The following is a 62,924-nucleotide window of genomic DNA, read 5'->3' as shown; positions in this document are numbered from 1 at the left end:
TCCACCCCTCCCCCTCTCCTTCCTCTCTGTCTCTCTCTTCCCCTCCCACAGAGAGGCTCCATTGGAGCAAAGATGGCCCGGGAGCTGGGGATGGCTCCTTGGCCTCTGCCCCAGGCGCTAGAGTGGCTCTGGTCGCAACAGAGCGATGCCCCGGAGGGGCAGAGCATCGCCCCCTGGTGGGCGTGCCGGGTGGATCCCAGTCGGGCGCATGTGGGAGTCTGTCTGACTGTCTCTCCCCGTTTCCAGCTTCAGAAAAAAAAAAAAAAAAAAAAAAGAATGAAGATTTGTGCAGCCACTATGAAGAATGGTTTGGAGGGTCCTCAAAAAAATGAAAATGGAACTGCCTATGAGCCCATGATTCTACTTCTGGATATATATCCAAAGAAACCCAAAACACTAATTCAAAAGAATACACACACCTTTATAGTCGTTGCAGCATTATTTACACTGGACAAAATATGGAAGTAACCCAAGTGCCCATCAGTAGATGAGTGGATAAAAAGTGGTGGTACATTTACACAATTGAATACTACTTGACAATAAAAAAAGAATGAAATCTTACCATTTGCAACAGCATGGATAGACCTATGAGGGTATTATCCTAAGTAAGTGGTTCTCAAAGTGTGTGCCAGGGTGCACTGGTGTGCCCTAGATTTCCAGGTGCGCCCTATGGTATTCCAGAGAAATATGTGCCTCTTGGGGACCAAAAAACCAATAGGATTTTTTAGAGTTTAGATTTTGGGAGGACAGAGGTGTGAGGAATTGGCTGTAAGCTAGGGGTCCCCAAACTATGGCCCGTGGGCCGCATGCGGCCACTTGAGGCCATTTATCCAGCCCCCGCTGTACTTCTGGAAGGAGCACCTCTTTCATTGGTGGTCAGTGAGAGGTGCATCCTGTGCTCCTAGAGTACTGTATGTGGTGGCACCACAAAGTGCAGTGTTGCTCACGTACAGTACTACTTCCGGTGACACGGGATGCATGTGTCACAGCTCTGGAAGCACGTCATATCACTTGTTACGGCTAGCAGTGACAAATATGGAACTGAACATTGACCATCTCATTAGCCAAAAGCAGGCCCATAGTTCCTATTGAAATACTGGTCAGTTTGTTGATTTAAATTTACTTGTTCTTTATTTTAAATATCGTATTTGTTCCCATTTTTTTTTTGTACTTTAAAATAAGATATGTGCAGTGTGCATAGGGATTTGTTCATAGTGTTTTTTTTATAGTCCAGCCCTCCAACGGTCTGAGGGACAGTAAACTGGCCCCCTGTGTAAAAAGTTTGGGGACCCTTGCTGAAAGCTGTCTGCCCAACCCTCTACCTCACCCAATTAGGTTGCAAAAGGCTGTTTAGCTGTGGTGCTGGATTGTTTACACTACCCCCCATGTTCCCCGGAAACACTGGAGGCAAGTTTCTTCTATCCTTTGTTTGGTGAAAGGTAAGATGATGTGTATGGTGCGGGTTTTCTGCACTCAACACAATTAAGGGTAAAAAGAGAGAAATTCTTCAATGTATTGACGAGAAAATGAAAGTTTGCCTTTCAAATATATGCCCAAACATTGCAGAAATCGCTAGGACACATCAGGCTCATGTTTCTCATAAACACAAGAATGAAAAAACACATTCGCGCTGGGACCTGTCGAATTTACTAAATCTTACTAAGAATGTATCTATATATATAAAAAGATAACTTTTTGTCATTTTTAAATTTTTAACCCCTCTTTTTTACAAATTCTAAAAAGCATTAACTCAAAAAATGTAACATAAAAATGTATTTTAATGTCAGAATAAATTTAATTTTGTTGTATTGATTTCATTTAATTACCATAAAAGCACTCTTGGACTTTATATTTTTTTTCTTTAATATCTGAGTTAATTATTATAACATTTCTCATAAATTTGTATATAGTGCACCTACAATTATTAGTAGGATTTTAAACGCACCGACTTCAAAAAGTTTGAGAACCACTGTGCTAAGTGAACTAAGCCAGTCAGAGAAAGACAAATGCCATATTTCACTTATATGTGGGACCTAAAACACAATATATATAAACAGAACAGAAACAGACACAAAGATACAGAAAACAGATATCATACGTATTAATTACCCCATGTATAAGACGCACATTTTTCTGAAAAATTTGGGCTCAAAAAACTGAGTGTGTCTTATACAATAGTTGTAGATTTTTTAACTTCCATTTCCTGCTTTTTCACACTTGTCTTTGTGCTCGTTGTTGAAGACAGTGATTCGTCAGCAGACACAGATGAGGACAAGCTAATGGATGGGAGTTCTGACAGTGATGTGGAGTTGTATGAATTTCATGATGAATAAAACTTGGGTTCAAGAACTTTATGTAATACATATTTTTTTCAAATTCCAGGCCCCAAAATTAAGGTACATCTTATATATAGGAGCGTCTTATACATGGGGAAATATGGTAGTTCCAGAGGGTAGGGGTGTTGAAGGACTGGGTGAAAAGGCAAAGGGATTAATAGAGCTTGGTTGCTACAGAATAGTCATGGGGATGTAATGTACAGTATAGGAAACATAGTAATATTGTAATAACCTTGGGTGTGAAGTGAGTACTGGAAATATTAGGGGTAGCACTTTGTAAAGGGTCTGATTATTTACCCACTATGCTGTACACCTGAAAATATTAAATAGTATTAACTGTAAGTGAAAGATAAAAGAACCAAATAAACTTTTAGATCTGAAAAAAAAATTGTTTTAATACATCCCCAGTGTGATTACTGAAAGAGTAAGTGAAGTATATATTTGTCGAACTTCGCGTCTAAGGCTTTTTACCAGCTCTCCAAGCCCCAGTTTTTTCACAAAGGCAGTGAGCAAACAGAGAAAAACCTCACTTCCGATGACGCTGAGAACGGAATCCGGGCTAAGTTCCTCCCAACCTGAAGCAACAGCTCCCTCGGCCTAACGTCTGCCTGCGGAGAGAGCGCCGATTGGCCGCGGCTTCGCCCTGCGGAAGCAGTGCCACTGGGTCAGCTGCGTTTTCTTCTCAGGAAGCGGATGAGGGACGTGCGGTCCGTGTCGTCGGTCTCATTCCGCGGGGCAGCTAGGCGTTGTTACCGACATGGCCCACCCTGAGCCCCGCTATCCGTCCTCCTCCATCGAGGACGACTTCAACTATGGCAGCTGCGTGGCCTCTGCCAGCGTGCACATCCGAATGGGTACGTCGCCGCTCTCAGTCCGCGGGGCCGCACCCAGGACCGATTTCCGGTGTCGAGGGTGCGTGCCCTCCGGCCGGGGCTCACCGGGGGCGCGAGGGGCTCCCTCCGGGGTCAGAGAGAAGGCCCTTCCCTCCTCCGGCTCCTCCCCTCCGCTGACGCCGGGAAAGAGCGCCTCCCCTTGGCGGGGCTGGGCGGGCGCCTGCCGCTGGAGATAGGGCTCCCGCGGTTTGCTCGGGAAGGGGAACGAGCCCGTCCTATAGCGTAGAACACTGCCGCCCCGGGGTTGAAGGGGACAGATGAACAAACACCTCAGCAGCCTAATTCGGCATCTCAAAATAAAAGAAACTGCACGTGTCCCTGGCCGATTTGCTCAGTGTATATGGTGTTGGCCTGGAGTGCGGACGTCCGGGTTTGATCCCGCGTAGGGGCACACAAGAGAAGCGACCATCTGCTCACCCTCCTTCTCTCCCTCTTCCTCTTTTGGGGCCAGTGACTCAGTTGGTCCCAGTGTGGGCCCCAGACTGGGGATGGGGGGTCCGTGGGTGTTCCCGGGTAGATCCTGGTTGGAGCGCATGGGGGAGACTATCGCCTATCCTCTCACTTAAAAAATAAATAAAAAGAAAAGAAACTAGATGTTATTTTTTTAGTTTATAATATATTATCAGTTTATTGTGTGGTCACTGTAATGGACACCGGCATTGCTGGGATGTTCATACTTAAGAAGCATGGGAACAAATTTTAATTTTCTATTTGTCTCCTTGGCTGGCTTGAAAGATCTGTGAGGGCAGGGGCCATATTTATTCTTGTTCACTATTTTCTCTCTGCAGGAGCTAGAACTCAATATAGGTTTGAGTGTTATTGGGGCAGTTGCTGGAAATGGATGCTTTCTAAAGCCAACATACCAGATTAGTTTTAAGTTAGTATGCAATACCAGTGGGCAGAAATTATTTTGAATTTAAAATGCTCAGTTTCTCCTAAGTGAAATTCATTGTCCACTAGTTCAGCATATTGATCACAGAAGCTACCTCAGATTTTCATTCTGTCCTGGCAGCCAGAACTTGTTCTAGAAAATTATGAAGCTCTGATGCACTAAGGATCTTGATCTCTAGCATATCTGTATTATTTCTGGAATTGAATTTTGGAATTATTTTGGCAAGTGAGCTCAGTTTTTGTTTTTAATTAAATTTTTAAAACTTGTGGTAAAATACACAATGTTAAAACTTTAGCATCTTAACTATTTTTAAGGGTGCTAAAGCTCAGTAGTGTTAAATATATTCCCATTGTTGTGCAACCAACCTTCAGAACTTTTTCATTTTACGAGATTCTACACTCATAAGAGAACTTCCCCTTACCCTTCTCCTCCACTCCCTGGCAACTAATTACCTATTGCCTTCTGTTTCTATGAATTTGGCCTTTCTAGATATCTAATGTAAGTGGAATTATAAAGTATTTTTCTTTTTGTGACTGGCTTGTTTCAGTTAGCATGTTTTCAGGATGCATCCCTATTGTAGAATGTAGAATTTCCTTCCTTTTCAAGGCTGAATAATATTCCATTTTATATAGAAAACAAATTTGGTTCATCCATTCATCTGTTGGTTGCTTCCACTTTATTATGAGTAGTGCTGCTATAACATACGTATACAAATATATTTTCAGGATCCTGTTTCTCATTCTTTTGGATGTATACCCAAAAGTGGAATTGCTGGATCCAAATGTGTTTTGGTGAAAAGCCTCAGTTTTTCCATTGGAAAAACCCAGTTCCTCCTCCCTCTCACACAGAACACATCTGACATTTCCAGTCACCAAATGGGTGGGGTTCTCCCCCTCCAACACCAAGCAATTTTGTGTAATATCAGCTGGGTATCCTGCAATATAACTCAATTCTGACATTATCTACCAGGAGATAGCGTCAGATCCACAGGTTAAGGGCTCAATCCCACAGGGCAGCTCCTATCTCACTTCAGATGCAAGTCGCAAGTAGTAAGGCCCCCAGTTACCCACAGCTTTTGTCTGACTTGGCCACAGTTGGAGGTCCCCACGACTCCCTCCCCAGGTTTGATAATTTGCTAGAGTGGCTCTCAGAACTCAGGGAAACACTTCCATTTACCAGTTCAGGATAGAGATGAACAGCCAGATGAAGAGTACATAGGGCAAGATCTTGGGATAGTCCCAAGTGCAGTAACTTCTGTCCCAGTGGAGTTGGAATATGTCACCCCAACTAGTACGTGAATGTGTTCACCAACCAAAAGCCCTATACTATTGGATTTTATGGAGGCTTCCTAATGTAGGTATGATTAATCATGAATGGTGGTTGGGTGAAAATGCCAACTACTAACTATGGCTTATTCTTTCTGGTAACTCACCCTTGTCTAGGAACCATCCAGAAGCCAACCCAGAGCCACTCAGTAGAACAAAGACATTCCCATCATCCAGGACATTACAAGGGACCAGCTGTGTTAGGGACCGAGGTCAAAAACCAAATAGAACAAAAGATACACCTAGTGCTTTTATTACTTAGGAAATTATAAGGGCTTCAGGAGCACTGTGTCGGGAACCAGAGACAGAGACCAATCTATGTTTTCTATTTTCTTACAATATTTATGGTAATTATGCTTTTAATTTTTTTGAGGAACCACTGTACTGTTTTACATAGAGGCAACACCATTTTGTATTCTTACTAACATTGCACAAAAGATAATTTCTCCACATCCTCACCAACACGTGTTATTTTTTAAGTAGCCATCCAAATGGGTGTGAGATGATATCTCATTTTTTTATTTGCATTTCCCTATTAATTAGTGATGTTGAACAGAACATCTTTTCATATATGATACTTATGGGCCATTTTGTATATATTCTTTGAAGAAATGTTATTCAAGTCCTTTGCCTATTTTGTTTTAGATGGACTTTAGTTTTTAAAGCACTTTTAGGTTCACAGCAAAATTAAATGTAGAAAGTAAAGAAAGTCCCCATATACTCCTGCCCTACATACTCAAAACCTCCCTACCACCAACATCCTGCTCCGGAGTGGTACATTTGTTATAATTTGTGAACCTACATTACCCATAATTATCACCCAAAACCTATAGTTTACATTGAGGTTCACTCTTGGTGTTATACATTCTTTGGTTTTGACAAAAGTATAATGACATACACTCACCATTATAGTACCATGCAGAATAGCTTTACTATCAGAAAACCCTCTGTTCTCTCGCTATTCATCTCTACCTCCCAGCCAACCTCTGGCAACGGCTGATCTTTTTGCTGTCTTTATAGCTTTGCCCTTTTCAGAGTGCCGTATAGTTGGAATCATGAAGCATGTGTAGCCTTTTCAGATTGGCTTCTTTCACTTAGTAATATACATTTAGGATTCCTCCGTATCTTTGAAGGCTTGATAGCTCATTTCTTTTTACCGCTGAATAATAGTTCACTGTTTGGATGTACCACCATTTGTTTATTCACTGACTGAAAGACATCTTGGTTGCTTCCAAGTTTTGGCAAATGTGGATAAAGCTGCTACATAGACATCTCTGTGCAGTTTTTTGTGGGGGCATAGTTTTTAATTTATCTGGATAAATACCAGAGAGCAAAATTGCTGGATTGTATGTTAAGAGTATGTTTAGTTTTGTAAGAAACTGCCAGAGTACAATTGATGGAACATATGGTAAGAACAGCTTTAATTTTGTAAGAAACTGCCAAACTCTTCCAAAGTAGTTGTACCATTTGGATGTTTTTTTAAAAATTATTTTTTATTTCTATTGATTTTAGAGGGAGAGGGGTGGGGAGAGAGAGAGAGAAAGAGAGAGAGAGAGAGAAACATTGATTTGTTGTTCCACTTATTTATACATTCAGTGGTAGAATGAATTGTATGTACTGCTCAGGGTACGTACAAGAATCTAACCCACAACCTTAGCATATTGGGCTGATGCTTTAACCAACTGAATAGATGTACCATTTTGTATTCCACTAGCAAAGAATGAGAGTTTCTGTTGCACATTCTCACTAGCACTTGGTGGTGTTAGTGTTTTGAATTTTGGCCATTCTAATCAAGTGTGTAGTAGTATGTCATTGTTTTAATTTGCAAATCCCTATGACATACAGTGTTGAGCATCATTTTCATATGTTATTTGCTATTTGTATATCTTCTTTGGTGAGATGTCTTGTTAAGGTCTCTTCCCCACTTTTTTTTTTAATCTTTTATTTTATTTTTATTTATTCATTTTTAGAGAGGAGAGAGGGAGAGAGAGAGACAGAGAGGGAGAGAGAGGAGAGAGAGACAGAGAGAGAGAAGGGGGAGGAGCTGGAAGCATCAACTCCATATGTGCCTTGACCAGGCAAGCCCAGGGTTTTGAGCTGGTGACCTCAGCATTCCAGGTCGACGCTTTATCCACTGCACCACCACAGGTCAGGCCCTCTTCCCCACTTTTTATTTGGCTTTTTTTTGTTTTCTTATTGTTGAGTTTTAAGAATTCTTGGTATATTTTGGATAAGTCCTTTTATTAGATGTGTTGGCAGCCATTTGCTTCCAGTGGCAGATATTTGCTTCTAGTCTGTGGCTTGTCTTCTTCTCTTGACTTTGCTGAGTTTTAAATTGGGTTATTTGTTGTTGTAAGAATTCTTTTTAAAAAATCTGTCCTAGTCTTATATGTATCATTTGCAGACTTTCTCCTATTCTGTAGGTTGCCTTTGCATGCTGTTGACTGTGTCTTAATGCAGAGTTTTAAAATAGTTTGAAATAGTATAATGTATCTATTTTTACTTTTGTTTCCTGTGCTTTTTGTCATATCCATTTTCCCTGGAATTAAAATCCTTGAAATGATAGACATCCATGTTTTACAGAAAACTACATTTCAAAACAGTTGTCTAAAATAACAATTCTTTGCAGTAAGTAACACTGGGGGACCAGAAACTAGATTTAGTAATCCACAGATGAATGTTTTTTCCACCTGTCTGCATATACAGACTGTTTTTAAAGAAAAATTACTCTTATACTTGATTTACTTCTGTATGTCTCATATCAGTATAACAGTGGTGATCTAAATATAAGAAACATTTGTTCATTCATGAATATTTAAATTTCACAGAAGATTTTACTTAGGAGTCCTGGTAATTAGACTGGGAACTAAACTGACTATATCTGTATTAAAAAGTGGTCCTCAGCCATCTTTAGTCCTTTACCAATTAATGAGTAAAACAAAAATGCCCCAGTTTTTTTTTTTTTTAAGAAAATTAAGCTGCCTGTAATGTGTATATTTTCTGGAAAATACTTCTGGAATATTATATATATAAAATTACAGGGCTCCTTGTTGGAAAACAACAAATCATGAAGCTACAGAAAAATTATGGGAGAATGAATTTCTTAGTACAGCCTCTACCTTTAGCACTTTACAGCACTAATTAAGCTAGTTTATATAGCTAGTTATAATATATATGAAATATAGTCTATTAAACTAGTCTGTTTTAGCAATATGGGATATGTATATTTTTGAAGACTAAGACCTACTATTTTATAGACTCAGGAGCATGTTATACATACTTTTTTGGAACTTTGTATTTTCACTTTAATATATTTTACATATGAAAATAGCAGTACTTGATAGCTTTTTAATGGTATGGTCTTGCATTATATATATATATATATATATATATACACCACAATTAATTTAATCATCCCCTCTTGATGGATTATTTAAATTATTTTCTTCTTATTCCTTTGAATGGTACTTTAGGGTGGTGGTCCCCAACCTTTTTTGGGCTACGAACCAGTTTAATGTCAGAAAATATTTTCACGGACCAGCCTTTAGGGTGGGACTGATAAATGTATCACGTGACCGAGACAAGCATCAAGAGTGAGTCTTAGACGGATGTAACAGAGGGAATCTGGTCATTTTTTAAAAATAAAACATCGCTCAGACTTAAATATAAATAAAACAGAAATAATGTAAGTTATTTATTCTTTCTCTGTGGACCGGTACCAAATGGCCCACAGGACCAGTACTGGTCCGTGGCCTGGGGGTTGGGGACCACTGATTTAGGGAACGTCTTTCCATATCTTTGTGAATTTTTGCAAGAACTGCTCTAGGATAAATTTTTAGAAGTGAAATTATGGGGTCAAAAGAGTATGTATATTTTAAATTTGATTGATGTCATTAACTGTCCTTCAAAAAGGCTGCACCTTTGACTCTCCAGGAAAGTAATTTATGAGGATAGTTATTTTGCACCCTCACCAACACTGAATGTCATCAGCCTTTTTAATATTTGGCAATATGGGGATGAGAGGTTGGCAGACACTTTGTACAAAGGTCGAAATAATATTTTCAGCTTTATGAGGCCGTAAGGTGTCCATTGTAACTACTCAACCCTGCCATTGTAGTGCAAAAGCAGCTGGAGAGAATATAGAAGTGAGTCTGTGTGGCTGTGGCCAGTAAAACTACTGAAAAAATCAAGTGGTAAGCTGCATTTGACCAGTGGGCCTTAGTTTGCTGACTCTTGTGGTAGGTAAAAGTGTTATCTTGTTTTAATTTGCATTTCTTTATTTAGCCATGTGAGTGAAGGTGAACATTTACCTTCATTTACATAATTGTATTGGGCTCTGCTCTGATATTAGGGAGATAGCAATGACTTGATGATATTTCAGTTCTCAAGAGTGTTATTTGGATTGGGAATTGAGGAAGACAGGTACTAAAGAGTAAGCAAACGAATAGACCACTGGTTGTGATAAGTTCTCCGATGAAAATAAATAGTGATGGAATAGATCCTAAGGTTTAGAGTGGCAGCTATTTTAAAGAATGGTCAGGGAAAGGAGGTAACAGTTGTGGCCCTGGCTGATTGGCTCAGTGGTAGAGCATTGGCCTGGCGTTTGGGAGTCCCGGGTTCGATTCCCAGCCAGGGCACACAGGAGAAGCGCCCATCTGCTTCTCCACCCCTCCCCCTCTCCTTCCTCTCTGTCTCTCTCTTCCCCTCCTGCAGCCGAGGCTCCACTGGAGCAAAGTTGGCCTGGGTGCTGGGGACGGCTCCGTGGCCTCTGCCTCAGGCGCTAGAATGGCTCTGGTTGCAACAGAGTGACACCCCAGATGGGCAGAGCATTGCCCCCTGGTGGGCATGCCAGGTGGATCCCGGTCGGGTGCATGCGGGAGTCTGTCTGACTGCCTCCCGGTTTCCAACTTCAGAAAAATACAAAAAAAAAAAAAAAAAAAAAAAAAAAGAGAGAGAAGGAGCTAGCCAGGTATATTAGTTATCTATTGCTTAATAGAATATTACCTCAAATTTTAGTAGCTTAAAACAAAGTTATTCTCACACAGTTTCTGAGAATCAAGAATCTGAGATGGACTTAGCTAGGTAGTTCTCTCTGGTTCAGAGTCTCTTATTAGATTCTGGTCAAGATGTGGGCTAGGGCTGCAATCAGCTAAAGGCTGACTACCAGGAAATCTCACTAATATGGCTGTTGATGAAGGCCTTAGTTCCTTGCCACTGACCCACTCCACTGGCTACATGAGTGTCCTCAACATGGTGACTGGCTTCCTTCCCCCAGAACAAGTGATTTTTGAGTGAGTAATGAGGAAGCTGTAGAGCAGGGGTCCCCAAACTATGGCCCACGGGCTGCATGCGGCACCCTGAGGCCATTTATCCACCCCCGCCGCACTTCCAGAAGGGGCACCACTTTCATTGGTGGTCAGTGAGAGGAGCATAGTTCCCATTGAAATACTGGTCAGTTTGTTAATTTAAATTTACTTATTCTTTATTTTAAATGTTGTATTTGTTCCCATTTTGTTTTTTTACTTTAAAATAAGATATGTGCAGTGTGCATAGGGATTTGTTCATAGTTTTTTGTTGTTTTTATTTTATTTTATTCATTTTAGAGAGGGGAGAGAAAGAAGGAAGGAGGATCAGGAAGCATCAACTCCCACATGTGCCTTGACCAGGCAAGCCCAGTGTTTTGAACCAGCAAACTCAGCATTCTAGGTCAACGCTTTATCCACTGCGCCACCGCAGGCCAGGCTGTTCATAGTTTTTTTTATAGTCTGGCCCTCCAATGATCTGAGGGACAGTGAACTGGCCCCCTGTGTAAAAAGTTTGGGAACCCCTGCTGTAGAGCCTTTTATGACCTTGTCATGATAATCATGCATACTGTCACATCTCCATTATTCTATTAATTAGAGCAGGTCACTGAGGTCATTCCACATTCACAGGGAGGCGATTAGGCTCCATTATTTGATGGTAGTGCCAAATAATTTTTAGGCATATTTTAAATCACCACAGTTTCCCTCTGGCCACAAACTATTTTTCTTTCTTCCACATGCAAGCCAAGAAGACCTTCTCAAAGGCTTTGGCTCTAAGGAGACAAATTATTTGTACCCACACACCCAACACCCTGTGGTAGGATGGGCATAATTAGGTGGTATTTTTTGCCAAAAAACATATTCAATAAATTTGCAGGTCTCCTATGATTCTTACTAAGGTTTATTCCACTAGATAAAGCATACACTGCTACTTTTGCCTTTGTTGTTGTTGTTAAAGTGAGTCACTTGAAGAAAAAGTAAAAAATTGTGGAAATATTTTAAACCACCATTTTATGTAAAGAAGATAGGAGCATTCCAGGCAGAGGAAACAGCAAGGACAGAGGCCCAGAAGGAGGATTTGGCATATTTGGGGAACAGATAGGTGGCTAGTGTGGGTAAAGCGTATGAGGAAGAGGAAGAGTGGTGTGAGCTGAAGTTGGAAAGTTTCTTTACCCTGAGCCGTGTAGGCCCCATAAAGGCTTTTAAGTTTAATTCTAAGTGTAAGAGAAACCATTAAAGATATTAAAGCAGAGAATCACATGATATGGTTTATTTTACAAAAAAAAAAAAAGATCACTCTTGACAACTGTGTGGAACATAAATTAGGTGGGATGAGAGTGAAAGCATGGAGACCAGTTAGGCTACTCCAATAGTCAAGGTATAATAAGATCATACAGACTTTGATTAGAGAGGTAGCAGAGGAAACCAAGAGCTGGATTTGTTCTACTTTCCAAGTGGAAGTCGTAGTAGTAGTTGTTAATGGATGGGAAGAAGGAGGGAAATCAGAGAGTCTCCTACATTTTTGGCTTGGTGGATGTTGGTGCTGGTTACTGGTGAGAAGACTGGGAGAACAGATTTAGGTAGAAATAAAGAGTTCCTGTTTTGGCTGCGGTAAGTTTGAGATGTCAAATAGAAAGAGGGAAATCAGGACTCAAAAAAAAAAAAAAAAGAGAGAAGATATTGCTGTTGGGCTTGTATTTTCATATTGACTCTTATTTTTCCCTGTGATCTGTGTATGCATATCATTTGCACTTTGTATATTAGTTATTTAAAATGGATAACAAATGTTCCTTTTTCCTGGGATTTCATTTAAGGTTCCCTTTTAAAAGCATATAGAAAACACTGTGATCTGGAATGTCTGCATCAGGATTATTTTGGCTCACCACAAATTTCTGTAAAATGTTTGCCAGTTACAAAAGTAATAAATATTTATTAGTAATATATGAAAAAATACAGATAAGCAAAAAACAGATTATAAAAATCATCCTCAGCTGTACTGCCTAAAGTAAACCATTGTTAGCACTTTGGTGTGTATGTCTTCTTTTCTTTTCCCTAACTGGCAAAATTCACCTTTCATTAATTCAGTATAAATTTATTTGGCTGAGTGCTGGTGGTATGAAAATGAGTAAGACATGCTCCCTATGATTAGATAGATTTTAGTCTTAATAGTCTAATGAGAGTGAAGGACAAGTAGGACTCATCAATTATAAAGTGATTACAAGTATGTTTAGGGTCCCTTGGGGACATGAGGAAGCACGTTTAATTCAGACTGAGGAAATGAGAAAGGCTGACCCTTGAAAGATGGTTAGCAGTTAGCTAAAGGGGTGAGGGGAGAAGAATGTTATTAGTATATTTACATAGAGAAGGTGGGAACTGTTAAAGTTTTATTTCTGAAGCTGGTGATGAGTTGAGTGTTCAGTGTATTTATATTATCTGTATATCAGAAGACTTTAATAAGTATTTTAAATAATTAGGCCTTATAATTTATGAATGTTGATAAAATACTCTGAAAGTAAGAATTTCTTTTTTTTGTATGTTTCTGAAGCTGGAAACGGGGAGAGACAGTCAGACAGACTCCCGCATGCGCCCGACCGGGATCCACCCGGCATGCCCACCAGGGGCAACGCTCTGCCCACCAGGGGGCGATGCTCTGCCCCGACCAGAGCCACTCTAGCGCCTGGGGCAGAGGCCAAGGAGCCATCCCCAGCGCCCGGGCCATCTCTGCTCCAATGGAGCCTTGGCTGCAGGAGGGGAAGAGAGAGACAGAGAGGAAGGGGGGGGGGGGTGGAGAAGCAAATGGGCGCTTCTCCTATGTGCCCTGGCCGGGAATCGAACCCGGGTCCCCCGCACGCCAGGCCGACGCTCTACCGCTGAGCCAACTGGCCAGGGCCAAAAATTTCTTATTGTATAGAAACTAGAGGAAAAGGTACTATTAGTGAGAAATAAAAATATATGAGTGAAAGTAAATTTATATATTGTTTGCCTTTTAAGGGGAAGTTTCATTTTAGGGAAACATTTGTACTGGTTGGAAATTAAGATTGCTCTTTAAATTTATATGTAACCATATACTTCTTGTTCCTACATTTCAGTTTCAAGATAGAATTACTCTTTAAAAATGTTGTTTTTCATCTTTTGTTTTGTTGTATGCTGCTATTTACAAATATGCATTTATAACTTTTTATTTTGATGAAAAATATTTACATTCTGGCCCATTACGTTCATTTTTTTTAAGTTCATGCTTGGAGGATAGTTACCACTTACAATTTTTTTTCCTTTGGAAGCATTTTCTTTAAGTTTTAGTTACAGGTTACATTATTTGGATTAAAATAAAAAAGAACATATAAAAATTTAATATAAATATTTATAAATTTAGTATTTATAAATATATTTAATATTTATAAATATAAATTTGATATTGCTGTTCTATGAAAAATGCTTAAGAAAATAATTATGTGTAAATATTTTCTTTTCAGCCTTTCTCAGAAAAGTCTACAGCATCCTTTCTCTGCAAGTTCTCTTAACTACAGTGACATGTGCATTTTTTTTATACTTTGAATCTATACGGACATTTGTACATGAAAGGTAAGCTGATTCTGAATCACTTTTAGCCACTCTATATTATAAGCAAAGTTCCTTTTTTTTCTATTAACTTTCTTTATGTTTGCATTATTAGCTCTTATAAATAAGATTAGTTTTATGTTAATTCTTGTAAATAACATAAGGAAAATATTCTACAACATGATAATGAACTTTTTATCTTACAGTTTCATAGGGTTAAACCCGTATGTCCTGGGATAGTATTAAGAATTTTTACTATATGCTGTTTTTGTCTTTTTTTTTTATTAGACTTATGCCTTGTCCCCAAAGCCTGATAGTGTACTTGAAAAATAAAGGTGTTTAATAAATGTGTATTTAATTTACTTTAGTGTTGGCTCATGACTGGGATGATTTCACTGAAAAGTTTTCAGAAGAGCTCCATATGATTTATCCCAAATTTGTTTAAGATATTACCTCCAAAATAATTATTTTCATGGCCAAAATAATATAGATTCTTTATTTTAAAGGGAAGAAAAAATAAGGAATGAATATACATTCTTAAGATAATTTCTATCCTCCCCTACAGAAGGGGAGTCTCAAACTGTTAAGTTTGCTATTTGGGATAAATACCCTAAAAAGGGAACTAGGTATACAATTTGTTTATTAATAGCTTTTCTTTGTATTTTAGTTAAAGAAACAGTATGTTAATTGCAAAACTTACTGAAATATGATAGAAGTTGATACTGTAGGAAGAAAAGTCTTCCCCTTGCATTGTGGGCTCGTCCTGCTGCTCCTCCCCATCTCACACTCCTCAAATTTCCCAGATGGAAAAGTAACTTCGTTTACAGTTTGGTGTAGATCATTCCAGATTTTTTTTTCTACTTTCAAAAACACTTAAAATAGACAAATTTTATTAAATTTGGTAATACTACTTACGCTGTTTTTTAACTTGGAGCTACTTTAAATTTTGTCTTTCAGTCCTGCCTTAATTTTGGTGTTTGCTATTGGATCTTTGGCTTTGATTTTAGCACTGACTTTAAACAGACATAAGCATCCCCTTAACCTGTACCTGCTTTTTGGATTTGTGAGTACTTTGACAATATTTGTTCCTTTAACATTTATTACTGAGTTTTAAATTTATTTACTTAATTGAATGCATATATGTGTAAAAGTAGCAGAACTGAGTTTTTTAAAAAAAGAATTTGTATATTTTAGGAGATTATTTGTAATCTAGTCTGTAAAAATTTTTTAACTTTGTAAATTCCAAAGTTTATTCTGTCAATATTTTGATATACTGGAAAAAAAATAATGAATTAGAATCACATGACCTGTCTTTGTCTTTGACGGGGCATTTAGTCTTTCTGTACCTAAGTTTTCTTATGTGTAAAATGAAAATATTAAAATAGATTTTCCCTGTGATACTTTTACTCCTACTATTCTGTGCTTTTTTTTTTGAAGGGGGAGTTATATTGTAGCCTTAATTTCATAGGCCTTAAATTGAAATCTTTGATTAACTCCTCAGTGTTATTTTTTTTAATGACTCATCTTTTAAAGGACCATTTTGTCCAATTGATGTGCTTTTACTAACTTGTTGCAAAATCATGGTTGGGAGAACTCAAATTTAAGTCATGTTTGTTGAGATATATGTGAAAATTAAAACCCAAACTACTACCTATAAAAATTCAATCTTAGATTATGACCAGAATGGATTGGTAAAGTTCAAGTTGTGTGTGTGTGTGTGTGTGTGTGTATAGATATATTTTTCCCGTATATATCCAGTGTGCTTGGGGTTCTGACTTAAAAATTTACATCAAAACATTCCAAACTGCCTGAGCAGGCGGTGGCGCAGTGGATAGAGGGTTGGACTGGGATGCGGACGACCTAGGTTCGAGACCCCGAGGTCGCCAGCTTGAGCACGGGCTCATCTGGTTTGAGCAAAGCTCACCAGATTGGACCCAAAGTCGCTGGTTTAAGCAAGGGGTTACTTGGTCTGCTGTAGCCCCATGGTCAAGGCACATATGAGAAAGCAATCAATGAACAACTAAAGTGCCACAACAAAAAACTGATGGTTGATGCTTCTCATCTCTCTGCGTTCCTGTCTGTCTGTCCCTGTCTATCCTTCTCTCTGACTCTCGCTCTGTCTCTGTAAAAAAACCCAAAAACCCCCCAAAACATTCCAAACTAATATTAAGAACATTGATAGTCAAATAAGATTGAAAATGCAATTTATCAGATTAAACTACCTTAAACTAAAGAAAATGTATGAATTCTGATAAGTTTTTGTTATATGATGAAACAAAAGCTCCTGACTGGAAAATTTCAATTGTAGAAAAGGTTATTCATTTAAACTTAGGTTCTTCTGTTTGCCAGGTATCAGTACTCTAACCCAGGTTATCACTGGTAGCAGGTGGTTTATTTTAAGGATATAAGAGCTTAGGAACCCACCAACCTACTCCATCAGGCCTCAAGAAAACTAGAGGAAGGTCCCAGAAGTGATGCTATTCTAGGAAATTCAACAGCAAGAGTTTGTGGTCTCCTCTCCCTCCTTCTGTTACATTTCTTCTCTACCTTGCAGCTGTCCTCACACGTAGTTTTCCCCTTCACTATCGTTAGTTTTTATATGGCCCATTGTGGGCCCTCTTGTGATTCATTAACCTTTTAGCTTTAGCTCCTACTACCATTGCTTTATTTTCTGAGTTTCAGTTTCTAAGTCAGAAAGAAGCTGATTGGCACAGCTAATTAATGGCACAGGTCACATTGTAGATTGTTAGGCAATATGGGTTGACAGCCCAAGTCAGATGCCAACCCCTAAGAGAAGGAAGGAAGTACAAAAAGAAATAGCATCATGTAGAGTTCCTCTTCAACTCTACACATAGCCAATCTGCTTTCAGAAAGACTCTGATTGATTTCTGTGTGGTATAATATGTAGTATGGACCAGTTTTTGCCAAGCAGGGAGAGGACCCACTAGAAAAGCATCAGCCAAATGCTATAGGCAAAATATGGTTACTTACTGCTACAACTAATGATCATGCCCATAGCTAAAAATGACTTAATAAGGAAGTATGTAAAATGTATTTCTGATTACTCAGAAACCTCTGATACTGTTATTTTTTCCTACTGTACCAAAATAAAGGAGATGGATCTCACCTTGCCTTAGGTGTGTGTGTGTGTGTGTGTGTGTGTGTGTGTATGCACGCACATTTAAAAAGAGGCATTACTTTGGGATGGTATGTTTTCCTAGTTTTACCTTTTCTCTTGTATATATTATTTTTATTTCTTCTACTTGAGTATGGGGTAGGATTTCTTACCTAAAATCATGTCACAAATATCAAGAATATTGCCTGGAAAAAAAATTTTTTTTTTAAGTGGGAGAAAGTGAGACAGATTCTCACATGCACCCTGACTGGGATCCACCCAGCAAGCCCTGTTTTGGGCTGATGCTCAAATCAACTGAGCTATTTTTAGTGCCTGAGGCTTACGCTCAGATTAGTCGAGCTATCCTTAGCACCTAGGCCAACACTCAAACCTATAGAGCAGGGGTCCCCAAACTTTTTACACAGGGGGTCAGTTCACTGTCCCTCAGACCATTGGAGGGCTGGACTATAAAAAAAAAACTATGAACAAATTTCTATGTACACTGCAGATATCTTATTTTAAAGTAAAAAAACAAAACAGGAACAAATACAATATTTAAAATAAAGAACAAGTAAGTTTAAATCAACAAACTGAGTAGTATTTCAGTGGGAACTATGCTCCTCTCATTGACCACCAATGAAAGAGGTGCCCCTTCCGGAAGTGCAGCGGGGGCCAGATAAATGGCCTCAGGGGGCCGCATGTGGCCCGCGGGCCGTAGTTTGGGGACCCCTGCTATAGAGCCACTGGCTGCAGGAGGGGAAAAGGGAAAAGACGGGGAGAAAAAGGGGGACAGAAGCAGATGGTCACTTCTCCTGTGGCCCGGACCAGGAATCAAACCTATATGCTGGGCTGACACTTTATTCACTGAGCCAACTGGCCAGGACCAGAAATAATATTTCTATCATCTTTTGCTACCACTTCCTGGACACTACCAACAACATCACAAAATGTGGCAGTGGCTTTATTGTCTCCACATCTATGTACAGTTTCTAATACTGTTTTTGCTCTGGTTCTACTGATTTCTTGATTTCAGGTAGGGAAGGTTTATAGGAAATGCTTCTGTGTATGATTATATAGCCACTGCTGTTACTTGGCTTTGCTTTTATGATATGGTCTATCAGATGGTTGATACAATCTAACTAAGTAAACATATAAAACAAAATAAAGATATGTAATTAAGTGGGGAAAGAAGCTAGAGCTTAAAGCTCAGTATTCCTAAGTCTTTTATTCAGGATCTGAGTTCAGCTGCTTATGACTTGGCTTAAACAATGACAAAGTAAAAATGGCTTAAACAAGATGATTTATTTCTCTTTTAATGTAAAAAATATGAATGACTGTTTAGTAGTGTTGTCAGGGGCCCAGGTAGCTGCTATGGTTCAGATATTCTTAAAGTGTCATGTGGTATCAAATGCTCACCATCATATCCATATTCCATCCACTTATTCCTTAAAAATGAGAAGAGAGAGAAAGAAGCCTCTTTGTTTTTAGAAGTTGTACACCTCTAGTCACATTCTGTTGGCTAGATATATTCTAGCCCTATGGCCAGATCTAGCTGTACAGAATACTGAAAAAATGTCATATTTAATTTGAACAGCTGTGTGTCCAGGTAAAAATTCTGTTACTAGGGAAGAAGATAGAATATCTTTCTGAGTTTTAAGACTGTCATGGCAAAAAACTACCTATGTAGTTAACATTAAATTAAGACTTAGTAATTTAATATAAATATTTAATAATCCTATTGAGTGAAATATTTAATTATTTAGAAATGTGGACATGATTTGCAATTTCATTTTTATTTACATTACACAGTGAAAAAAATAAAATTGTCTGTATTATTTCTATAATCTTCCTCTTACAGATATGAAAAATCTACTTACAGTTTAAGGAATGATAGGATCACAATTAGAATCTAAATATTCTCACTCAATCTGTCCTATATACCTCACAAGGCTGTTCTGAAGCTAAAATGAAATTGTGCATATTGAAATGACATTGAACTAGAAATCAGAACCATGTACATGACATAGTATAAATATTACATGCATGTATGTAATTTCAATTTCTTTTTCTTAGACACTGTTGGAAGCTCTGTCTGTGGCCTTTGTTGGTAAGCCATAATTCTTACATATGTTATAGTTACTTTTTAATGTGGATAAATATTCTGAGTAAAAACGTATTTGGGGCTAAAGCTTAACATCATGGAATATATTTCAAAAATATGGCATACGATTAAGAATTCCTAAAATATAAGCAGAAGTTAAATGTTTATACTTTACATAATTCTACTGAGCTTAGAGGAAGTGGAAAATAATTAGAAAAATAGAAGCAGAAAACAATATTCATGTGTGTTGATTCATTTATAAAAATAAGACAACCATAGCTAATCTTTTCCCTAATTTAAAGAGATTTCAGAGGAGCTGATAACATGTTTTGAGCCAAGTATTTTCATCCTGAACTCATCCTCTTGAACGTCCTACCTTGAGCTGTGCTTTCTTATTGTATCCTCATTTACTATCAGATGGACCCATAGGAAAACAGTAGTATTTCCTTTTCTGTACGAGGTTATAAATATGTGTTTAAAAGGAGTTGTCTGGACTTGTTATCTTTGAATATATGTATTATGATTTATTGATGTCACCCCATTAAAAAAATAAAATTATAAAAAAACAAAAAAAACAAAAAACAAACAAACAAAAAAAAGGAGTTGTCTGTTATGATTACTTGATGTACCCTATGTAATGCCTTAAGTAGAAAATTTCATGATTTATTAACAATAAACATTCTGATTGTCTCAACATGATTAACCTGGGGTATCAGAAGGGTCAGCATTAATTATTATTCTCAATAAAGTAAATTCTTAATCCTTTTGGTTAATTTATTTATCTTCTTATTTTGTCAGTATCTTTTTTTTTTTTTTTTTTGTATTTTTCTGAAGTTGGAAACGGGGAGGCAGTCAGACAGACTCCCGCATGTGCCCGACCGGGATCTACCCGGCATGCCCGCCAGGGGGCGATGCTCTGCCCATCTGGGATGTCGCTTTGTTGCAACTAGAGCCATTCTAGGGCCTGAGGCAAGAGGCCATAGAGCCACCCCCAGTGCCCAGGCCAACTTTGCTCCAATGGAGCCTTGGCTGTGGGAGGGGAAGAGAGAGATAGAGAGGAAGGAGAGGGGGAGGGGTGGAGAAGCAGATGGGCACTTCTCCTGTGTGCCCCTGCTGGGAATCGAACCCAGGACTCCTGCACGCCAGGCCGATGCTCTACCACTGAGCCAACCGGCCAGGGCTGTCAGTATTTTTTTTTTTTTTTAACTTGTCTAAGCCAGTTTATTGAATCTGTATATTGTTTGGTAATCTACTTTTTTTTTTTTATAAATAATCGGAATATAAGAAAATAATAGCCTGACTAGCTGGTGGTGCAGTGAACCTGGGACACTGAGGACCTAGGTTCAAAACCCTGAGGTCGCCAGCTTGTGCGCAAGTTTGCTGGCTTGGGCTAGCTTGAGCAAGGGGTCATTGGCCTAGCTCGAGCCCCCCACACACCATCAGGGCACAGATGAGAAGCAATCAATGCTGCAACTACAAGTTGATGCTTCCCATCTCTTTCCCTTTCTGTCTGTCTGTCTGTCTGTCTCTCTCTCTCTTACACACACACACACTAATAATAATAGTATCTATTAAAATAAATAGGATTGAAATTTCATAACATGGAAAGTATTATTAATATTTACTTATTTTTAGTTAGCATTTTTATCTATTAATATACTTCTCACAAAAATTAGGGGCTATTTCAAAATGAATATGAAGCGATAAAATATCCCCTAATTTTTGTGAGCAGTATATTACATACTATTAATATTATCAAGTCCATCTCTGACTTCCCTAACTCCCACCATTTGTAAAGCATGTAGGAAAGAGATTTATTTCAATGTTATTGGAACTAGGGTGGAAATACATAAATGGAATAATATGAGAACACTATCTTCATATTAATTATAATATCTTTTCCACATACTTATTAAAATTACTGACAAGAAGGCCCTGGCCAGTTGGCTCAGTGGTAGAGCGTCGGCCTGGCATGCGGGGGGCCCGGGTTCGATTCCCGGCCAGGGCACATAGGAGAAGCGCCCATTTACTTATCCACCCCCCCCTCCTTCCTCTCTGTCTCTCTCTTCCCCTCCCGCAGCCAGGGCTCCATTGGAGCAAAGATGGCCCGGGCGCTGGGGATGGCTCCTTGGCCTCTGCCCCAGGCGCTAGAGTGGCTCTGGTCGTGGTTGGGCGACCCCCGGAGGGGCAGAGCATCGCCCCCTGGTGGGCAGAGTGTCGCCCCTGGTGGGCGTGCCGGGTGGATCCCGGTCGGGCGCATGCGGGAGTCTGTCTGACTCTCCCCGTTTCCAGCTTCAGAAAAATACGAAAAAAAAAAAAAGTTACTGACAAGAAGCAAAAGTGATTTCATGTTCTTTCTGTGTTCACCTTCCTAATCCTGTAACAGCACAAATAGAGAAATTCCAACAATGTAGCATTGAGGAATAGCAAGAATTTGGATAATTAATCTCTGGAAAATTAAGAATAACTTAAATGGTTTGGGGTTCAAAGCAGTTAACTTCCTTTAAAGATGTTATAATTTATCATTGCCTTAAAATGTTAAGCAGTTGTATTGCAGTAGCCATAGTCAATCCAGAGGGTCATTCTAATTTTATGGAAGAGAATTGGGTATACAGTAAAACCACAATAAAGCACTCTGAGATAAGGCAGGTTTGGATATAAAGCAAATAGCATGGTTTCTGTCCTCTGTAGGGTCAGTGAATGGCAGACAGTGCAAATAGCCCCAATATTTTTCTTGGCCAATTTCTTCGATTTTGGCTGATGAAGATTTTGGCCATTAACCAGATGATTGCTAGAACTTACACAAACTATCCAGGAATTCTAGCCATAGGACCCAGAGTCATCCTTACTGATATCTGAGCCATAATGGACAATCACTACAGATGATAAACTGCAGCTGGAACAGGGGTTGAGTCAGAATCATTCCACCATGTTCCCCAAATCCCTAACTGGCTAGTTGTGTAATCCCCAGGGATTTCTTTAACTCTATAATAATGTAACCTCCTAACTTTGTATTAATGAATATTTTGGAGCCTATTTATTGCACTATGGGTATAGTTCTATTGTACCAATCAGTATTCAAGGCTGAATAAGTAGTTTTTTCATAATGTATTTATTGGCAAGTAGTACAGGACAAAAATAAATCATTTCAGTTAGATTCCAGAAAAAAAGCTATTTTATATGAATATTTTTAAAAGATTTTATTTTATTGATTTTACAGAGAGAGGAGAGAGGAGAGGAGGGGGTAGCAAAAAGTATCAACTCATAGTTGCCTCATTTTTTTTTTTAGTTGTTGAGTTCTTGGTTGTTGCTTTTCATATGTGCCTTGTCCCGGGCAAGCCCAGGGTTTTGAACCAGCAACCTCAGCATTCCAGGTCGATGCTTTATCCACTGAGCCACCACAGGTCAGGTCAGGCTACATTGAATATGTTTATATGCATTTTTACTCAGTTTTTAATTTTACAATTACTTTCCATTGGTATGTAGTACAGGAGAAAATAAAGCATTGCAATTAAATCCTAGATAAAATCTGTTTTATATTGAATATATTTATATGTATTTTAATCAGTATTTTTTAATTTTACAGTTACTTTCTATGATGTATATATTATCCTGCAAGCTTTTGTGCTGACTACTGCAGTATTTTTTGGCCTGACTATATATACTCTACAATCTAAGAAAGATTTCAGCAGATTTGGAGCAGGGTAAGTTATATATTCATGCCTATGATAGATATCTTTAACATTATAGTTTTGAGAGAAATGCTATATGGTTAGCTTTGGACACTGCTTTTTAAAGTGAAACATAATGAAAGGTCATCTCTGAGTTCTAGGACCAGGTCCTACTCTCCCAGAGCATTAAACGACATGGAAAGTGGCTTTATTTCCTTGTCCTCTATATTGAAAGGGAAATGAATGCCTTTGTCTTAACATAAATGCTAGCAAGACCATCCACATCTTTGTGGTCAAAGCAAAGTTTTGGAGATTTCTGCATGAACTTTAAATCCATTTGATGGATTTAAAACCTTTTTGATCCATGTGATTAACCTGTATCCTTCTTCCAATAGTAGATAGATACGTGGAATATCCTTTTTATATTAGGATATAGGATAATGGTACTGTGTTGCCCTCACCTGGTAAGAATGAGTAGATTCTTTTCTGTGCTCTCCCTGGCTTCCTGTTGGCACAATCACCCAGCCATTTTCTGTTTTTTTTTCCTGTTACAACACTAAACATTTACAAAAGTATGCTCTTGCAGAATTTTCTTTCTTGCCCTCTTTTCCCCCTGGTAATCCAGATTACCAGAAATCTCTATTGGGATAAAATACAGTTTGTTAGGCAGTATTGATAATTGTGCAAGATGCAAACATAGTTTTATTAAAATGGAGTTTGATTTAGGGAGAATTAACTTTTTTTTCAGATTCCTTATTTTGGGGGAGGGAAGTAGGGGGTGTTTCATACATATTTGTGTGGTCAAGATGACGAAAGACTTGTTCTCTCTTCATCCCATCCCAGTCTTTAACTGCTCCCCTCCTTCCCATCTGTGCTAGAACTCCTAGTAAATAATCTCCCCCGTATTTCACCCTTCTGATAATATATTCTTTCTTCTTCCTTAGCTTAGCTGAAACTTGCTTCCTCCCTGAAAACTGTTCTCTAGCTCACTCTCCCACACCCTATGTACCTTGGGGTGGGGAGTTGGTGTTGAAAACTGCTTCAATCATTATTCCTTCAGTGTAATAGAGTCATCGGTTTAAGGCTTATGCTTTCTGTTGATACACTTCCTACCCCTCCTCATTACTGTCATTGATCCCCTTTTTGGTCAGGCCTCCTTCATTCTTTAAAGACTTTAGCATCAAACTATGTGCGAGGCCCAGCCATCACCTGTGCCTCTGAATACGTCTGGACCTCTCCTACTGCAGTAACTTTCATTTCCCTGTCATGGTCACTTTGTCATGGCCACTTTGTGGACCTTGCCATCACGAGGGATTGTTTCATTGCTGAAATCTTAAATGCTAACATCCCATTTTCTTTCTTCAACCTTCTATCCTTCTAGCTCTCTTATTTATTTACTCCCATAACACGTACCTACTATGCTTTTTCTTCAGCTACTGTTGTAATAAACTGTCCTTCATCTAAGACCTATGAGTTTCCTGTGTTCTTCTTGCATTCAGTTGTGCCATACTAGCTTATTAGCTTGTAAGTAAGGCAAAAATCTCAGATGTCTACAGTTAGTTTACAGTTAATATGGTTGGGTTTAAGCCTACCATGCTGCTATTTGTTTTTTTCTTTGTCCTATCTGTTCTTTGATCCTTTTTTCCTTTTGGATTGAGTATTTGATTCCATTTATCTTCTTTATGGTTAACAGCCATAGCTCTTTTTTTTTTTTTTTTTTTTTTGTATTTTTCTGAAGCTGGAAACGGGGAGGCAGTCAGACAGACTCCCGCATGCGCCCGACCGGGATCCACCCGGCATGCCCACCAGGGGGTGATGCTCTGCCCATCCAGGGCGTCGCTCTGTCGCGACCAGAGCCACTCTAGCGCCTGGGGCAGAGGCCAAGGAGCCATCCCCAGCGCCCGGGCCATCTTTTGCTCCAATGGAGCCTCGGCTGCGGGAGGGGAAGAGAGAGACAGAGAGGAAGGAGAGGGTGAGGGGTGGAGAGGCAGATGGGCGCCTCTCCTGTGTGCCCTGGCCGGGAATCGAACCCGAGACTTCCGCACGCCAGGCCGATGCTCTACCACTGAGCCAACCGGCCAGGGCCAACAGCCATAGCTCTTTTAAATAGAGATTACTCTAGGTTTTACAGTATACCTGTAAAATGTTTAAGTTTATCCTAGTCTATCTTCAAATAATACACCATTTCATGTATAGTAGACTTATATCTGCTCTTTCCTATCTTTATCCCATCTTTCCTATATGTTATAAACCTCATAAGACATTATTAACTTTGCTTTAAACATTATCTTTAAAAAAGATTATAAAAATAGATGAAATCTTTTATGTTCATCCACAGATTTACCATGTCTGTTGTTTTCCATTCCTTTGTGTATATCCAATTTTCATTTAGTATTTTTCCTCCTGCCTGAGGGATTTCCTTTTCACATTTCTTATATAGCTGTTGGCCTCAGCTTTTGTATGGTTTTTAAAAATCTTTATTTTTCCCTTTGTTTTGGAAGGTTTTTTTGAGGGGGTTGGTATAAGATTCTAGGTTGTTTTTTGTATTTTAAAGATGTTACTCCCCTGCATTCCAGCTTGTGTAGTTTCTGACAAGAGGTCTGCTTTCTTACCTTTATTCCTTTGCATATAATATGTCTTTTATTCCCTAGCTATCTTTAAGATTATTTCTGTTATTTGATTAACATTTTATTAAGATATTCCTTGGTACCATTTTTGTTTTTTTCTGCTTCTGGGTTATATCAGTTTAAAGTTTTCATCAAATTTGGAACAGTTTTGGCCATTATTTCTTCAAATATTTTTATGTTCCCCCTCCTTTCTTTCTTCTGTTGAGGACATATATAACAATTACATATGTGTTAGACTTCTTCATGTTGTCCCACAGTTCACTGATGCTTTGTTCATTTTTTCCCCGTCTTTTTCTCTCTGTGATTCATTTTGGTTAGTTTCTGCTATTTTCAAGTTCAGTAATCTTTTCTTTTTCAGGGCCTAATCTGCTAAGCCCAGTCAGAGTACTTCTCATTTGACATAGTCTTTTTTAATTTATGGAAATTTAGTTCAATCTGTATTATTTATTTATTTATTTTATTTATTTATGTATTTTTTACAGAGACAGAGAGAGAGTCAGAGAGAGGGATAGGCAAGGACAGACAGACAGGAACGGAGAGAGATGAGAAGCATCAATCATTAGTTTTTCATTGCGTGTTGCAACACCTTAGTTGTTCATTGATTGCTTTCTCATATGTGCCTTGACCACGGGCCTTCAGCAGACCGAGTAACCCCTTGTTGGACCCAGCGACCTTGGGTTCAAGCTGGTAGGCTTTTGCTCAAACCAGATGAGGCTGCGCTCAAGCTGGCGACCTCGGGGTCTTGAACCTGGGTCCTCCGCATCCCAGTCCGACGCTCTATCCACTGTGCCACCGAATCTGTATTTTCCTTTTTCTTTTTTTTTTTTTTTTTTTTTGTATTTTTCTGAAGCTAGAAACGGGGAGGCAGTCAGACAGACTCCCGCATGCGCCCGACTGGGATCCACCTGGCATGCCCACCAGGGGGCGATGCTCTGCCCATCTTGGGGCGTCGCTCTGCCGCAATCAGAGCCGTTCTAGCGCCTGAGGCAGAGGCCACAGAGCCATCCTCAGCGCCCGGGCAAACTCTGCTCCAGTGGAGCCTTGGCTGCGGGAGGGGAAGAGAGAGACAGACAGGAAGGAGAAGGGGAGGGGTGGAGAAGTTGATGGGCGCTTCTCCTGTGTGCCCTGGCCGGGAATTGAACCCGGGACTCCTGCACGCCAGGCCGACGCTCTACCACTGAGCCAACCGGCCAGGGCCGAATCTGTATTTTTAAAAATATATATATATATTTCCCATTTCTCTCATGATGATGCTTTCTCTACTTCCTTGAACAGATGGAGTATATTTTTTAATGTCATTGTATACTAATTATATTTTTATGTCACTTCTGAATGTGTTTCTATTGATTTTTTTCCCTCCTTGTTATAGGTTTCCTTGGTTCTTTTTCATGCCTCTGTAAGTTTTGATTAGATGCTGGTTATTATAAATTTTACATTGTTGGGTGATGAAAGTTTTTTTCTTTAAAAATTTTTGGTTTTGTTTCTCCAGGCTGCTGCTGCTAAGTTCTTTGAAAATTTTCTTAAGCTTTTGAGTCTTGTTTTTAAGCTCTGTTAGGCACAGCCAGGAGAGTTTTCAGTTTAAGGTTTATTTGGCCCCACTACTGAGACAGTATCCTCTGAGGACTACTCAAAACCCCTATGTCCTAGGAGGTCTTTCCACTCTGGCTAGTGTGAATATAAACTATTCCTGGCGCTTTGTGAGCTCAGAGGATTGTTTGGCCTGCTTCTCTATGGTGACTCTTTTCCAGCCTTGGTCACTCCTCACTGTATGCATTGATCAGAACTCAGCCAAACACTAGAGGGGAACCTTTGGCATGTCATCAGAGCTAGCTGGCTCTGTGTATGGATCTCTTCTCCCTGGAACTTTGCCCTGCAAATTACAGACACCTTGGTCTCTCCCAATTCTGAATTCTTACCTTTTGATGCTCAAGTTGACCACAAGGCTCCATATGAGTTCCTGTCCCTACTTTGTTACCTAGAAACTCTCTCTAGCTGGATTAGTCATTAAACTCACTTCGTTTCTCTTGTCTCAGGAATCACTGTCCTGTGCTACTTGCTATCCATTGTCTGAAAACTTGTTTCATATCTTTGTTAATATCTGGTTTTTATTTAAGGAGGGAGTGTAAATTTGACCCCTGTACCTACTTGTAGCTTAAAGCAACAGATGTGTATTCAAGACTTCCAAGTCTCGTATTTAATAACAAAGGACTGCCGTCTTTGTGTGCATGTGTATGAATGGTAACTCATATAATTATCAGTGGCAAATTTATGTACATAATTATGTTCTTTAATACATCAGTACATTGGGAACTTTAATGGATATGCATGTTCACAGAATAATTTTTTGTTTTAAAAATTCAGTTACTTTTTATTTGTTCATGTACATATTTTCCAGAAGTACGTATTCTAGATCTCTGAAAATGCTTCTGATGCATTTCTACTTATATCAGTATTTTGTGTTTCAATTGAAAACTTTTATTTTTTTGAGAGAGAGAGATTGGGACAGATAGACAGCAAGGGAGAGAGATGAGAAGCATCAACTCAACTCAGTTTCGGCACTTTAGTTGTTCATTGATTGCTTTCTCATATGTGCCTTGACTGAGGGGCTTCAGCCCAGCCAATGAGCCCATGCTCAAGCCAGCGACTTTTGGGCTCAAGCTATCAACCATGGGGTCATGTCTATGATCCTATGCTCAAGCCGGATGAGGGCCTGCGCTCAAGCCAGCGATCTCAGGGTTTTGAGGCCTAGTCCTCAGCATTCCAGGCTAACATTCTACCTACTGTGCCACTGCCTGGTCAGGCTCAATTGAAAACTTTAAAAATTGACATTCTTAACAAGTTTTGTATACCATAAAAACAAATGTTAAATAGATAGCCATTCTTTCAATTCCTGGGCATTCTACAGTATTCATTGTATGTTTATGAATTATTATGTTTAAATTACTCTTTGGCAAATACCAGGATGGATTTATTTCTTTTTTTTTTTTTTTTTTTTTTTTTTACAGAGGCAGAGATAGACAGGGACAGACAGACAGGAACAGAGAGAGATGAGAAGCATCAATCATCAGTTTCTCGTTGCGCATTGCGACTTCTTAGTTGTTCATTGATTGCTTTCTCACATGTGCCTTGACCGTGGGCCTTCAGCAGACCGAGTAACCCCTTGCTGGAGCCAGCGACCTTGGGTCCAAGCTGGCGAGCTCTTTGCTCAAGCCAGATGAGCCCGTGCGCAACCTCGGAGTCTCGAACCTGGGTACTTCCGCATCCCAGTCCGACGCTCTATCCACTGCGCCACCGCCTGGTCAGGCGGATTTATTTCTTTAGAAAATGTTGAATGGGTTTACAAAGGTTTTTTTTTGTAAGGAACAATATTCTAGCTGTGCTTCCGAAGGTATTTTAGGCTGCATGCGCGCGCCTCTCCCCCAACGCTTGATTGTTAGCTTGAATGGCTGGGTGAGGTGCCCCGCCCACGGAGAGAATCTCCCAAGCCTCTCCCGCTCGCCCCGCCGCTGGCGGCTGGACCGCACCAGGCGCAGGATAATGGAGCCCCCTGGGTGTGCCGGCCAGCAGGGCGCCCTGGGCGCGTGGAATGCCCAAGGCACGCGCGCGAATGGGGCGCTCCGGGCACCGGTGGCCGGCGACCCCCACTCGCAGTGTGCGGGCCGCTGGGAACGTCAGCGGTGCTCAACCGGACCGGGCGCGCGGGGCCGCTCGCAGCGGCTCGCGGTTCCCAAGTATATGGGCTGACTCACCGCAGGCGCACTCCCTCGCGGCTTGAATGAGCGTCGCTGCTGCGGTAGCTTCCTCCACACCCTCGTCTCTCAGATTCAAGTGATAACAGTCCTTTTGCTTTCAGTTTGTGTGGAACTCCGGAATGCTCCGAGGATAAATTTTTCTGTTTCTAGTTGATAAATTTGTTGTGATTTAGGGGAGAGCTGTCGGACGCGCTTCTCACGGCGCCATTTCCGTGACGTCCAGGAACAATATTCTAAATTATAATATTTTGTTTTTATAGACTGTTTGCTGTTTTGTGGATTTTGTGCTTGTCAGGAATCTTGAGGGTGAGTTGTTTTAGAATGGTAGCTTGAAATATAAGTTTGGCCATGTCAATATAAATAATCTGAAAAAGCTATAAGAGGTATACTCTTGTGCTAGGACAGTTAGTTGTAATTATCTGAAACATAGGATGATTATAAAATTATCTTTTGAGAAATCAAGGTCTTATGTTAATCAGTATTAATTAAAGATGATCAAATGAGTTAAATTACATAAAAACACTTGTAATTGCTGATCTCCAAGTGGCACACATACTTATGGAAAAATATTTTTTTTAATTGTTTATATTTGGGATGCTCCTGTTCCAAGTCCCAGTCAGTAATTTAATAACGGGGTATCCATTGATTCATCCATTTATTTGTTCATCCAACAGAAGCCAGGGTAGACCTGCTTTGCCTTTTTCTGCTTTTAACATTTTTATTCAAAGTTGTACAGCATTATTAAATATATATGTAGCATATGTAACTTAAGAGCAAGTTAACTTAAGTATGTTTAATATTGTTCTTCAATGTAAACTTACTTTATTCTCTTGCCTATAGTTATTTTTTTATAGTGAGACATTGGAATTGGTTGTGGCTGCTGCGGGAGCCCTTCTTTTCTGTGGATTCATCATCTATGACACACACTCAATGATGCACAGGCTGTCACCTGAAGAGTATGTATTAGCTGCCATCAACCTTTACTTGGACATCATCAATCTATTCCTGCACCTGTTGCGGTTTTTGGAAGCAGTAAATAAAAAGTGACTGTGGCCCTGGCTGGTGGCTCAGTTGGTACAGCATTGTACCAAAGCGTGGAGGTGGCTGGTTCGATCCCTGGTCAGGGCTCATCTAAAATAAACTAATAAAAAACATTAAAATAAAAAAGTGCGCCCTTGCTGGGTGGTTCATTTGGTTGGGGTGTTGTCCCAATGCGCTGGGGTTGCAGGTTCAGTCGCAGTTGGGACCCATGCGGGAGTCTGCAAACAGGTGCATGGATGGGTAGAATAACAGTGAATGTTCCTCTTTCTCTCCCCCACCCTTCCTCTCTCTCTAAAATCAATAAATGAAACAACAAATCAAAGTTTCCATCCCTTCTTCTCTAAAGTCAATCAAATAAAAATTAGAAAAGATACTGATTCATTAAGTAATAAAGTGTAAGACATAGGTTAACTATTAAATACTTCTTTTACTTTGCTCTGTACATCTGAGCTATTACTATTATACAGCAGGCCCTCAAAAAACATCATTTTATTCTATATCGTTTCCTTATAATGTTGATGAGAAAAAAAAATAGATTCCCAGTTAGGGCTACTATTGGTGTGGAATTTGCAAGGTCTCCCCCTGTCTGCATGGGCCTTCTCTAGGTACCCTGGTTTCCTGCCAGAAACCAAAGATGTACACATTAGGTGAACTGGCACATCTAACCTGTCCCTGTCTGAGTGAGTGGGGTAGTGTGTGCTTCCTGTGATAACAGTGGCATCTTGTCCAGGGTTGGTTCCTGTCTTGCGCTCTGAGCTTCTGGGGTAGGTAGGCTCCAGCCACCAGCAACCCTAAACTGGAATAAGCAAATTGGAAAATAATGATCTTACTTGTTTTTATTGATCTTTCTTAACTTTATAGCTTACATTTATTTCAGTGTTTAATATTATAATTGTTTTGTCTTTATTTAAAAGTTTAGCATTCTTGTTCCAAAAATATCACATAGAAACTTAAATTTTGTTTATATCAAGTAGCCTATGATAAAATTGTTCTTTTCATATATTTTGTTTTGCTTGACATTGCAATTTCCAAGAACCTCTTGACCATGTTAAATGGGGATTTACTGTATAATTGTAATATATGTTATTATATAACAGTAATTATATATATTAACATATAAAATGTTATAATATATAATTACTAGGTTATATATAATAGTAATATATATCTTATTATCCTTTATTGTATCTCGTGTCTAAATCCTTGATTTAGAATCTCAGATAAGAGATAAAATTTTTTCAATTTTTTTTCAGTCCTAAATTTGCTATATATAGATTGTTCATCTACAATTTAAAAATAATTTCATGAGTAGATAAGATTATGATATCAATTTATCTTTGTCTAGTGATTTTATCTAAATTTTCCCTTAAGTAACATTAAATTTGATTTTGATTTTCAAGTACTTATGTTCTTACCAATATTATAAATCTCCTTTTACTAGATTTTAATCTTATTTAGAAAGGAAATGTTATAAAAGATAAATTGAACAGAGAATTATTCTATATTATATTAAAATGTTAATGAGATTTCATTATAAAATTTATTATAAAAGTCTGCTTGAAAGTCAGATACTTTGATAAAATATTTGACAGTATTAGTTTTTTGAAGTACAGGTTTCATTTTAAAATTATGTCAGTGAACTAGTAGCCAGTGAACCTTTGGCAAGTTCCTGCACTATATTTGTTTGTTAGAGCTGCCATAACAAAGTATTACAGGCTGGTGGCTTAATCAGAAATTTATTTTCTCACAGTTCTGAAGGCTAGAACTCCAAGATCAAGGAGTTGGCAAGGTTGGTTTCTCTGAGACCTTTCTTTTAGCTTTTAGATAGTCATATTCTCCCTGTCTTCACATGGTTTTGCTGTAGTCTGTGTCCAGATTTCTTTTTCTTAAAAGAATACCAGTAATATTAGCCCTGGCCGGTTGGCTCAGCGGTAGAGCGTCGGCCTAGCGTGCGGAGGACCCGGGTTCGATTCCCGGCCAGGGCACACAGGAGAAGCGCCCATTTGCTTCTCCACCCCTCCGCCGCGCTTTTCTCTCTGTCTCTCTCTTCCCCTCCCGCAGCCAAGGCTCCATTGGAGCAAAGATGGCCCGGGCGCTGGGGATGGCTCTGTGGCCTCTGCCTCAGGCGCTAGAGTGGCTCTGGTCGCAACATGGCGACGCCCAGGATGGGCAGAGCATCGTCCCCTGGTGGGCAGAGCATCGCCCCATGGTGGGCGTGCCGGGTGGATCCCGGTCGGGCGCATGCGGGAGTCTGTCTGACTGTCTCTCCCTGTTTCCAGCTTCAGAAAAAATGAAAAAAAAAAAAAAAGAATACCAGTAATATTGGATTAGTCCCCCATAGTGACCTCATTTTACCTTAATTAGCTTTTTAGGACCATATCTCTAAATACAGTCACATTCTGAGATACTAGGGGTTAGGACTTTGCAGTGGTCTGATCTGGTTGTGTTCCACAAAATTCATATGTGAAACCTAATACCCACTGTGCTGGTTTCAGGAGGTACAGCTTTTAGGATATGATTAGGTCATGAGGATGTAGCTCTTATGAATAGAATTGGTACTCTTAAAAAGAGACCATGTAGGCCCTGGCCGGTTGGCTCAGCGGTAGAGCGTCGGCCTGGCGTGCGGGGGACCCGGGTTCGATTCCCGGCCAGGGCACATAGGAGAAGCGCCCATTTGCTTCTCCACCCCCCCCCTTCCTCTCTGTCTCTCTCTTCCCCTCCCGCAGCCAAGGCTCCATTGGAGCAAAGATGGCCCGGGCACTGGGGATGGCTCCTTGGCCTCTGCCCCAGGCGCTAGAGTGGCTCTGGTCGCGGCAGAGCGACGCCCCCGGAGGGGCAGAGCATCGTCCCCTGGTGGGCAGAGCGTCGCCCCTGGTGGGCGTGCCGGGTGGATCCCGGTGGGGCGCATGCGGGAGTCTGTCTGACTGTCTCTCCCTGTTTCCAGCTTCAGAAAAATACAAAAAAAAAAAAAAAAGAGACCATGTAGCCTGACCAGGCGGTGGCACAGCAGAGACAGCGTTGGGCTGGGACCCAGGTTCAAAACCCTGAGATTGCTGGCTTGAGTGCAGGCTCACCAGCTTGAGCATGGGGCTGCTGGTTTGAGTGTGGGATCATAGACATAATCCCATGGTCGCTGGCTTGAGCAAGGGGTCACTTGCTCTGTTGTAGTCTCCCACCAACCCCTGCCCCCTGGTCAGGGTACATATGAGAAAGCAAGCAATGAACAACTAAGGTGCCACAATGAATTGACACTTCTCATCTCTCTCCCTTCCTGCCTGCCTGTCTGTCCCTATATGTCCCTCTCTGTGTCTGCTCTCTTACTAAAAAAAAAAAAAAAAAAGAGAGAGACCCTGTAGATATCTCTCACCCTAGGCTATAGCAAAAATACCTAGATACCTAGTCTGTACACCAGGAAGAGGACCTTTACCAGACATCAAATCTGCCAGCACCTTGAGCTTGGACTTTCCCACTTCCAGAACTGTGAGAAATTAAGTTCTGTTGTTTATAAATTACCTAACCTCTATTATTTTATTATGACAGCCTGAACAGACTAAGATAGACTTTATCATACGAATTTGGGGTAGGGGGGTCACAATTTAGCTCATAGCACTCACTAAGCACAATTTTTTCCCAGCTATGAAGTTGAAATAAATTAGTATAGTAGTATGATTCAGCTTCTGGCAAGTTTTAGATATAAATTTGGTTTCATCCTTATCAATTAATTGTTGAGTATGCAATTGTATGATGCTGTACTTAAGTTTAACACAGCATTGTGGGTAAGAGCATCTCGATTAGAATCATTATACTACGATTATGTGGCCTTTGGCAAGTTATCCTTCCTTACTTAGGTCTTTTGCTTCATCTTTATAAAGGGTATAATAATAATACCTACTTTATTGGGCTGTTATAAGGATTAAACAAAATAGATATAGCATGTAAATTAAGAGCTTAGTTCATGTCAGTTGCTATTACTAATAAAAAAAATTTTCAGTCCAAAGACGGAATGTACTGACTGAATTGGGACTAAAGATACTAGATAAGCAAAAGCAAATTTGACGTTTTAAAAATGTAAAACAATGCCATTATTTTCAGTAAATTATTTTTTAGTTTGGGAAATATAATTTTTAAATTTAAAATGTAGACATGTAATTATCTTTTTTAAATGAGAAGTTTAAAAACATTGTTTTAACCTTTTGAGTAGTACAAACATTCATGTACATCCTTAAAGGGTTAACAAAACTCACTACTCAAAGTGTTAATTTTTGGTATGACAAATATTGTAATTTCTGAGTGTGAAGAGGTCACAAGACCAAGAAGTTTAAAAACCATCAATGTATTATATTTTACAAATGAACCATATTTATTCATACATACTTCTGTCACTGAATTGTACATGGTTCCTCCTTTTTTACCATCACGGTGAGTTCTGCTTTGTGTCACTGTATGTTTATAAGTATGTACAGATAAGAGAGTTTACCCAGGTAGGGAATATACCTGGAAGTTAAATTACTGTATAAAAGGGCACCGTGGTTTTGGGAAAACAGTTGTGTTAGGCTTGCTTGCTTGTACTTTGCCTGATCAGTGTGTGAGCACGTGGCAGCGCCACATGTGTATAGTGTATGTAGGAATATGGGTGCTTGCCCTCAGCGCAGATGGCCATTGCAGATCGCTTGTCCAGGACTACAAGGGGCCAGTTTTGCTGTTCATTTACCTGCTGCCGTGAAAAATGGTTTTCCCCTGCCAGTTTGCTCATCCCTCATTGGGAGACTCTTAATGGGAATGGCCTACCGCTTTCTGGCTCCACAGTTTCTCTACCATCTGCCCTGAACCTGCCTGGCCTCGGCCACTGGCATTACACATGTAAAGGTGAAAATATGCAGACCCCAGAAATATTAACAAAGTGGAATTAGCAGGATTTAGGAGTGACCAGCAACTCCAGGTGGAAGGTACAAAATGTAGTCAGAGAGGTGGAGGAAAAATGGGAAAGAGCAGTACCTGAGAATTTTTCAATGAGTGTAATTTGGGGAAAGAGGTGCAGCAGGCCCTGTCTACCTGCCTTCATGTCTTTCCTCACACCTGGCTTCAAGTCACTTGATGCACTTCTGGACATTAGTGGTGTCCACCACAGCCAGCTGTGGGCCTTTTTAGAATAGCTGAGAGCTTACGTTGTTTCATTTTTGTGCAGAGCTTTGTCTTGAAGCTCTCATCATCTAGGGCCTAGGCAACATGGAGTCACCATCTGAATCCCAGAAGTCTTACTAGTTTTACTAAGGGATTATGCAGATCAGGGATTCAAAAGAAGAGGCCTGACTCAGGGGCTCCACTGGCTGATGTCTATAGAGTAGTATGCCTTTTAGATGGAGAACCAGCCCACTTCCTGTCACGTATTCAGTGCTACCCTCTGTGCCTCCAGTTTCATAGGCTCTGTCAGATCTGTGAAGGAAAAAGAAGCAATGTCTACTTTGACCCTTAAGACTTGTCCCTCCATCAGGGGTTAAAGTTTCCTGAAAATTGTAGTTGGGTTTCCTTCATCTTTGTATATCCAGCATAATGCCTATCAGGGTACATACTCAAATGTCTGGATAAAAGGGTACCACCAGGTAAGGGTAACAGGATGACTTAAGGATTCTTAAACATACCACGGTCATTTAACCATTCTATTAGAACTGCTTTTATACAAACTGGTGAGGAAGTTAGGTGAAAGAGGTTTTTTCAATAAATGCTGAATTATGGCATATATTTAACACCAAGACATTTTCATAAATTTTTTCTCCCTCTTTTCTGGTGCCACATGTCTATTCAAAAGTGGCCTGGTATATTAAGCAAGGTGCAGTAAATTTGGACTAGCTAAAAGTGAGCTTTCTCTAATTTAAATTGCAGTATAAACATACTTTTTTGGAATTGGCTAAGTTCTAATAAGTTCTAATATAATTAACATGTGAAATAGAAACACTTGCTCTATAAGAATTTAAAGAAAGATCTCAGGCATGCTTTTTTGCATACCATATGTTAGCTTTTTTCAGCTTCTGTTAAGAGAACTTGGTACATCATGAGTTTAGTAATTTCCATATGATGCAAGGTTTCTAAAAGAACACAAATTTATAGAGAAAAAGGTACCCACAAATTGTCTCAGAAAGAACTTCCCTAGAACTCACTAGGCCATCATTAAAGACAATTCCCTGTTTTGTTTTGCTTTTTGGTGTAGGTTGTAAGTCTCGAAAAGACAACACTGACAGATAGTACTGTGTTCTGTTTGAATTATAATGGAAAAATGATGAGCTACCATGTGTTGAGCTCATATCACCTACCTAGGATCAATTAGGTTGTATTAGCTTCATTCTATAGACAGGGATATCCAGGCTCTGAGACATTAATTACTCACCAACATCACAAGGAAGTGTTGGAACCAAAAACACAGTACAGGCCTATCTGGTTCCAAAGGCTGTTATTAGGAGCACATGTACGTAAAATGTACTGCTCACAAAAATTAGGGAATATTTCAAAATGAATATGAAGCAAAAAAAAGCATTTTTTTTTAAAAACAAGAACATCAGAAAAGCAAAGGACGACTCAGTTGCTTGATTATGCAAATGAGATGCAAAACCAACTTTAATTTCATTGGTGAACATGCACTAAAAGGCTGAAAGTACTGGAGTATCTGCATATTCTCTGATCCTCTAATTTTTGTGTGCAATAAAGCACTGGTGTTAAGTGACCAATATGCAATGTGACCATGACGCAGGCTTAGCACACTGTCTGGCATACGGTAATTAGCAGGTAAACATTGGCTGTACCGAATTAGTTTGATCCATTTTTTCCCTTTGAACTTGTCTTTGGGATGGGAAAGGCTGTTTTTGGTAAGAGCTTTGAGGTACAACTGACATACAAAAAATTGCACATATATACAGTGTACAAGTTGATAAGTTTTGACAGATGCGTAGATCCATGAGACCACTCAGGATGGGGAAACTTAAGGACTGCAAATGAAGATGGTCTCAATCGGCCTGTACAAGGACGGCTCGGTCTAAGGAAATCCACGAGCACTGAAGGTTGGCTGGGAGCTCCCTACCTGACAGCCAGGGTCAGCTGGCCAATTTTCCTCCTTGAGCAACAATCTCAGGGCTACCGGGCCACGCTCGAGAAGCAGGCCTGGCTGGCGCCCCAACCTCGCCGGGGACCCACTTCCTCATTCTTCAACGACCATATGGGAACCTGATAGGGAGGAGCCAGGCTGCCAGGTCCGCGGTCTGCACTCGCACCGAAGGCAAGAGGTGGGTACGCGCCCAGCTCCCCATGACCCCGCCTCTAGGCTCTCCGAGACGTCAGGCTCCCGGCGTGCAACGCGCCCGGGGGCGGGAGGGAGCAGAGAGGGCGGCCCGGAAGGCGGAAGTACGCGGACTTGGGGTCGACCTAAGCGTGTGCTCCGTGAGTGGTGGGTCTTTTCAGGTGAGTGGGTGCCCAGCGGGCGTGGGCCTCGGGGCAGTATTCGCCTCTCGCAGAAAAGCTCGTCCGTAACCTGGCCCCTCGCTAGCCAGCTCTAGGCGGTCCAGAGAGCCAAGCCTCCCTGAGGGAGGCGGTCTCCCGTGGCCTGGGTGGCGGCCCTCGGACTTCCCCGTGATCACTGCGAGCGGGGGTGCTCCTTGGTGGTTCAGGTTTGCTTCGCCTAACCTCGGCTCTCAAGGTTGTGTAGGGAACCCTTCGGGCCCCGTCGCGTGCAGGGCTTTGGTTGTGTAAAACACAAGGGAACAGACCGAGTTTGTGATTGCTGGCGTCCAGAAAAAAAGCTATTCCACTAGTCATTAACTGAACAAGTCTTTAACCCTTGCTGTGTGCGAAGAGCTATGTATTGGGGCAGCTCTCGGTGAAAACGACCTATGTAGCCTCTGCCTGGTGGAGCTCAGCCGTTCACCGGGGATGGCAGAAAATAAACAATTTCAGACGGTTACAAGTATTTAAAAGGAAGGAAAAGGATGATATCACAGAGAATAAAAGAAGGGAAGCTTAAGGTCAGAGAAGCCCCCTCTGAGGAATTGAGGTGAAGGAGCAAGCCTTGAGATCAGTTCTCAGGCACAGGGAAGCCGTATAAGGGACGTCCCCTCCCCACCCGAGTCACATCTTAATTATACACAATATGTAATAGCGTCATTGGTGTATAATCAACACAATAAACTTCATGTTTAAATTGTGTAAAGTAAGGTTTGGTACGTGTATACAAACCCAGCACAATTAATATGTTATAAATCACCCTCAAGAGCTTCCTTCTAAACTCTAATATCCTTATAATCCCTTTCTTACCCCACATCCTATCCCCACTGTTCCTGCGTTGTCACTAATTGGACTTTTTAAAGATGTAATTGGTGTTGGACGGTGAGATGGAGCATGAAATGGAAGATGAAGGAAGCAGGGGTCATAAATAACCTTGTAGATCTTGAATATCGGAGGTGGGAAGTCATTTAAAGAAAGGCAGTCATGTGCTCTCAGTTTTTTTAAAGCTTGCACTAACCACCTTGTGGAGAGTTTAAGGCTGGGAATAGAAGGATGGAGAGAAAGTAAATGGAAACAGACAAGTTTGAAATCTCTAGATTGACTTGAGGTGGTGGATAATGATGACTTGTGTGGGCACCCTGCAGAACTGAGGGAAATCGAGATTCAGTTAAAAGATACTTATAAAAGCATTTTATGATTTGTAAGTTATTGTGTAAATGTAAGGCGATGATGCTCTTTGCATTTTGGGGGAAATTAAATTTCCTCATGTAGTATGGAAACTGCAGGGATTTTCAGAATTGGCTTGATTACCAGTGACCACCAGGAGTTTTGATCTGGTGTACTTAATTGTTTAATAGCTGTATATGGCCAGGTAGATTCTCATATAAGTTGCACATTAAGCCATCATAAATCACGAAGAGTAGAGTTTTACCTTTCATTTGTTTGTATTTTTTAGAGATACCTTTTGATCTGGTTTTCTAAGCATTTGCCCCTTTTTGATAATAAATATTTGCTTTTGATTATGTATCTTCCCAGATAAAATATGGCTAAAAGCTTACGGAGTAAGTGGAAAAGGAAGATGCGTGCTGAAAAGAGAAAAAAGAATGCCCCTAAGGAACTTAGCAGACTTCAAAGTATTCTTAAAATAGATACTGATGTTTTAATGAAAGATGTTCAAGAGATAGCAACTGTGGTGGTTCCCAAGCATTCTGAAGAGAAAATCCAGTGTGTGGTGAAAGATGAAAAGGGTAAGTTTATGTGCTTTGTTAAAAAAAGAAATTCTGTCAGTTTCCTTTGGTAACTCTTTTTTCCTTTTCCCCTGTCTTCCATTCATTCTTACATGTGCATTCCTACAAAGCTCCTGCCATGCCCACATTATTTGTTGAAGGTTTATAATGTTACTAGAGAGTCAGTGCTAAACTATTTTATAGCCAGTTCCTGTGAATGGGCACATGTTACTGTATATGCAGAGTGAGCCTTTGATGCTTATACAGTAACCTTACTGTCTCAGAAACAGTGCTACAGGAATAGGCTACCCTAGACATCCTTGTTGGAAGGTACGCAATTTAGTCAGGGACTAGGCAGGATACAAGGAAGTCTTCATTTTACTCTCCTAGAAAGGCACCTAAAGTAATCATTCAACAACTAGTTTTTGAATACCAGACACTATTCCAAGTACTGTGCAAACAGTGATGAATATCAGAGAAATGGCCTCCATTCTAGTGGAATTTACATTGTTTTGGAGGAGAGAGAAAGTAAGTCAGGTAAGTGAATTAATATAATGTCAGGTGGTAGAGATCATGGAAGAGCTTGTATACCCTGTCAGTTCCCAGAGAGGGATATTCTGGGTATGTCCTTCACAGTAAATAAGGATGGTGATGGATGTACCACAGCATAGTTGTGCTGAGCGTCATGCCAAGTCTCCTTTTAGGAGAGCTGGATCTCTGGGAGAGCTGCATGTCTGCATGTTATCTAGAAAGAAAAGAGTAATTGCCCAGGATATACCCAGTGCTTCTCTGTTTCTGTCCACCTCTGTCATCTAAAGCCTGCTGTTCACTGCTACTCCACTTCCAAGTTCACATCATTAGAAGTGGCCATTCATTCCTAATCAACTCACTCACTTCTGAGGCCTGTCCTTTAGAAGTGTATACACACTTCTTATTGTCTCAACAATCTCATTTAAGTGCTTAAGAAGGCACTTAATCTAAGACATGTTCTTGTAACTCACATTTACTCAAAACCACATACTTATCCCTAATGCAGTAACCCAAATTCATATATCCTAAATGGTTCTTCTTTAACCTTTACTATTCCAAAGGACAATCGTGATACCATTCTTTAGAAAGTTTCTTGGTGGCCAAATAGTGATGTTCCTTTCCTCACAGATGCTTCTTATGTCTTTCATGGTTGTAGGAACACATGGTAGCATGTGTGTGATTCCACTGAAAGTGTTGTAAGGAGTTTCCGGGGTGTTATTCAAAGAGTAGTACACAAATAAGGGATCTTTTTCTTTTGTAGTTTCAAACCACTTTCACATTTTGTGTTCTCATTGCATTAATATACTTTTTTACAGAGTGTTTTTTTTCATTCATGAATATTAATAGTTTTTCCATTTTTTATTCAGATGACATGAAAATGGAGACTGATATTAAGAGAAACAAAAAGAGCCTTCTAGATCAGCATGGACAATACCCAATATGGATGAACCAAAGGCAAAGAAAAAGGCTGAAGGCAAAGCGAGAGAAAGGGAAGGGGAAGAACAAAGCCAAAGCAGTGAAGGCAGCTAAGGGCTTGGCCTGGTAGACTTCTGAAACAGAAGGTGCCACATGTGACAGATCTTTGATTAGAATATGTACACTGATTTCAGCTTCCACCAAAGGAAAACTTTGTTTCCATATTTTAACTGGACCTTTTCTTCAATTCAAACCCAATGTAACCCAAAACAAATGTTTTGGGAACTTGAATATTTTCTTTGATGAATGAAAGCTATAATGATATTTTAATTGAATGCTTTCTGATATGCAGGGATTATCAGACATCAAAATTCTATCAAGGCCCTGGCCGGTTGGCTCAGCGGTAGAGCGTCGGCCTAGCGTGCGGAGGACCCGGGTTCGATTCCCGGCCAGGGCACACAGGAGAAGCGCCCATTTGCTTCTCCACCCCTCTGCCGCGCCTTCCTCTCTGTCTCTCTCTTCCCCTCCCGCAGCCAAGGCTCCATTGGAGCAAAGATGGCCCGGGCGCTGGGGATGGCTCCTTGGCCTCTGCCCCAGGCGCTAGAGTGGCTCTGGTCGCAACATGGCGACGCCCAGGATGGGCAGAGCATCGCCCCCTGGTGGGCAGAGCGTCGCCCCATGGTGGGCGTGCCGGGTGGATCCCGGTCAGGCGCATGCGGGAGTCTGTCTGACTGTCTCTCCCTGTTTCCAGCTTCAGAAAAATGCAAAAAAAAAAAAAAAAAAAAATTCTATCAAGTATTAATGTGGTTGGCCATGGTTGTTTTTGGTATTAGTAAAGATGTATGATGTTTTACTAACTCAGATTTAAAGAAAACTAATTATATAGTATTATTTTAAAATGTAAAGTCAGTGGATTTTATAAGCAGTACTTGTTTAGAGTTTTGGTTTTGTATAATTCATAATAAAATGTATATCGGTCTTTATATTATATAGCCTAATATAATACAACGTTTCCAAGAGTATATTTCTCAGAATCGGTTTTTCCAGATGCATGGTGAAAATATACATTTTATGATCACATCAATTTGGAAAATGCTACCAACTTGAAGATAACAAAAAGTAATTGCTTAGTATTGTATTAATAAAGAAACTTAACTTTGACTCTTTGAAACTATTATTCAGAGGACTAGTATATATTGTTGCAAATGTTAGTACGTATACTGAAATTATTTTTTTTCAGTCTGTCTTGCTATGGTTTACTAATTTCATTCTTACTTTTAGTTAAGCCATTTAAAGTTAGTATTCCCTCTGAAATTTCACAGTACTCATATTGACCATCACTGTATGTCCACTAGAACAACACATATTTATTGAGTGCCTGCTGTGTACCAAAGACTTTGCCAGGGCTGGGGGCAAAGAGAACAGCACAAAGGTGTCTGCCCTTATGGGCAAAAGAGGCTGTTAACTTCAGAGGCAACACAAGTTGAAAGGGAGGTCTATTAAAATATGGTCACTTAGTCGTCAGGACACAGATCCTGTGCCAGGCAAACTGCTAGTTTGGGGCAGAGTACAGAGATAAGTAGGATATGACCCCAGTCTTTTAGTTTTGACTCTATAAAGCTTAATGCCAGTAAAATCTTTAAAATTATGTTATATAATAGAATGTTCTCAATTTACTCTGGTTAGTTCATCAAAAAGTTAATGGATAATTTTTAAATAAAATAATTTTTTTCAAAGAAGCTAATAGAAGATGTGAGTTGGAAAATAAATGTCATTCACGGCCTTTTTTACCTTTTTGTATAGTTATGAACAACAAAGGTAAAAAAGTAAGTGTTATTCATAAAATAAAGATGCTAACATCCAGTTTCGGCATTGAGAGTAGCAGCCTAAATAAACTAGCTAAATTATTTACCTTTTTTTCTATAGGGGATGTGTATTAGTGATGTTACACACTTAGTGCTTATTTATATGTTGGTAACATTGACAGAACATTTTTTAAACTGAGTTTTCTTCAATTTGAGGTCCGAGGCCAATGCCTAAGACATGTTCTTGTTTTCTTTGGCTGACAACCTATAGCTTGACTCCAGTAGTAGTTGCTTTCAGCTTTCATCCAGGCCTCATAATGATGTAGGTATGTTCACTTAAGTTTGTCCAGTCATGAAGTTTGTCCAGTCAATTTAACTTAAAATCGAAAATCAAAGCACCACAATCAAAAAACTTATTTGGAAAATGTGTTTTCAGGCGTCCCATATCTTCTGGAAATCAAACAAATTGTATGACTCTAGGTTGCGATGGGCCATCTAGGCACTGAATTGGACTGTACTGCCAGCAAGATTTCCCACCTCCAAGTTTTTTCAGGAACTATAGACTGGCAATCAAAAATGAGTGCAGGGGTGTGATCACTCCTTTGCTTCATCCCTAAAAATTCTAAGGTAAGAAGTATAACCTGACTGGTGGTCGCACAGTGGATAAAGCGTTGGCCCAGAATGCTGGGGTCTCTGGTTTGAAGCCCAGGAGTTGCCCACTCTGAGCAGAGGCTCATCAGCACAGGTATCATTGGCTTGAGCAGGGACATAGCCCACGTGATCCCAAAGCTCGTCAGCTTGAGCCCAAACATCACTATGTGAAAAGCCCATGCTGGTTTGAACAAAGGGACACGAGGCCATACTTAAAAAAGCAATCAATGCACGACTAGAGAGAAAAGAGCAACGAGTTGATGCTTCTCAGCCTCTCTCCCTTCCTGTCTCTAGCTCTGAAAAAAAAAAAAGTGGCCCTTACCCATTAGCTTAGTCAGTTAAAGAATGTCTTCCTGAAACAAGGTTGTGGGTTGGATCCCTGATAGGTACACACATGGAAAACAACCAAAAAATGAATGACTGAGTGGAACAAATGCTTCCCTTCCCCCTCCCCTCTCTCTCCCTCTTTCTGTCTCTGAAAATCAGTTAAAAAATTAAGCCCTGGCCGGATAGCTTGGTTAGTTAAAGCATTGTCTCGAAGCGCACAGATTGCCAGTTTATCAGATTGCTATGATCCTGTCAGGACACATAGAGGAACAGCTCAATGTTCCTGTGTTTCTCTCTCTCCCAACCTCTCTCAAAAACAAACAAACAAAAAATAGAGCAATATCCTTTACTCTTTCAAGTGAGTAAAGTTTGTTCTTTTGGAAATTTGTCATCTTTTTATTTAACACATTTTCCAGGGAATTGCTGTAAAACCACCAGATGGAGCTGCAGCTAAGCTCCAAATCATTTTTTGGAATTAGGCTGAGTGGTCTAAATCACGTTCTGAATTGAATGCAACATTTTCTTTTTGTTCTTTTTAAGAAATTAAATTTAAAATTAAAATAGTTAAGGATAGTCAAAATCGCTTTCATTTGTTGCTTCATATGTCAGACTTTCGTCAAAATTATTTAACCCTAAACTCTTCAAAGTATTAACTCATCCAACAATCTATGACTTGGGTATTAATATCTTTATTACGCATGGGAAACTGAGGTACACAGGCCATACAGCTAAAACCGGGGTGGTTGGGATTCAAATTCAGAAAGGCTCAGAGGCTACAATTTTAGAGTGTCACTGTTTCTAAAGGATGTGCAAACTTGCTAAGAAAGAAAGGTAGTGTTAGGGTAGGGTATATATTTTGGTTTAGTCCATGGTGCAAATTCAGGGTCAGGTAGAGAACAGGTTTAGCAGAGAAATGATTTATTGAACCCTTCTCAAATCTTTGGGTCTAAACAAAACTGGGGTTCCCTAAGCAGCACTCCCTTAGAATGGACTGACTTCATCCCAAAAGAGAAGCCCAAGATCAGTGGTGCGCAAGCTACTAATCAGAAAAGAAATGTGAACTACAGCTCTAAGAATCAAATAGTGGTTTTAGTCACTTCTTTTTTCTCGTTCTCTTTCTTTTTCTTTTCTTTTTTGTTTTTTGTTTTGCCTCTTTATTTGCTTTAGTTTCCAACATTGTGCACCTTTGCATATTTGTGTTATATATGAAATGTTATTCTTTAATTAAAAACTTTTTTAATTTATTGTGTTTACATGGTTTCAAGTGTCCCACTCAATATAACACCCTCACCCCTGCATCACGCCCCCATACCCCATGCAAAGACTCTTTCATTCCCATTCCACCTTCTTTGTCCCCCTCACCTCCATCCCCCTTTCTCTCTGGGATAAAAAAGCAGTGGTACATATACACAATGGAATACAGTGTGGCCATGAAAAAGAAGGAAATCTTACCTTTTGTGACAGCATGGATGGACCTGTAGACTATTATGCTAAGTGAAATAAGCCAGGCAGAGAAAGAAAAATATCATGATCTCACTTATATGTGGAATCTAATAAACAGAGGCAGGATCACAAGGAACAGAAGAACAGCTCTCAGAGGGAAGGGGAATGAGGAGATGGGATCAAAGAAGGTGAAGAGATTAGTCACTTTTTTCCTAATGTCACATTGATGTAGATACACCCCCCCCACACACACACACCCTGATTCACATGCTGTCTAGCATAAATATATACCAGAATATATTTACTTATTAGGAAATTTGGATATTTTCAAAATTTGGATCTATATCTGGAATATGATTGTTAGGAGTTGGAGAAGAAAAAATAACTGTCTATATCAGTGACTTGATTTAAATACCTGAAATGGACTGAGTAATGATGGTGAGGGGTAGTGGTGTGTGGTTTAGACTAGTGAAGTGCTAGCCACAAAGTAAGGTAAATAGAAGAAATCTAAAGAGATGAAGGAACTGCCAAATTTATAAATTCTGCATTTGAAATGCAGATGTTGGGCTGTTGACTAAGCTTACTAAGTGACTGACTTCTAATGCCACCTGGCAGAGTGATTCAAATTCATGTTGGGCACAAAATAGAATTCTCTTTTCCTGCATTTGCCAGAATATAAAAATATCATTGCAGCAGACACCAGTTTTACCAGAAAATGTAGGAGGAGAGTGAGGATCTGTTAAGTACTCATGCCAAGTCGGAGGCCTCTCTCCTGTTCCCAAGGCCCTGTCATGTAGCAGGAAAGCTCGGGCCAGGTTTGTGCCTACTAGCAACCCTAAATTTTACATCCTTGAATGTCAAGGGTCTTCTGCACCCATTTTAGAGCAGGAGAGAAAATATAATGTTATGTCAAAGAAGACTCATTGGTAGAATAGTAATAACATTTAGAGAATGCATACTGTGTTAAATGCTTTACCTGTGTTATTTCATTTAATTCTTAAAACAATACTATGGGATCAATACTCTTATTACCCCTATTTTCAGATGAGGAAACAGTTTTGAAGAGGTAAGTAAACTGGCCAAATTCCTGCAGCTGTTCAATAGTGAGCATGGCTATTGCCGAGTGTAGATGAATGAATGCTCTGATGGGAAACTTCAGAGAGACTGCTTCAAGCTACAGAAGAACCTTCTAACTAAGATGTTGGGAGGTGAGAGAAACAGTGTGGGAGTATTTCTCTGTTCAGCTAAGGCTGGACAACCACTTGTTTGGAATGTAGCAGAATGGATCAAACATTGTACAGTAGTCCTCCCTTACCTGCAGGGAATGCAGTCAAGACTCCCAGTGGGTGCCCAAACTGCAGATAGTACGGAACCCCATATAGACCCTGTTTTTTTCTATACATACCTACTTATAATAAATTTATAAATTAGACACAGTAAGAGATTAACAACAACTAAAAATAAAATAGAACCATTATAGCAATACAGTTGACCCTTGAAGACACGGGTTGAACTGCAAGTGTCCACTTAAAGGCAAGTTTTTTCCAATAAATATACAATCAGCTCTCCTTATCCCTGGGTTTTGCATTTGTGAATTCAACCAACCATGGGTCAAAAACAGTATTTTTGATCTGCAGTTGGGAATCCAAGGATGCAGAGGGCTAACCAATGGTGGGATTCAATCTGATCGCACCAGTTCGGCAGAACTAATACCTAATTTTTTGTTGAGTTCGGCAAACCGATTGTTAAAACGATACTTTTAATCAGGGTTCTCTCTAAGGTGGTGCCGGAGCAGCTGCCCAATGTGGAAATCACAAATTTACATTCCTTACTCTTTTTTAACATTCATCTGCACAACAGCGTATTCTAAGTGCCCGTAGTGATGTTCATTTAGTCCATAGGTGAAAAAAATTGCAAGTGAGGATGCCAATCAAGAAGCAATATGGGAATATATTAAATAACAGTTTTACTGTTTTTTTGTCAGGTATTATTTAATATTTTTCATTAATATTTAAAAAATCTTTCTTATAACCTAGTTTTGTGTACCTCTTTTATTGTTCTTATTTAAGTATTAAATGCATGAAATAACAAACTACCTTTTGGTATATCTTTTTTTATACTTAAAATGGTCATTAGGGCAGAGAACCGGTTGGTTGTTAAATTATTTGAATCCACCACTGGGGCTAACTCTGTATGTTGTTCTACACTATGATACATGAAAGACTGGAGCATCGCAGATTTTGGTGGGGAGTCCTGGAACTATCTTTGGACATCAAGGAACAATTATAATTAAGTTTTTAGGGAGTTAAAAGGTATACATGGTGTTTTGACTGCATGAGAGGTAGGGTCAGGGCCCCTAGCCTGTGCACTGTTCAAGGGTCAAGTGTATACTGTAATAAAAGTTCTGTGAATGTGGTCTCTCTCAGAATACCTTCCTGTTCTGTGGGTACAACGTGGATGCACAGGACACAGGGAGAAGCTCATCTCAGGCAGGGTGGAGCCAGACAGCTCAGGTTTCATCATGCAACTCAGAATGGCGTGAATTGTTTAGTTTTGGAATTTTTCACTTAATATTTTCAAACTGCAGTTGACCACAGGTAACTAAAACTGACGAAAGTAAAACCTCAGGTAAGGTGGGGACTACCGTGTGTGGAATTTGGGTTGCAAGTTGCTCAAGTCCTTTCCAGTCACATACCTTGCGAAACTGTCATGTCTGACAAGTATTGTGCTTGCTTTGTGCTACAGTCTTCTGGCACTACGTGATTGCAGATTTAAGTTCCTTTTGGTGGAAATAACAAAATCTGAAATCTCCTTAAATTTGTTAATGTTAAGTCTGCTATTCATTCCACTAAGTTCCACTTTAAAGTATGGGGAAAAAAAACATTGTAAACATCTGCTTTAAACAATGAATGGGATAAAGTCCCCTGCATTTTAATTTAAAGAATGGCATAGTTTTATAACACATTAATTTTATAATATGCAGAATGTATTTAATTTCCTAAAGTGATGACTTATCTTGTCATTGTGCTATCTTATGAAACACTTTTCACTCTCACATTGTGTCTTTATAGTTTTCAATATCAGAAAAACCTTTAAATAGTCTTGGTTGGGTAACTGCTAGTACATATGGTATTTCTGATCCACGTAATAAAGTACATTTGTCATGTATCTTGTGATCTGCATACCTTTCAGCTGTTACTTCATAAATCTGTTCCATTGGAGAACTGCTTTGTACAGCAATGGTTGAAGCTGCTTTTAATAAACTAATATTTTGTGTCTCATATGTAATCAACAGGGAGTATTATAGACTTGTGCCTCTGTGGAGAAACATTCCACTAAACTTCTTTTCTCTTGACAATAATGGGGAAAAAAATAGCTTGGGAAAAGCACAGATGTTCGAGAACATATGTTGTTTGCTCCTAAAAGTCAGCTGAAGATCTTTTGTATTGCTCCAGGATTTTTTCAAAATGCTTTAGAGAAGAAACAGCTTGAGATATGTGATGGGGAGAAGACAGTTACAGATTTCAGTGAGAGACCAACATTGGGTGCTATTTGTCAAAATCTGAAAATTCCTCACCTTGCTAGCATAAAGAGATGATATTCTTGAGCAGAGCTGTAGGCAGCTGGCCAGACATTGGCCATTCCCTCATGCTTCCCTCCCAAACATAAGCAGGCACTGTGTTCTTGTTTCTGTTTTTGTTCTGTCCCGAACTTCAATTAAGTGTCTTCAAAAAAGCACAGGTATTTAGTGATTCAGGTAATCTCTTGAGAAATTGGATAGGGACTATAGGGACTATTGTTTTTCTTCAGATGTGGAAATTTGCGCGGTTAGTTCTCCCTGGTCTAAGGTGATTGGTTATTGATAACTGTGTAGGAAAATATTCTTGGAAAGTGCTTGCGAAAAGGAAGCTATCCACCTTAGGTGAAGCTGGCATGGACGACCTTTCTAAGCCTATGAATCTTTAGGAAGAGTTGCCATAAAGAGAATGGAACCAGCTGTTTCAAATCTTCACTGAGGAAATGGGTTTTAACTGTAGCAGAAGGGATTTGGGTTAAATGTAAAGAAGAACTTCCTGAATGTGAGTGTTATTTAAAGCCAGGTATGCGTTAAAATGAGGCTGTTGAATTATCTCTGGAGGAGAGAAAAAAAGAGAGAGTGTCTGTGTGCTAGAGAAAGAAATGGGAGGGGGAGGGGGAGAGCCCTACTTAATTAAGACTGTTAAAGTTTAATTCTGCCCGATGGTCATAAGTCCTTTATTCTCTTTTCTCAAACTCACTTCTCAGGTTACGAGGTTTAAAAGGTCAGACCTGAAGAATATACTCTATAGTTGTTAAAACTAAAGTGCCAGAGGATCCCGTAGGTCTAGAGGTCCTTTTGGTGTAATTCTTAATTGAAAGGAAATGCTAAGGTGTGACCAATGGACGAGGAAATTGACCCGTGGTTAATTTTCCACCCTTGTCATTAAAGACTAGTGTACACACTGAGCTCACAGTGCTAGAGAGAAATACGGCATTGAGCAATTTCTGGAAAGGCAAAGGATAGGCTGAGACCACTTGGACTTGGGATGAGTTCAAAGGCTGAACAACAGGAATGGCCCTATTACTGCTGGGCATGTGCCTGCTGAATATTTGAACCAGGATCTCTCCAGCAAGACCAGAGGGTTGCCAGTCAAACTTGGCACTTTGAATTCCTGAGAGCAGAGACTGTCAGGACACGAAAAATGGACACATTTTTCTTTCCTCCTGGCTGTCACCGCCCTGCCTTGGGGCCCATTTGGTACACTCTTGTGAATTTACTTTCCTTTGCATCCCTTTACTTTTAGACTTTCTCCTTCAGTCTGTATTTCTTATATATTGCTTTAAAAAATATTTTTAAATAAAAACTTGAAGCTGTCAGTCAAACATTTTTAATTTACATCTTAGGAGAAAAATATCCACCATGTTTAGTGATAAGTGATTTTTGTTTATAAATGACACTGTTGTTTTTCTTTGTGACCCACTGACAATAGTAGAAATAGATTTCTTGCTTGTATGTTGTTTCTCTTCATCACGTTGTCTTTCTTCCTCTGTATTTGCCTCCCACAACCCCATTCTTCAATTTCTTTCTTGATCTCAAATCACCACCCTTCTTGCATTCGTTCTCTGCCTCCCCACTTGGCTCTTCCCCTTTCATCTCAGTCTTTTCACTTACTATGTTTTTCCTCCTCTTCCTTTTCACCCTCATCTCCTCACCTAAACTGGATGCGTAAATAAAAAATATGCTTTACAACAAGGGCAGGCAATAGGGCTGGCCATCTGTTTTTGTAAATAAAGTTTTATTGGGACATAGTCATGCTCATTTGTTCATGTGTTCTCTGGCTGCTTTTGTGTGGCAAAGGCGAATGATTTCTTTGGCCTGCAAAGCCTAAAATATTGACTGTCTGGCCTTTTAAGAAAAAGTTTGCTGCCTCCCACTTTAAATATTTACTCTGTTTATTAAATGAATGCTTTGTTCTTTATTTGGAAATTCAGGTGAATTGGATCTGGCTTATGTCTCCCATCCTTAGTTAATGAAATTCGGTTGCATTTTATATTTGCAAGTTCCCTCCCCACCCCACCCCCAATTTCTTACTTGAAGGCAGTTGTATCCAAAAGAAAAAAGACAACCAAATTCACCCTCAGTAAGTATCAATGCAAGGAGGGTGACACCAGAGGGCTGTCATGTTGTGGGTGTGTTTAGATGTGTTCTCCACCTTCTACCTTTAACTGGGCTTCTTTTAGTCTTTGGACAAAAAAAATACATCATTCCATTGTAAAGCTTTCCAAAAGTCTCATATAGCTAACGTTTCCTTTGAACCATTTTTGGAAATGTTAGATGCTGAAGAAAGGGCTCTGTTTTAATTTAATATGGCACCTAGAATACTAACACATATGAAAGCATTCCAATTTAGTTTGATTTGGTGGGTGGTCTAGCTGAAAATGTTTTACCCAAATACACTTACAGGTTGGTTTCATTAACATGAAATTAATATGAACTAAAATAGTCATAAGGTTTAAGGTTGAAACATGTTTTAGAGATCACCTATTTTAACCCTGTGTTTTTTTTAACAGATGAGGAAACTGAGGTCCTAATTTTTATAAGATATTAGGAGTTCATGACAGAGTTCAAGAGCTCACATCTCTATTCTCAGACCAGTCTTTTTCTAAACAATAACACATTGACTACCATCACACAAACAGTACCATTCTGCTTAATGTCAAGATTAATTTTAGTCTTTTCCTTTCTAAAAAAAGAAAGACTGCTAAATGAAACTATAGTGTGTGACCAGTGGTCCCTTCTGCAGGTCTATTTCTGCAGTGATTAATAGCCAAACCTTTTCCATTGCCTCTTTGACTCATAGGTAGTATAATACCTTTAATTAAAACAAAACAACAAACCCTCTTTCCCTGGATTTTAAATTTTTAAAAAATATTTTGGTCTTTAATTCACCTTGTATAGTTGTCCATTTTTATTTTTGTACATTTTATTATTTCATGACAATAACACATGTATTTAGTAGAAAATTAAAAATTCTAGAAAAGTTCAAATGACATGCAATCACTCATAATACAACAACCCAGAGAATACATATATGAAAATATTTTTGTAATTGTCTTAACATTGTATAATTTTATATCCTTTCTTTCTTAGATTTGTAACATGAAAATTTTTCCCATGCCTCTGAAAATTCTTTAAAAGTGTTGTTTGATAAGTTCCCTCTTATTCTGTCTTGTGGGTAAACTATAAATTTTACTATTTGCCTATTTTTGGACATTTAAACTTTTCCAAAATATTTTTTGCTATTAAAAATATTTTCCTATAATAGTAATGACCTTACATGTAAATCCTTATCTGCTTATATTCTTGTAGAAGAATTCTAGAAGAGTATGAACTTTTCTTTAAAAGACCCCTGATCCACATTGCCAAACCACTTTCCCAAAAGGCTGAAACAATTAATCCTTCCAGGAGTGTGTGACGGCCTGTCTGGGGCACACTTGAAGGGCTGTAAATTAAGCCTTTTAAAACATTCCTTTCAATATGTCACTCTCCAGCTAGAGAAATTCCCATGGCTGCAAGATCAAATCTAAGCTTCTTAGTGTACGCTCTTCCATTTCTTCACTTCCAGTTGATTCTCAACCACAGCAGTCTGGCATCTGCCCTCATCCATCTGCCTGGAGGCATCAGGGAAACAGCCCTGGATGGACTAAGTATCAGGAAACTAGGATTCAAATCCCAGCCCTGCCACTTAGTAGTATGTGACCTTGGCCAAGTAACTTCATTTCTTTGAGCCTGTTTCCAGAGCGTTAAAATGGAAATAATAAAACAGACCTTGATTTGTGGGACTCTTGTGAGATAATATATGTAAGAAATGTTTTTAATCTGTGGAGCACTGTGTAAACATTAGCGGGTGCATTGTTACTGTAACTACTCTTGAGAGTAGTGTGGTGGTTATTAGTGCTGTCCACCAAATATTTCTGATTCCCTTCAGGCTCGTGGTAAAATTTCACTTCCCCACCCCCTTCATTGGGATGTGGCCACATGACTGACTGTGGCCAATACCATATGAGGTGACATGTATACTAATGGACAAAAGCTTTTAAGAGCTAGGCCTTCGCCAGCTACTCTCCCATCCTGTCTGCTGAGGTGAAGGGCAGTGATGTAGATGGTTGCCCTGTGAGCCAGGATCCTGGAGAAAGAACATCAGTGTGGAGAAGACTTATGCCCAACCAGGGATGGATGTGTATCTCGAGCAAGAGTTAGACTGCTTTTCTAAAGCTCCCAGGTTTGGGGGTTGTTTTTGCATTCTAACCTAACAATATGAGCCTAGTCTCAATTCTTCTTTCTCTGTAGGATTTGATATCGTTGAGATTCTTGAAACCCTCTTTTCCTTTGACTTGGTGTCATTAACACTCTTGGTGTTTTCCTTCATCTCTGACAACTGCTCTGTCTCCATTTTATTCTCTTCCTCCACTTTCCACTGAAATATGGAGGTAAGATGAGCTCCTGACCCCATCATCTCCTTTTAGTACATGGTTACCTTTGTCAACTTTGTTTACGATCACGGCTTTAAATGTTATGTCTTTTTAACATTATGTGTTTGAAAAAGGTTTCCAGTTTGGGGATCATTGGTGTTTACCTTTTTTTATTTTATGCCTTGAGGGCAGGGACTTTGGCTAGACTGGAGCCAGATGTCTCTTTCACTTACCTATCAACAAGGTTTAACCTCTCAGCACTTTGGTTTCTGCATCTAAAACATGGGGATGACGGTAGTTGTTACCTCATAGGTGGCTGTGAAGATTAAATAAGAAAGCACAAGTAAAACACCTTCAGTGCCTACCTAGCTTATGGTAGCTCACTGTAAAGGTGGTGGTTGTTTTATTGTTACATGTCTTCTTATCTCTCTCCTTCCTAAATTCCACTTTCGGTTTCTGGTAAGATATGCTTAGAAGGAAAAGCCCCATAACAAGTATTTTGTTGTAGGTTAATATCACATTGATATCTGGTCTGTTATTGGGAGTGAAAAATTGGTGCCTTTATTCTGGATGTACTTTGTACACAGTGTTTGCTTTGTTTTCTGAATTGAAGTATTATTGCCTATAGGTGGATCAGGCCTTCCAAATTCTCACAATAATCCCAACTCCCTGTAGTTTTATAAACAGTAAACTGACTGACCCTGGTAGGACATCTGCCTTGGGCAAACCGGCTCTCCTATACTCCCTGACCTCTCCCTGATAGACTCTGGGTCTATCACTGCCAGGGCATCTTGGTTTCCACTGGCTTTTCCCCTAAGAATGTTAAGAATCTCTCTTTTTTGTATTTTTTCATCCTGGTAAAATATATATAACATAAACTTTACCATTTTAACCATTGTTAAGTATACAATTCAGTGGCACTAAGTAAATGCATTCACAATGTTCTGCAACTATATATAACCGCTGTCCATTTCCAACTTTTTCACCATCTCAAACAGAAACTGTGTACCCATTAAACAATAACTCCCCAATCCCTACTGCCCCCAGCCTCCGGTAACCATTATTCTACTTTCTATCTCTATGAATTTGCCTATTTCTAAATATACCTCACAATAGTGGAAGCATACAATATTTGCCCTTCTGTGTCTGGCCTTTCTCACTGAGCATAATGTTTTCAAATTTCATCCATGTGGTAGTATGTGTCAGAATTTCATTAATTTTAATGGCTAAATAATATTCTCCTATATAAATGTATAACATGTGTTTATTTATTGATGGACAGTTAGGGATGTTCCGCTGAGAATATTTTGAGGCCCGTGGTATTGTCTTATCCAAATTCTGCATTCTTGGACAACCTTCCCTTCTTGAAACTCCTTTGTCTGTATCCCTGGTCTGCCTCAAAACCATATACTGAGTGATGAAATATTGGGGAAGGGGTCAGGAAGGATCAGAGGGAGAGTTCACAGATTATATGAATGTGATAGTTGATAGATATTCTTTTTGCAAAAAACATATGATTTTAAAAATACTCTTGGTTAACAATTATAATCATCATGCAGGTTTCACATTTTTGAAGGTGGCTGATTTCTTGTGTTTTTTTAAAAATACTTTTTGAGTGCTCCAGATAGCTTTTTTTTTCTTATTTTTTTACCTTTTGGAAAGTTGTTGGTGGGATATACACAGAGCCCCTCAGTGCTGTACTGATACTGACTTACGACATCTATTATCTTGTTTGGTGATTTAACTTCTGAATTTAGGGTGTTGTATAGCTCATGTTTTTGGCACTGTGTTTTAAGTTTCTCCAAGGAGACTATTCGGTGCTCTGGTATATCCAGATAAAAAACATACATTTCTTAGAGGATTTGATGCATATTTGGCACTCCTTTAAACATTTCCTTTTACTTTCTGTTTCTTCCAGTGATATCCAGCACAAAGCATGCAGATAGTAGACTTGCTACAGTTTACTATTTAACAAATTGGTTAGTCTATTGATTTCAGCTTTCCAAATTGCCTGATCTTTTTTTTTTCCTTTTTTAATAGACACTACAATATTTGGAATATTCATCTTCCTGTATAACCACAGACATTCTAATTTGGGTACATTCTATACTGATCTTGAGCTATAATACAAATTATCAGTTTATATTAGCCTTGCAGATATATAGAAAACAAATTTCAGAGGCAAAGGAATGAAGTTTTTTCTTGTTAAATCTTGTCTGTTGCTGTAGGCCTGTGCTAGTTTGCATCCCTTCTTTATGTAATGAACTATTTTAGTGCTTATTATAGTATCTTAACTCCCTGGGATTTACCAAGGACAAATGTGATCTTAATATTATATTGTATTTCATTTCACAGGTATGTTTCATAACCTCCATAGTTATTCATATGCAATCCTGTTTTCTTTCAAATGTGTTAATAAAATACATTAATGTTGGCTTGACTCCAAAACCTGATAATGTCATTTTTTAAGTAAGCGATAAAACTTGTGACAATAAAGCACTTGGAGATCTTTGGATGCGTCCTAACTATACAAGTGGGGAAACGCTTAGTTCCTTATAGAGTTAAATTAAGGTCAGACCTGGTTTCCGACACGAAGTTCAGATATATTGGCAGATCCCCATGCTTGCATTTATTATACTGTAATTTGGGGCTTAAAGAGTTATATCCAGTCCATCCCCAACATCTGGATAGTGTTTATAACGATCACATTTGATCCTAATGTAATTTTGTTGGGGAATTCACTAGAATTCCTCTGTTGGCTACATTACAACTGAATATGAGATCTGCTAAAATATTACCAAAAACTAGTGAATATCCACAGAGAATAAAAAATAGATAGATTTCACCCCCCTTCCCACCCCCTTGCCACTAACACATCGTATTCATTTATCTGGGCTTCCTTGTCTCCATTGATAAAAATGGGGGCGATGCTTTCACAGCAGCCAACATTTGTCAAGGGTTTGGAACCTTGAAAAGCAGAGCAGGCACAAAAATCTTTCAAGGATGATTAGTGTACACGTGCAACCACACGGCAGTGTCACAGACAACAGATATGGATGACATGAGCTCAATGCAGATTTTTCCTTTCATTTTCAGTTTGATTTAGATGCTGTTCCTAGGGTTAGGAAAACATCACTTGGAAAGCAGAGCCAAAGGTTAAAACCACCCTGCCCCCATCAGTGGAAGTCCCAAATGAATCAAGTTGAACCTTTTAAGGCTGTTAAAGGGAACCTTTAATTATGTGAGGCAGACAAGGGAGAGGGCATGTGGGAAGTTTGCAGTTTGAGGACCTCCCAGCCCCGCCAGCAGGAAGATTATTAGCATATTTTTTGTACCTGGTGCATACCTGTGTACCCTTCCCATAAAATAAATTTAACATTCAAAAAGAGACAGATGGGAAAGGAAAAAGACAGAGAAGGACAGAGACTGTAACAGCCTTTAGAGAGGGAGAATCGTTTCATTAAATCTACACAGCGTATGCTTTTCTGATGCATCGCATATGCAAGTCTATGCAAATTATTTAATGACAGTGCACTAAAAATAATTTCCATTTTCTCCCACGCTTGTGAGAGAATATTCCTTTTCATCAGATTAGATGACATCCTCTACAAACTTTTGGGGGTTTCAACCTAATTTACCATACTACAGAGTTAGGGTAATTTGAAATAAAGCAATCAGTGGGCTGAAAAGAACAAAGCCAAACCCCGTTCTATCTTTAAGATGAGGAGCCTGCCAGCTGTGTGAGCCCCTCAGGGAAGTCTTCCCCCTCCCCTCCTCTCCCTGCTCCCGAGCACCCGAGGCCTCAGCAGAGTTTCCCGAGGCCGATTGCCTTGTTTTGATGGCATCTAGTCAGATCTGTTTCCCATCCGCAGAGCTTGCCTGCGACGCTGCATTCCATTCAACCTCCCCCGACTGTCACAATTTACAGGACTGCCTCAAAGCAGCGAGGGAAAGATGAATTCACACGCGTTATAAACTTTTTCACCTGGGGAGGTCATGGACCCCTGAAGGGTTCTTCAAAAACGGTCTAAAGGGGCCATATATATTCCATTCTAGAGGTTCTGGGGAGAGGTAGCAACATTGAGTGTATTACCATGGATGGGCCAGGAAAGTCCCTGCAGGAAAGAATTCATGAGGGGCACACACCAGGAAGTGACAGCTACCTATCAGTGGTGACTGAATTGCGAGGGTAGTGCCAGCTGTGAAGCCTGTTTTGGGGGCGTTGGTCACAGTTGGGCGAGCTCTGTGTTGCACAATTCCAGGGGTGCCATTGTCTTGTTGAATCTGTACGATTGACGCCTACAATTCTCCAGCAGATGGCAGTAAAGCGTCTTGAGAAGAGAGTTAGAAAATCACATCAAGCTGCAATTTGAACTAAGACTGGTTGGCCTCCCTTTTCAATGTCCTCTGTTTTATAGGTGCTGGTGTTTAGGGAAGGGAAAGATTTTAATTGCTTAAACTAATTCCCTGCAAAGTGTTAGCAGATTAGGTTTAAATATCATTTATACTAAGGCTGCTAGGGATTTACTAGCCATCAAGATATAAAAGAGAGAAATTTAATGGTGAAATTTCATGTCCTCAGACAAGTAGTAAGACTTTCCCTCTTTTTTTCTTTAAATCCACCTTCCCCCCAAGGTAAGGACTCAAGCAGGATTCTGAGTTTGAAGCACTGAGGTTTGTTTCCTGTGGCATAGGAAGGGGTTTCTTTTATTTATTTATTTTTTTCAGTGAAGGAGGGAGAGAGAGAGAAAGAGAGAAAAACAGAAAGACAGGAAGGGAGAGAGATGAGAAGCATCAACTCATAGTTGTGGCACTTTAGTTGTTTATTGATTGCTTTCTCATATGTGCTTTGATTGAGGGGCTCCAGTCCAGCCAGTGACACTTTGCTCAAGCCAGCAACCTTGGGCTCAAGCCAGAGACCTTTGGGCTCAAGCCAGTGACCTTTGGGCTCAAGTCAGTAACCTTAGAGTCATGTCTATGATCCCACACGCTCAAACCAGAGAGCCCGCGCTCAAGCTGGTGAACCTGCACTCAAGCTGGTGAGCTTGGGGTTTCCAACCTGGATCCTCAGCATCCCAGGCCAACACTCTATCCACTGAACCACTGCCTAGTCGGGTGGGAGGGGTTTCTTATTTAAAGTTTGTTTACAACCTTTGGATCTGACAGAGATAGAAAAGAGCACTCATTGTAATCAATTAACTGTTTAAAAATTATTCATAACCAAAGTAGGACCTTTCTATGTGCAGGCAGGAAATCACAGCTGTGGTTTTCTGAGTGCCTACTGTTTTTCTATTCATTGTTTTCCTCAATCCCCAAGGAACACAGGTCAGGTAGTTAATGTTTCTCCCACTTTACTTAGAAGAGGATGAATGTTCAGGAAAATTAGGGAACGCAAAGAAAGTCTCTCAATTAGCATATGGATTTAAATCTTAACCTGCCTGACCCCAAAGACCTACCTCATGTCAGTAGAGGGTTCTGTCGTGTGACTATTAAAACTGGAATTAAGGGAGACTTTTTCTTATTATGTTTTTTTTTCTGCCTAGGAAAACCATGCACGACAAATACAGTCACAAATAGGTTTCTGTCCTTCCATGCCTCCTTCCCACCCTGCCACACTCCCACTGGCAAACACAGGTCATGTTTCCTGTGTTTTCTTTTTTTTTTTTTGATGGTGGGCCATTCTGTTTATTGGTGTCTCACCAAGATAGGCAAGCCACAAGAGAAGACAAGGGAAAATCAGATGAAGGGCAAGGGATCAGGGAGGCCCCTGCAATGGTGATAGCAGGAACCAAGAGAGAGCAAGTTCCCGGTCTGCCCCACTTTATATGTCTCCTGTGTTTTCTGCCTGACCCCAAAGGGGTGTTTTCTTCAAGAAATATTTTGTACTTTTAGCCCTGGCGTGGTAGCTCAGTTGGTTAGAGTGTAGTCCCGATACACCAAGGTTGGAGGTTCGATCCCTGGTCAGGGCATATCAAAGAATCAACCAATGAAGGCATAAGTAAGTGAAACAACAATTGATGTTTCTCATCCTTCTCCTCTCTAAAATCAATCAATAAAGATTTTTAGTCCCTGGCTGGTTGGCTCAGTGGATAGAGTGTTGGCCCAGCATGCAGACATCCCGGGTTTGATCTCCACTTAGGGCACACAAGAGAAGTGACCATCTACTTCTCCTCTCCTCCCTTACCCCTTTCTCTCTCTCTTCTCTTCCTGCAGCCAGTGGCTCAATTGGCTCAAGCATTGGCCCCAGGTGCTGAAGATAGCTCAGTTGATTTGAGCATTTGCCCCAGACAGGGGTTGCCAGGTAGATCCTGGTCAAGGTGCATGCAGGAGTCTGTCTCACTATCTCCCCTCTTCTCACTTAAAAAAAAAGTTTTAAAAATATTTTGTGCTTTTATATATATATATGGTCTCTTTTCCTCGTGTAAATGATAGCACACCACACACACTGTTGCATCTTTTTTCACTTAATAATGTATCTTGGAGGTGAGCAAAATGATTCTTTTTAACAGCTGCAGATTGGGAATACTTTCTATTGTGTATATGTACCATAATTTTATTTAGCTGAAATTGATTTATTTAACTGATATTTTTATTTAACCGACTTTGATGAACCTAGCAGAGATTATATTGTCAAATGACTATATTCCTGTTGATGTAGCCTGCCTTAAAAACTTTCTCGATGTCTCAAAACTGGTGTAAGTATATAGCCTCCTAGAATGACTAAAGAGTGAGTACAGTTTTAAAGAAAGTTGTCTTCTGTTTTAAAAATGTATTGCCACCTCTAACATGTGTGCTTACACATACATGCACACAAACCATTTGAATTAAAGGTTACTAAAGAAAGATACTGTTGGCAGCGAAATTGTACCAGAATGTTACAGACAGCTGGACCTCAGTTTAGCAACTTTGATACTTGAGTTCTGGCTATGAAAGAAATCAGAGCCAAGAGTCAGACTATAACAGAAAGTTTATTTAGAGTAAAGTCATAGAGGTGGAAGAATTGAGCCGTAGAAGAAATGGGCTCAGGAAATAAGTTACAGAGGCAACAGAAGGGCCCTTGGAGCTAAGGAGAACGAGAGAGGCAGGGGCAATGCACCTGGCGGAGGGATGGGGATAGGCAAGGGCATGCTGGAGAGAGGCAGGGGCAATGCACCCGGCGGAGGGATGGGGATAGGCAAGGGCATGCTGGAGAGAGGCAGGGGCAATGCACCCGGCGGAGGGATGGGGATAGGCAGGGGCATGCTGGAGAGAGGCAGGGGCAATGCACCCGGCGGAGGGATGGGGATAGGCAGGGGCATGCTGGAGAGAGGCAGGGGCAATGCACCCGGCGGAGGGATGGGGATAGGGATGGGGATAGGCAAGGGCATGCTGGAGAGGAAGCTGTGCTGGATCGGGGGGGGGGGGGGGGGGGGGGGGATCTCAATAGAATGTTCATCAGCTTCCCAAGTGTGTCCTTTCAGGGTCATGGTCTTCACTGATTGGTCAGCACCAAGGCAGGGGGTCTTTAGTCAGTGCAGGTGGTCCTGATGTCAGCCATGGCATTACTTGTGTGGTTTTGCTGCTTTTTTGAACTTGGAGCTGAAACACAACTGAGGCCTAGATGTTATCTCTAAGGGTTAATGCTTGAAGGCCCGTGTAGCAGCGGTATGAGGTGACTCTCTGCCCGCCCACTCTGCCCGTTGTTCCTCTTCTAAGGAGGTCTACTGCATGAATATCGACATGCCAGGGGAGGAAAGGTCAGGGGAGGGTCCCAACTGCAAGACTAGTGACATGAAAGATCAGTCACTAGTCTAACCTGCAGGACTAGTGATATCCTAGGGGAAAATGCATATCGTATTACCCTGGAGCAGAAACCCTGTTTGCCCAGCTTGCCTGTTGCTAGGTGCCTGGGGCTTTCTGCCCTGGTGACCCATTCCTGGGCCATTGTCCTTGCTCTGCTCATGCCTGTCTAACTGCTTACCACAATACCAGCATCTAAAGATGTTCAAGAAAATTTAGCAATACTTACAGAATCCTTATGCTTCTTTTACAATGGTTAAACAATGAAACATAGTTTGTGGTCTGTCTAAACCACAATTCTCTCTCTCTCTTTTTTTCATTTTAAATTTTTTAAAATTGATTTTAGAGAGAGAGGAAGGATAGAGAGAGACAGACAGAAACACTGACCTGTTTCTGTACATGCCCTGGTCGGGGATGGAGCTGGCAACCTCTGTGTATCAGGACGATGTTCTAACCAACCAAGCTATCTGGCCAGGACTCAGTTCTCTTTTATTTAAAGTAACATGAAATGGATCATTAAGACAAAAATAGTAATAGATAAAGCCATCCAGGAGAGGAACAGAATGGAATTATAACTAAGAAGGAATTCTGCAATCTATAAAGATAAAGAGGGAGATTCTTTTCTAATCCAGTAGACTTCAATCTCTTTGGGGAGAAGGAATTCTTCTGGAGTTGATATGAATACCAGTCTGTTTTTTATGTTGACACCTTATTAAGATAAATTAGAACTTTAAAAGCTTTCAAATTCTCCCAAAGGTGGAATTTATATCCCATTAACTTTGTATGCTCATCAGAAGTTCCAGGAAGCTTGTTGTGTGTGAGAGAGAACATAGCAATTATTTTCCCAGTATCCACCTACATTTAAGGTCAGGCCTGTCTAGGAATTTTGAGGGTAGCAGTAGAATATCTGAGACTTACAAATATTCCACATAGTTTCATTTTCATCTATTATTTTAGGTTTTCTATTTAAGAGCAAATCTATTAAGTATTAATATCTATCTAATATTTCCAGTATGGTAATTTTATTTCCATATTTGTGCTATAAATGGACCTTTGCCCTATTTCCAGACACACCCCCCCACACACACACACATTGTAAGCAGCTGTTTGATCCGGGAGACCAGGGACGTCGAAGCTGGTGTCCGGCAGCACCACTGTCCTCCTGCTCCTCCCCAAGCCGTGCAGTAACTCATGCCACAACCCACTCCATCTCCCACGCATCTCCTCCTACATCTAAAGGCTGTGCCATAAGCATCTGGGAAGGTAGAAGTCTTTTGTATTTGTTGGTTGCAAAGACCCTCAGAAGCAATGATGCTAAAGCATAGGAGCAAAGAGTGAACTCCACTTGACTTAAAGCACAAGCTGCCAGAATGGAGCAGCTACATGGGACACAATGAATGAATCAAATGCGCTGGACTGTGTAAAACCATGATGTTTTAGATTTGGAAGAAATGTTAAAGGTCATCTATTTTAGTGTTTTCTGAGCCTGGCCATGAGCATCAACTGAGAAATATTAAAACATACACACACACACACACACACACACACTAGCAGGAATAAATTTACACCACATCATATAAGTGCAAGAAATGTCACATCATTTATCTAAATCAAGGTTGTGGACTCCCCTTCTCTTTGGGTTGTCTAAGTGTTCC

The 62,924-nt window shown here is 39.9% G+C and overlaps 2 protein-coding genes across 3 annotated transcripts; both read left to right on the top strand.

Annotated features, from left to right (window-relative positions):
* The first annotated feature begins 2,877 nt into the window (after nucleotides 1-2,877).
* TMBIM4 (transmembrane BAX inhibitor motif containing 4) lies at nucleotides 2,878-30,740 on the top strand. Its single transcript, XM_066258198.1, has 7 exons — nucleotides 2,878-3,190; nucleotides 14,223-14,331; nucleotides 15,265-15,370; nucleotides 19,496-19,529; nucleotides 23,110-23,227; nucleotides 29,834-29,879; nucleotides 30,414-30,740. Exons 1-7 carry the CDS (start codon nucleotides 3,094-3,096, stop codon nucleotides 30,618-30,620), a joined length of 717 nt encoding a protein of 238 aa, XP_066114295.1. The 5' UTR covers nucleotides 2,878-3,093; the 3' UTR covers nucleotides 30,621-30,740.
* Nucleotides 30,741-37,935: 7,195 nt separating this feature from the next.
* LLPH (LLP homolog, long-term synaptic facilitation factor) lies at nucleotides 37,936-45,308 on the top strand. Of its 2 annotated transcripts, XR_010729144.1 has the most exons (4): nucleotides 37,936-38,060; nucleotides 39,636-39,847; nucleotides 41,224-41,653; nucleotides 42,069-45,308. XR_010729144.1 is itself a non-coding variant. In XM_066258199.1 (3 exons), exons 2-3 carry the CDS (start codon nucleotides 39,643-39,645, stop codon nucleotides 41,400-41,402), a joined length of 384 nt encoding a protein of 127 aa, XP_066114296.1. In that variant the 5' UTR covers nucleotides 37,936-38,060; nucleotides 39,636-39,642; the 3' UTR covers nucleotides 41,403-45,308. The 2 variants fall into 2 exon arrangements, 1 of the variants encoding a protein (XP_066114296.1); XM_066258199.1 differs by having other exon boundaries at nucleotides 41,224-45,308.
* Nucleotides 45,309-62,924: the final 17,616 nt, after the last annotated feature.

The sequence above is a fragment of the Saccopteryx bilineata genome, chromosome 2, assembly GCF_036850765.1.
Source record: "Saccopteryx bilineata isolate mSacBil1 chromosome 2, mSacBil1_pri_phased_curated, whole genome shotgun sequence".
Classification (NCBI taxonomy): Eukaryota; Metazoa; Chordata; class Mammalia; order Chiroptera; family Emballonuridae; genus Saccopteryx; species Saccopteryx bilineata.
This window is presented reverse-complemented; position numbering and strand designations above follow the sequence as displayed.

What these genes read in the sequence shown, in the direction of transcription:
- TMBIM4 (XM_066258198.1), top strand. Translation starts at nt 3,094, where the DNA reads ATGGCCCACCCTGAGCCCCGCTATCCGTCCTCCTCCATCGAGGACGAC. An exon ending in TCTGTCTGTGGCCTTTGTTG is followed by an intron (nt 19,530 to 23,109) that starts GTAAGCCATAAT and finishes TTAATTTTACAG; the next exon opens with TTACTTTCTATGATGTATAT. An exon ending in TTCAGCAGATTTGGAGCAGG is followed by an intron (nt 23,228 to 29,833) that starts GTAAGTTATATA and finishes TTGTTTTTATAG; the next exon opens with ACTGTTTGCTGTTTTGTGGA.
- LLPH (XM_066258199.1), top strand. Translation starts at nt 39,643, where the DNA reads ATGGCTAAAAGCTTACGGAGTAAGTGGAAAAGGAAGATGCGTGCTGAA. An exon ending in TGTGGTGAAAGATGAAAAGG is followed by an intron (nt 39,848 to 41,223) that starts GTAAGTTTATGT and finishes TTTTTTATTCAG; the next exon opens with ATGACATGAAAATGGAGACT.